The sequence below is a fragment of the Canis lupus genome, chromosome 20 (assembly GCF_011100685.1).
Source record: "Canis lupus familiaris isolate Mischka breed German Shepherd chromosome 20, alternate assembly UU_Cfam_GSD_1.0, whole genome shotgun sequence".
Taxonomy (NCBI): Eukaryota; Metazoa; Chordata; class Mammalia; order Carnivora; family Canidae; genus Canis; species Canis lupus.
The window spans coordinates 9,967,470-10,039,558 of record NC_049241.1 but is presented as its reverse complement, the minus strand read 5'-3'; the positions used below and the strand labels follow the sequence as shown (position 1 = coordinate 10,039,558).

Below are 72,089 nucleotides of genomic sequence, written 5' to 3'. Positions count from 1 at the left end.
AGGAAAGAGGATCTCTGAGAAACTGTTGTTTAAATGAAATCCACAGACTAGGCTAAAATCTAGGGTAAGAACATTTTAAGAAAAGGGAACAGCAGGGCTGGGACCCCAAAGTGCGAACAATATTTGCATATTTGAAGAAGAGTAGGGTGATCTGTGTGTCAAAAGGCGAGGGAAAGTAGAAGAGAGGGAAGAAGTGGTGGAAGATAACATTCAGCCCTAGTAAGTCATAGTGAGAATTTTAGGTTTGATTCTTTATAGGGTGTAGTAATAGTACCCAAGTGTGGCCCTAACAACTCATTCCCTCTTTGTTCACACATGTCATTTCTTGAATTAAGAGATGAAACTAGTTCTCATGCCCTTGCATCTGGGCTGGCCATGTGAGAATTCTGACTAGGAGTAGGTAAAGCAATGCTCTGGGACTTCAAGTCCAAGCCTCAGAAATACCAGCAGCTTTGCTTCCTTACTCCTTTTTTTTTTTTTTAGGTGATTTTCATCATGATCTGATTCCTGTTTCTCTACATCTTCTCCACTGAATATACATCACCTCTGCATCTGCTAGATGCAGATACATGCTCACTTTTTTTTTTAAATTTTTTTTATTGGTGTTCAATTTGCCAACATATAGAATAACACCCAGTGCTCATCCCATCAAGTGCCCCCCTCAGTGCCCATCACCCAGTGACCCCCACCCCCTGCCCACCTCCCTTTCTACCACCCCTTGTTCGTTTCCCAGAGTTAGGAGTCTCTCATGTTCTATCTCCCTTCCTGATATTTCCCACTCATTTTCTCTCCCTTCCCCTTTATTCCTTTTCACTATTTTTTATATTCCCCAAATGAATGAGACCATATAATGTTTGTCCTTCTCTGATTGACTTATTTCACTCAGCATAATACCCTCCAATTCCATCCACATTGAAGCAAATGGTGGGTATTTGTGGTTTCTAAGGCTGAGTAATATTCCATTGTATACATATACCATCCATTCCTGATCAAAACTCTTCAGAGTGTAGGGATAGTGGGAACTTTCCTCAGCATCTTAAAAGCCATCTACAAAAAGCCCACAGCAAATATCATACTCAATGGGGAAACACTGGGAGCCTTTCCCCTAAGATCAGGAACAAGACAGGGATGTCCACTCTCACCACTGCTATTCAACATAGTACTAGAAGTCCTAGCCTCAGCAATCAGCTTCCTTACTCTGAGTACTGGGAGCATTTTCTCTTAGAGTTTAGCTGCAATGTCACATGGAGAGGCCACATGAGGAATTCAGTTGGTATGCTCAATAGCCCCAAACGACCTCCAGTTGACAACAATATCAACTTCCACTCATATGAAGGAGCCATCTTGAACATTCCATACCAAGAGAGCTCCCAGACAACCCCAGTCAACACTAAAATGAGTAGGGGAACTGCCCAGTCAACCCACAGATTCATGGAAGATACTAAAATGGTATGTCTTAATTTATGAAATTCTGAGGGTAATTTGTTACACTATAACAGAGAACCAAAATAGATGAGAAGCCATTAGATATAAACTCCATTATAATATTTAATTAATTTTCTCATTCTCCCTAAGAAGTAGGCTTCAATAACAGGTATACCTTGGAAATGTTGCATGTTCAGTTCTAGATCACTGCGATAAAGCAAATCAAACAAATTTTTGGCTCCCCAGTACATATAAAATTATGTTTACACCATACTGTTGACTAGTAAGTGTGCAATAGCATGTCTAGAAAATGTACATATCTTAATTAAAAAACACTTTATTGCTTAAAAACGATAGACATCATCTAAGCTTTCAGTGAATCATAATCACTGATCACAGATCGCTACAACAAATACATTAATAATGAAAAAGTTTAAAAAACTGCAAGTGCTACCAAAATGTGACCCAGAGATACAAAGTGAGAAATGCTGCTGGAAAAGTCAGCCATTAGACTTCCTCAATGCAGGGTTGCCAGAAACCTCCAGTTTATAAAAAGCACAATACCTTCAAATCACAATAAAGCAATAAAACAAAGTAAATCTGTAACTTCTATTTTATAGGTAAAGATACGGAAGTTAAATATGACTTCCCAAAAGTCACAGAACAGCTAAAAGGCAGAGTCTGGCCTCAAATATAGGCCTTCTGTAGGGTTCCTTTCCTTGGATATAGCTGAACATTGATCCAACGAAACAGAGCCACCTAAATTTAATGGACATAACGGGTAATTCCAGATGCTCCATTAATCACATTACTATATACCTAAAATGTGCCTACTAAAGTATCTAAGATTTAAATTTAAAGCCAGAATTTTTCTACCATCTGCATCAGACTATTTAATACCCTGACTAAAATCACTCTGGGGATGTGAATATGTGAGATAGCTGAAGACAATGTCTGCCAAATGCTTTGTAGCTGAGGGAGAAAAATGAACAAATTCATCAATTAGCCTCTGCTTATTCTGAAATTCCAGACTCAGTATTAGTCATCTACATTAGGAACTTCCATCCTGAACAGAGACTTCTTATTTGAAAGTGTAAGTGAAGCTATTCCCAAGGGGGAGATGCAAGACTTGTGAAAATTAAAAGGTGTGAAGAGTAACTATATTTAGAAAGTTAGGTTAAGAAATCAACATTCAATTTGTTTGCTGAGAGGGTAAACTGAAAATAAATGCATGACTATATTTTCCTTCTTTCTAGTATACCAGGAAACACAGAGAAATATAAATGTAATTTCCACCACATGCACTGTGCTAACAGCCTTTAAAGTATTGCTCTTTTTTCTCAATACAGCATCTAGGTGCAGGGGACACTCCCATTACATGGAAAATTGCCTTGTGCTTAGGGGCCTCAAAAAATATTCCTCTATTGAAAATGTCCCTCTTCCAAGACTCAGTTTCTTCATCTGTAGAATAAGGATATGGCCCACGAAGGTAAGCATGTGCCTTTACTATTTTTACTTATTGTGGACATATTCCAGCATGACACTTTCCATTTGATCCCAGACTCTACCTTAGACCCTTTTTTGAAACAGTACCTTGGTTATCGTACCAGTTACTCACAGTTGGCCCTTGAAAAGGGACCATGTATCCTTTGCTAGGCAAGTATACCCTGCTCTCCAATCTCTGAAATTTACAACTCCATGATCCCAAAACCATGGAAACCTTTAACATAAATTCTTCTTAAGATGTTGTCATTTTAACAAAAGAAAAATGATTTTAACAGCAACTGCACCAAACTACTCACCATGGACTGAGTTGGGTGATTAATTACTTAAGTACTAATTATCACTTCATTCTTCACTGCAGTGTTTATAGCATCTTCATATATTTAGCATGTAGAAAGCACTTTAGCTGTTTTGAATGACAAGGTGAGCAGAAGTGCCTCTCTATTAAAATTGTCTCTATAATTTGTGAGTCACAACAAGTCATGTTTTTATCTAGACTTGAGTCATCAAGCTAGAAAGTCACGATGTAAGAAATGGTGCCACTAGTTATAAAGGGGTGAGTGGCAGAGGGCAGAGGAGAATACTAGTAAATAAAAGCATAGCTTTGGAAACAGTATCAACTATATCCAAAACACTGTGTTAGGCCTTTAGAGAACTCAAATCAGAGTATGACAGTGTCTATTCTTCAGGAATCCATTGTCTACATGGATAAATACAAATACCAGTACTCATTGTGCTAAATGTCAGATAGGTAGCAGGATATACTGCAGAGATTTGGAGGAGAGAAAGGTTAATGTGGACTGGGGCTTGGGCAAAGAACTTAAAGACAACTCCCTGGAGGATAGAGGACCTATTTATATAACCTGTAGCATCTAGCTAAGTACCTGGTACATAGTTGATGCTAAAGAAACATTTGGAGGGACACCTGGGTGGCTCAGTGGTTGAGCGTCTGACTTCAGCTCAAGTTGTGATCCCAGGGTCCTGGGATTGAGTCCTGCATCGGGCTCCCCGCAGGGAGCCTGCTTCTCCCTCTGCCTATGTCTCTGCTTCTCTCCGTGTGTCTCTCATGAATAAATTTGAAAAATATTTTTAAAAAGAAACATTTGTAGAACTCAACAGATATAAGTTACAATTAGTCAAGTAAAGAAGAGTACATCAGAGCTGGGTACATAGCAAAAGCAAGCCAAGGGTAGTTGCTCTTGGTGAACTCTGGAACACAAAAGTCAACCTGGAGTAGGAGGACCAAAAGTGAGAATAATAACTCTCTCCTCAAAAAAATGTTACCTATGACACAAAAACACCTATGATACAGATTCCCATTTGTTACTCAAATTCCACTCCAACAAACTTTTACACCCTCCTCTGAGACAGCCATGGGATATCTCCCTTGGAATATCTCATTGAGTCCTCAAAGTCAAGTAGTCTAAAGCTCTTTTAAACTCCCGTCTCATTTTCTTTTCTTTAAAATTGAGAGGACCCTCACACCAGACTGGAAACTGTATTAGCATCTTCAACCACCTACTCCTCAGGCATATTCTTGCTGATTCTCCATCAGTTCCTTTTGTAGTTACCCATACCCTATTCTCACTGATAGTCCCCAATGGCACCCAAGGTTCATACCTCCCTGTGTCTCCTTTGATCAATTTTATTTGATTTCATTATCTCCAGCCTGGACTCACTACAATCCCTCCTATCATATTAACCTCCCAACAGAAAAACTTGGATCATAGCATCTTTCATGCATGTACCTATTACTCTGAGTAAGCACCTACTATATGTGCAGCTCTGTTTTTTCTGATCACCACTCCCCCACACACATACACACAGAATCAGAAATAATTTTTCATTCTTCTTCCTTTGGATCACATTTACCTAATCTCTCCTTTTAAATCTGTGAGCTGTATTAACTATGTCATACAGTCATTGTCATATTTGACATGGTCATATTTGTCATGGTATCACTTGAAGCATCCTAGCACACAGCCTTGCATACAGCTGGTGCTCAATCAATGTGGCAAAAAAAAAAAAAAAAACTAAAATTAATGCAGGATGCCAAGACCATAGGTATTTAGCCTTCATTCTACAGGAATTTGAGAGGTCTTGAAGGCTTTAGGTTTATTAAGAGTCCACCTGCCAGCCTAGGCATTAGAAGATTATTCTGGCATCAACAGATAGGGTGATCTGAAGGAAAGAATCCTCTGAGTAGAAATAGCCTTGATTTTCTAAAGAATTGTGACACTTTAGGTGAAGGAAAATTGGTTAAGAGAAAATAATGAGAAACATAAAAATGAAAATTGAGAAAAAAAAGTCTAACATATATAGAGTATCCCAGTAATTCTAAAAGATTACATGAAGTATTTTTCAGTTGTCTGTGGTAGTCAGGCAGAGTGGATAGTGTTAATATAAAACTATCTTAAATCTTTTCTGGGATAAGGAATAGTAAAAATAAATTAACTAACTATATGATAAAGGAAATAAGTCTTTGTTATGTCAAGATCTCTCTCTCTCTCTCTCTCTCTCTCTCTCTCTTTCATACCTTTATCATCATTATCATCTAAGGTTAGAAAAAGTAAATTTAAAAAGTAGTGTAGCTAAATTTATTTGCCCTGACCATCAGGTGACAGAAGTATATGTGAATATAGAAAGGGTTACAGAAAATTCAAATAGAAAAGAGGTAAACTAAGTTCTGTGGATGTGCTCTAGAATGTATCCAGGTAAATTAGAAAGTTGTATGATCCTCATGGTCACGTGAAATGTACACCAGGCCCAAAGCTTTCCTTATGATTGACCACAAAACTTAGCCCTATTTTCTAGGGAACTTGGCTGATATAAGAGTGAATGAAAAGGACAGCCCAGGTGGCTCAGCAGTTTAGCACCACCTTCAGCCCAGGGTGTGATCCTGGAGGCCCGGGATTCAGTCCCACATCGGGCTCCCTGCATGGAGCCTGCTTCTCCCTCTGCCTTTGTATGTCACCCCCCCCCCCCTGCCCCTTCTCTCTCTCTTTGTGTGTGTGTCTTTCATGAATAAATAAAATCTTAATTTTTTTTTTAAAGAGTGAATGAAGATTCCCTCTAATATCCTAATATGAGTGATATGCTGACCACCTGGGTTTGGAAATGGACTCTCTTTTTTGTTTTTAACCTCAAACCAAGGCGTATCAAGCTTAGAGAGGCACATTTCCCAGCAATTGCTTTCTAAAACACCAGTTGTTGTTGCTGTTGTTGTTGTTTTGTTCAGAGACATGCTACAACCATTTAGCCATATATAGCTAGATATTGCTTTAGTGAAGGGGATCCAATGGTGAACCAGACAGACTTGATTCCAGTCCTCATGATATTACAGACTCTTGGCTAGCCAAGAGAACAGACGTACAACAAGTAAGTAACATAACTTACAATGAGTGTGGTGACTAGGAAAGTACCACAGGACCTTATGGGGTAGCCAGCAGGGGAGGGCTACATCAGAAAATAGCCTAGCATATCAGAATATACCTCCTTCTAGAATTGATGTTTAAGCTGAGACCAGAGGGTAAAGAAGAGGTAGGTAGCAAATAAAGTGGTTGAGGAAACATCCAGCCAAGGAAATGCCATGTACAAAGGTCAGGTGTTCTGACAAACTAGAAGAAGCTCCATGTGGCTGGAATATTGAAAAGAGGGTGCAGAATGATGAGCATTGAGAGCTGAGAATAACAAAAGGGCATATGACCTTCAAAGTGCATGAAGAAATCCTTGACATGCTTAAAGCAGAGGATTGACTGTGTCATATTTATCACTAATAAAAGTCATCTGGGAGGAAAATGAACTAGAAAAGAGAAAATGAGAAGCCAACAAATGAAGATGCCACCATCTTCTGCCATCTTGAATTAATTCTTTCAATGTGCATATATGGTCTCCCTGGTTTAATTGCAAATATATATAAACTGTAGGCTTAAAAAATCCCATTGGCTTGGAGATTATGTCTGAAGTAGTAACTACGAGCTACTTGGGGTAATGCCATGAAAAAGCTACTAGAACCTGAGGAATTCTCTTATTCACTCACTCACTTATCCAGATATGCACAAGTAAACAAGACCAGGACATAAGTGAACTGACAATTCCAATACAATTGGATAACAGCTAAAACAGAGAAAGGTTTTTCAAGTCATTGGACAAATCACAGAAGGAAAACTAATCCTTTTGGGGGATGTCAAAAATACTTTCAAAAAACGTGAGGCTTGAGCAGTGTATTTAATAAAAATTATGGTATTGTCAATATTATGAATAATAGTATTATGAATAATAAGAACAATTATTGATGAAGTGCTGACTGCTAAGCTGCAAATGATTTTTCTTGCATTATCCTATTATTTGCCATGAGAGCCCTACAAAATAGGCATATTTAAGTTGTTTTGCAGATGAAAGAACCAGAAACGCATAATATTAACCAACAAGATAAATAGTCCAGCTATTGTATCCAAATCCAAAGTCTGATTTCTTTCCACTGCACTATGCTCCCAGGATTTAACCAGGTGAACAGAGATCGAAAAAGTGTTACCGGAAGATAGAACAATGTGAGTGAAGGCATGGAACAAAAGAGAGCATGGAACATTCCGGAAATGAATGTGATTTCTCTGCATGAATACAAGATACATATGCAAATGTGGTGAGCAACTATAATAGTCAGATCCTAACCAGCCAATGGGTTGGTGCTTTACTCTGAAAACAGCAGTGAGTTTTTGCAGATTATTGAGCCAGAGGGTGGCAAGAGTAGATTAGCATTTTATAATGGTCACTCCATTGTCAACCTTATTGGAGGGAACGTGGAACTTCAGGCAGGGAGAATGGCTGCCGGAACACAGGGGAGAGAGCTGGGGGCTGTCACTAGGACACAGCAATGATAACAGAGAAGATGGATAAACAAGAAAAGTGGATAGAGAAGTAAGTAAGTTTCTAGTGGAAAAAAATAAAATTTTGAATATTACTCTTAGAAAGGAAAGCTTTCATTATCAAGATCATGGTAAAATCAAGTAAACTAATATATTGAGAAATATCCATTACATAACTGTGCATATACATGATAAAGAAGCACACATTAAAGATTGGTGTGTGTGTGTGTATGCTGTTTGTGTTCATCCTTAAAATATGTATCTACATCAATGATCATATAATAGGAAACACTTGGGCCAAATACATCAATAAGTCCAAAATTGCCTTTCTCTTCCATATAATACTCTGTAAAATGGGCTAAACATCTAGCATATTCCAAAAGTAGACATTATTTTGACAATTTATTACAAATGAACCCCATTTTAACATAATGATATCCCTAAATTCCATCTACAATGCTTCATCCATAGACAAAAGTAAAAACCAGTGATTCTGAATGATGTCAATGCCCCAGAAAAACAATCTTACTGGAACTCACGGAAGGTTTCTCACTGTTGCCATTTAAAAGGAAGCAGTAAGAAATAGGGAGATACATATAATGAGTTGCTTTGGGATGGGGCATATTACTTCACTGAACTTCCCTGCTTCTCTCTTTTTTTTTTTTTTTTAAAGGACATAATCCTTTTTTTTTTTTTTCTTATGATAGTCACATGGAGGGAGAGAGAGAGAGAGGCAGAGACATAGGCAGAGGGAGAAGCGCTCCATGCACCAGGGAGCCCAACGTGGGATTCGATCCCGGGTCTCCAGGATCGCGCCCTGGGCCAAAGGCAGGCGCCAAACCGCTGCGCCACCCAGGGATCCCTGCTTCTCTCTTTTTTGACTTTGATTTTCTATTTGCATTTTATCATGCTCTTGTGGAAAGAGGCAAAGGCTAAAATAAATCAATGAAAATGTTCTAAGTATTGACAATGGCTAGATAAGGAGAAGTGTGCTTGGTGCAGAGGCAAAGTGGTAACAGAACACTATAATGAGTTAACAACAACTACCTCTCAAAAAAAGCATTCCTTTGTATGTTTTTCTCCACATTATCAAAAGCCCTTGAGACCAAGGACCAGGCTTAATTATGACCTTCTCTCTCCTTAGCACCTATCACAGGTCTTGAACCAGACACAATGACTCAATAGCCATTGTTTCTCACCTCAACGCAGGGACAAGAGTTAACTTTCTAGGCTCATCAATAATCAGTGTGCAATGTCACAATTTCCTCCCATAGCATTTGAGAGAGAAAATTCTACAGTGAGACTTTGAGACATAATTTGTGCAGTGGAAAGACAACATTTTGAATTTTGTTTCAAAATATATTACATCATATTTATATCTAGGTTTACTGGAATTTTGTAAGCAACTAGAATCTGTGCCATTGTTCCTGGTTTAGATTAGAATTTAAATAGACTGGTTGTCTAAGAGTTTATGATTATTCAGGTAGACCTCTGCAAGTAGGCTTTTTTTAATTGTGGTAAAATATACATAAAATTTACCACTTTAACCATTTTTAAGTGCACACTCCAGTAACTTTAGGTACGTTCACATTGCTGTGTAATCATTACCACTATTTATTTCCAGAACTTTTTCATCATCCCAAATTGAAACTCTTCATGTATTAAGCAATAACTCGCTGTTCATCCTTACCCAAACCACTGGTAACCACCATTCTACTCTCTGTGTCTATGAATTTGACTACTTTAGGCATTTCATGTAAGTGGAATCACACAATATTTGTCTTCTTGTGCCTGGTTCACTTAAAATACCCTTTTCAAGGTTTATCTATGTTGTAACAGAATTTCATTCATTTTTAAGGCTGAATAATATTCTCGTGTGTGTGTGTGTATGTGTGTGTGTGTGTATACCATATTTTGTTTATCCATTCATCCATTAATGGCCATTTAAAGGCTGTGGCCACCTTTTGGTTTTTGTGAATAATGCTGCTATGGAAATCACTGTACATATAAATATCTGTTCTAATCCTTGCTTTAAATTCTTTAGGATAAATACCTAAAAGTGGTATTTCTGGATCATTTGGTAATTTTATGTTTAATTTTTTTTGAGGAACCACATCTTTTTTTCCATAGTGGCTGTACCATTTTACATTCCCACCAGGAATGCACAAGAGTTCCAACTTATTCACATTCTTGACAATAATTATTATTGCTGCTGTTTAAACAAACCTGTTTAGAGTTTTTTGATAAGAGTCAAAATGATGGGTATGAAGTGGAAGCTCCTTGTGGTTCTGATTTGTAATTCCCTAATTGTTAGCGATGTTGAGCATCTTTTCATGTCTTTATTAGTTGCAGATCTTCTTTAGAGATATATCTATTCAAGTCCTTTGTCCATTTTTTAAAACTGGGTTGTTTATTTTTTGTTGCTTAGTTCCAAGCAGCTTTTCACAACAAGGAAAAAATTTCTTGAAACAGACGTTGGCAAACTATGACAATGAGCTCTCTGTTCACTATACATAAAATCTTATCTGATCACAGCCACATTCATTGGTCAAGGCATCGTCTACAGCTAGTTTCATACTGTGAAAGCAGATTTGAATGACAGCCATAGAGACAGTATGGACCACAAAGCCTAAAATATTTACTACCTGGCTTTTACATAAAAAGTTTGTCAACCACTCTTCTAAAAATGCCATCTGGTTGAGCTATTTTTTAAAAATACCTGGGGCTAAGAACCATAATTTCGTTCTTCTTTTATGATATTTTGTCTGCATAAGGTAGTCTATGATCAGCTCTATGGTTTAGGGTTGCCAGATAAAATAAAACATGCCCAGTTAATTCTGAATTTCTGATAAACAATAAATAATGTTTTCATATAAGCATATCCTTAATATTTCATGAATCATACTTATCCTAAAACATTATTTGTTGTTTATATGTATATCAAATTTAACTGTTTATTATTTGTTGTTTATATGTATATCAAATTTGTATTTTTATTTACCTGCCATGATAACTCTATTATAGTGTCATAAAATTGGGGTCAGTGATGAGTCCCAAAGTTTTAGAGAAGCAGGAATAGTTTTGACAACTTTTACGCCTTTTCCACAACTGCAAGCATTTTTTCCTACTGTTCTCTCTGCCTTAGAGGCTTTTTCCATGTTGCTTGGTCAAGTTCTGAGACTCAGAACCATTTGAAGCCTTTATTGACACCCCCAAGGTTAAGCTGGATGCCCTTTATGATTTTACTGCACAGTGTTAACAATATAATAATTATTATATTAGCATAGCACAAAAGTTGAGCTGGAGTTGCTTATTTCTATGTGTGAAGTGCTCGAGAACATGTAGTAGGTCTTCAACAAATAGTTGATGAGGAAACCTAAGTCAAATAGGACAATGCATGAATTAAATCACTGATGGGCACTCCTTTCTCCCCTCCTGTAATTATCCTACATAGCCCAGACTTGTTCCCAGCTGATTAAGAAATTGCATGATACTTGCTTCTGGACCATCTCTCCACAACTACACCCCAGCACCCTCGCCCTCAGCCTCAGATATGCAGTGTTCTTCCTGCAGCATCTAGGACCGTAGCATCTCCCACATGCCTACCTAACCCTCTCCATCAAAGCAATCCATCCTGTAGCAGCCCAAATCCTTTCAAGTCCCAGCTTTTGTTCCTCAGTGAAAACAGGTACTAGAAGATTTGCTACAAGGGTATAATTAGCTACGGTACCCTTGCTTGTAAGGTGCGGGTGTACAGAGTATATGTAATATGACCCACGCATGCATTGGCATGCTTGCAATGAAAAGTGCCTTTTTTGAGAGGTCTCACAAAGGGTGTTGATTTGGGGAAGAATTTTCTGATTGAATTTTTTTAACTAGACTCAGAGGCAAAAACTGGGACTACAAAGAAAGGAGAAAACTCCCCTACGTAGCTTTCCTCCAGTCTTTGCCTTCTCATCCATTCCTTCCCTAACCCTGCTCTTCTGTCCACTGCTCCAGGGCTGACTCTATAAACTACATTTCTCAAACTTCCCTGCCAGGTGGCTTTCCATTAGGTTCAGCCAGTGGGAGGCTCCAGTGGGAGAAGCCAAAGGCATTTGTCCTCTTCCCTCTGTCACAGCAGCATCTCTCATAGAGGCTTTGTCTCCACCATGATTGCAGTTTGCAGGGCAGCCGTGGCTCCTAGGCTCTGGTGACACTACCTCCTCTGTTTGTTCTTCAAGCTTTGAAGTGACAGTGGATTCCTGCAACTGTAAAACCCTGAGGTGCCTCATCCCATTTGGCTTTTGAGCCCTCCCAGCAGCCTTCTAAGAAGTTGCTTCTATTTCATTTTTGCTACTGAATTGCTGGCAAGTTCTGTTTCCTATGCTGACCCCTGTCTGATAAAGCAGCCCTTAAGAAAGGAGAATGCAGCATGTTTGCCATCATTTCCCAGGAGAGAGCCAGAGCCAGGGGAAAAGGGACTGTTCTGTATTCCCAGGAAATTCTAAACATGCCTGTTTGCTCATTCTAGATTTCAATGGGATAAAGTAGGAGGAAGAGGATTAGGGAAGAAGGACAGGGATAAAAGTGACTAACATCTGTTTACCAATTAAATGCCTAGGATTTTTAATTAATCCTTAGATCATACCTTCTAGGTATTATTATCCTCAAGGATTGAAGACCCACTTTCAAGGTAAGCAATGAGAAGCTGTTGCTTTGAAAGACTGAGCTGCATTTCCAAGGTTACATAGCTAAAGAAGCCAGTACTAAGATTAAAGCCTAAAATGGTCTTTTTCCCTTCTATCCTACTGACAAGATAATTTTTATAAATGCAAAAACTGGAATTTACAAAAATCAAATCAGGTAAAAAAAAAACAGTTTGCTCAACTCTGTCATGATTGTGAAATAATTCCATATGCCTGTTTTTTTTAAACACTAACATGTAATTAAGATGTATCTTCTATAAAACAAATCAGATTTATCTAGAAAGACAACTTCAGATAATACTTAGATACTCTCAAAGGTAATGTCCCATCCAAAAAACTTACTATCTCATAGTATTTTATGATGCCATTCCAGGGCATTGTGAGCCTCTGGATCTGTCCACAAAGCCCTGGCTGACCTAGCTCCACCTGACCATGAAATTAGGTACATTTTTAGCTGACCACTGGGGGCAGGTCAATGATGGACATAAAGAGTCACTCAAACTCCATGAGACATTTGAACAGAGAGGGTCAGCTTTTCTACTTTAGATATTGAGTAATGTTCCATCAGTTTAGTTTAGTTCAGGTAGCTAATTCTAGTGAACTCTGAGATGAAAATAGAAACTTTATGTTTTAGAGTTCAAGGTAATTCTGTAATTATTCTAACATTTCCAAACCATTGAAAAAGTGAAGACAGCCCTATTTTAACACTAAAAATAGAAAAAATCATAAGCCAAACATGCAAATGAATACCATTTTAACCACCTAATATATGTCCTACTGTATACACTGTATATACACACATAATATATACTAAAAATAACTAGAGCTAAATGGAGTGTTAAAAACACCTAGTATATATCCCTAACTTCCATTTGACTAAAGGAAGTCAAGGTACATACACAGAATATATTTATATATCATGTGTGTGTGTATATGTATACACAACACACATATATGCATATACTCGCCTATACATACGCACATACTCAGACACACATATACGGAGAGTGAGAATGGATGAATGTGCATCTGTACATTGATTAAGGTACATGTCAGTGAAGTGGTAGAAATGACCATCAAAATAGCAAGCACAAAAATTTTGTTTGGAAGAGAGATTGTCTTTAGGCTGAGGAGCCTTTTGAAAAGGCGAGGCTTTTATGAAATGGGATGGGGAAAAACAAACTGCTCTGAAGAGGAAATAAATAGGATGTGGGGGTGGGATAGAAGAGAATGAAGACTGAAGAGTCATTAGTGAGCAACATGACAGTCAAGAGTTTTATTTATTTATTTATTTATTGGGAAGTCAAGAGTTTTAAAAGCAGACATTTTAGGTATTTAACTTACTTAACATGTTTAACATATTTGTGGTTGCTCTAATGTAAGAACCCTCCAGAATCTCTAACCCTCAGCCAAATCTGCAACATACACAAGCCTTGTGTATGACTTTGGGATAAAATTAAGGTAAAGAGATGGAGTTCTATGAGTAGGTGGCAAGGAAACAGACAACAGGAGGAGAGATTCGGAGAAGGTCAAGTGCTGGGTAGGAGTAGAAACTCACCACCAGCAGGAAGCATGAGTTTGCATGGTCTACCAAAGCTGTGGAGAACTTGGGAAAAACATGCGGTCCAAGGCTTGAGCTGACTGCTAGACTGTGCACACAGGCTTCATGGACATCCCATTCTGGCTGCACTAGGGATTTGGGCAGGATTTGGTCATTTCTGGGCTGCTGGCAGCAGAATCTGAAAAGGTGGTAGTACTGTTTGAGATTTAAAGCTCTTCTGGGGTGGTGAGCTAAGAGGAGAGCCACAATCCCACATTCCCAGAGGGCTGACCAGGAAGATGGAGACTTGACAGCCATGGTGGAATGCCTACTGGGGGCAGAGGGAAGCTCTCTCCTGAAGCCACAGGGAGTGCTGAGGACAGTGAAACTATGGAATTACTGCCCAGTCACCTGACTGTCCTCAAATACCAAGCCCATATTTAGCTTCTGTTATGGATAGTTAATATCATCTCAGTAAATCAGCAAGATCTGTGTCCTAAAAACCCAAATTTATTTTTTTTTAATTTACTAGTATTTTTTTAAGATTTTATTTATTTATCCATGAGAGACAGAGAGAGAGAGAGAGAGAGAGAGGCAGAGACACAGGCAGAGGGAGAAGCAGGCTCCATGCAGAGAGTCCAACATGAGACTCGATCCCGGGTCCCCAGGATCACACCCTGGGCCGAAGGCAGCACTAAACCGCTGAGCCACCAGAGCTGCCCACAACCCAAATTTCAAGCTAAAAGCTACACACTACTATCAGAAGGGAAAGGAAGATAGAGAGACAGACCTGTTTAAATTGAGCCAGAGGGTCCACTCCAGAGGACTGTGAGTGAGGGACCACATCTGGACATCTGAGCTCACACTAGCTCAGTGGGGGGAAAAAAAAACGTGTTTATCTAGTTGCCTTCTCCACTTGTGCATGCACGTTTTAACTCGGTTCCTTCCTTATACATTGCTGGGTGGCTCTGGATGGTAGATGTGGTAGGAATTAAAAGGACAGCCAAGACATTTAAAAAAACACACACACACACAAGATAATTCAGAATAGTTTAAATGAAAAGGAAGTGTACTGAGTCAGGTAACTGGGAAGTACAGGTGTGGTGCCACCTTTGGGCAAGAATATAGCAGGTGCTATAACAGAGTAGGGCTTGGTCTCTCCCTCCTGCCTTGCCTCTATCTCCCTCCATGTTTTCCACTGACTGCCTTTCCCAAGAAGGGGAAATGGCTTTCAACACTCCCAACTTTATCTCCCACTTAGCAACTCTTTTGGGAATGAGGACCCTTCTCTCTCCCAATATCCTTACTAAACAAACTCACAATGGTCTTTTGGTTAATATTTGAGACTCTTCATTCTGTAAGTACTTACTGAACTCTTACGATCTTCAAAGCACTCTTCTACAACTAACAATATGAAGCCCTACTTCTTATGAAGCAACTATTTATGTGCCTGTGCTGTTCCCAGGGAGAAGGAATACTATGCTTGGAATGATCTGGACCAGATACTTGCCACTACGGAGCCATGGTAAGCAGTTCACACTGTGACTGACATCATGGAATGAGGAGGGACAGTTTTCCAAAAGATACAGGTGTTTCAAGCATACAGAACAATCAATGTACCATACACCATCTCACTTTCTATTTTCCTTCTTCATAAATTCCAGAACTGTCACTTCAAGCCCACCAGCTGCATGTAAGCATTCAGACAGGAAAGGATGCCAATGGAGGCTTTTTTTCTGGAACAGCTCTCACAGTCCCTGATAAAGCAGCAAACACACAGGTGTTGAACAGGTATGAGGAATATTGCTACAATCTCCAAGTCTGCAAACTTAGTAACTGTGTTGGCATCTTGGCAGCTGATCTTGTTTGCATTTATAAATTAAGTTTTTAATACTCACATTAGTAGAGGTGGGGTTTTTTTTTGGCTTTTGACTTTTGTCTTGAAAGCAAAATGTCATGGTATTTTTTAAAGTGCATAAAATTGAAGCAAATGCAAGGCAAGAGTCTTCTGGCTTAGAAAATAATTGAGTACACTCATCCTGAAATGGGATATAATGAGGGACCTCAAAAGATCTATATAATTTCTTCTAACAGGGGCCACACCTTGGCTTGCCCTTTATTCTGAAATTCAAAATACTTTTAACAGTGCTTATGTCTACAGGAACAGCATATATATAATTCATAATGCCTGGGAGATTAAGGAAAGGAGATTATATACACAAAGGGATAGGAAAGTCTTACAGGTGTCACAAGCACTTGTTGGGAAGTTGCTAAAAAATAGCCTTTTTGTTTCACTGGATGTCAGGGAAAGTCATGTGACTATGAACCTGAAGTAGAAGGATGATAGGAATATTCAGTGCATGACAAAAAGAGTGACACCCATCAACAGCCCTGGGCATTGCCCTTTATGAACACCCATCTTCCTGTTTTATGTCTGCTTGATCACTTCTCTTTCTTATACTAGATTCTAAGTTCTGCAAGGACAGAGACCAAATGTTTTACATACTTTGAAAATCACAAGGCCCATCAAAACACTTGGCACATGATGATGAGGATGAGGGTGACAATGATGAAGACAGCCAGCATTTACTGAGTACTTCTTATTTTCCAGGAACTATTCCAATCACTTTAAATACATTCTTTTAACCATCCTAATCTGTGTGAGGGTATTACTACTACTACTTTTCCCCCACATTATAAAGGTTCATTGAGTTAGAATGATTCTTCCAGAGTTACATAGTCTGAAATGAAAGAATAAGATTGAAGTCCAGGTAGTATGATAATTTGATTCAAGAGCCTGAGCTCTTAAATATCTATTGAGTGGATGGTGAAAGGCCTCTAACAATCCAATTACTTTACTTTTTGTCCCATGGGGGGAAAGAAAAGAATGAAGCATTCTGGATACTGTCTGTGAGTAGAGATTGGGAAAGTAAAACACCTTTGGTAATCTCACTTCACTAAAACCATAGTGGCAGATCGAAAAGTTTTAAAACCAAAGTAATACATTCCTTGGAAGTAAAGTTCCTGGCCCACCCTTCACAACCTCAGTCCTGTTTAACAAAGACACCCATTTCAGCTCTTAGTTGTTGTTGTTGTTGTTGTTGTTGTTTGGTAGTTTATCTTCATATGACTTGAACCTCATAATCAAGATCAAATTTATCATTATATATTGCCTGCCATAAAATAGGGCAGGATTTAGCTAACTTATACCACTCCTACCTCTCCCTCACTATTTAGATATTTCATCATTTTTTAGATTTTCCATCAGTCACTTTTTAGTTTGAAAGCATATCCTAGCATTATTATCCATCACTAGTCTCTCAGGGATGCTTCATGATGTCTACATCCTTCCTCTTTCCTTCAGGTCTCCTCTTCTGTTTTCCACCAACTTTTGCCCTCTGTGCTTCCATTTTCATGCAATTAAGTTAGATAACTTTTATATTTTGTCTTTCTTGCCAAATCTAGAGGTTTATCTTAAAATTGCATATCAATAATGAATGTTGATTTTTTATACTTTGGAAAATTATTCACCATGGAAATCATTTGTGTACTACTATTTATAAAATAATTTTTCTCTAGCGTTTCTCATTATCTTTACTCATTTTTTTCATTTGTCATATAGCTGTTTTCTCCCCAAATCCTCTTTATATCAATATATTCTATTGACTTCCTGGGCCCTCCAACTGCTGTCCTTAGTTGAAATGCTTACTGCACAGCTATAATCTTAGGAATTGGCTTTATATGTTTTAAACAATGCTAGACTCACTGTGTCATGAATCTGACATCTTCCCTTTTCTTGGTACTTTCTCTGTATCCCTCAGAATAGACTTCTTTATGCTGAAGTCACAACAACTCCAACCTCCATGGCTCAAAACTGCAATTTCATTGCTTGCTAAGAGTACATATCCACCACGGACTGGTAGTGGCTCTGTCCCACATCACCTTCATTCCAAGACCCAGGCTAGAGAAGGGAAAAAGAGCTTGGCTAATCATGCACTGGTTCTCAAAAACTTCCACTTGGAACTGACACATGTCATTTCCACGTACATTTCACTGGTCAAAGCAGGTCACATATTTAATTCTATCTTTACAAGGGGGAAAGTTAGTACGGTCCTTCCACATGCAAGAAAAGAGGAAAAAGGGAATATTTGTGAACAGCCTTAATGATTATTATACTCTTTCACTTTGTTGAAGTACATCTTCAAGTAGCTTCCTAAGAAATGCAACAGATAAATGTTTGAAATTTCAGGTCTTAAAATTTTTTGAAAAATTTCACTCTCAAAGGGAAGTAAAAGTAAAGAGGGCATGCGCTGTCCTGCATTATGTTATAATCTACAAGGAGGAGTTGACCAGAGAGAGAAAGTAGAATACACTTTGGAAGACTCATGCCATTTATTGTCCTAAATAATTTGAAAAGAAGGCAAATGGGTTAAAATTTCTTTCATTTGGCTATAGAAAACAAGATTAAAACTTTCTTAAAGCAAAGAGTGGTGGATAAGAAGGTTTTAGAGAAGCACTATCTAATGTAACTTTCTATGATGAAGGAAATATTCTGTAATGTATGCTAGCCAATATTGTAACCACTAGCTCAGTGTGGCTATTAAGCACTTAAATATGGTAGGTCTGACTAGAAAGGTGTAGAAGTGTGGCCAGTGGCCATCATGTTGCACCAAGCAGTTCTAGAGATTCTCCCTAAAATGTAAGTTCAATAGGATGGCCTCAGAAATGACAGTCTAATATTGTGGTCCTAAAAATTCTGGATGAGAAAAAGAAAACCATGGGCCCAACAGTAGTATTTTGTTGAGTTTACAGATTAAGAAGGACACGTGCAATGATGAAAAGAAAAGCTATGATATCAAAGAATAACAACAAAATAAATAAATAGGGTCAAATGTTGTATACCAAGTTTCTTGGTGCATTAAACAATGACAGAAAAAGAATATTTTTTGTCTTTTGATAATGCAGAAGAAGGAAAAGAGGAAGAGATGGTATGAGGCCTGCTGCATGGAGTCCACAATATGGTTAACCACCCTAGAGAGAGTCGTGTCCCAGTATGTGCTCATCTTTCTCTTTTCTGCCAAAGAGAATTCATGTAGTTGAAAAGTAAAGGGGCAAGTGGGCTGGAAAGTGCCTAAATCCTCTAATGGAGTTAAATTCTCTGACCCAGAACTAGAATAATGATTTTCAAACACAGAGGCACAAAAGAATTACCTCATCTTTGAAAACCATGCAAGTTACCCAGAAACAACTCTGGGAGATTATAATCTAGAGGATCTGAGACAGGTTTCAGGGATTGTCTTAGGGGTAGAGCAGGACAGATGTTGGAAAATCACCAATATGACTGTTGAAGGAGTCTCTAAGGTGGGGTGGGAGCACTGTCAATAGGACTACAGGAAGAAAATGTCAGCCCTCTCACTGGGGAATTTCCACTTTATTAAAGTTTAATACATGACTTGGCAGGAATATTTGTATATAATTAAAAATAAATATATAAGTTAAAGCTACATGATTGAAAGAAAAAAATTTTAGGGGCACCTGGTGGCTCAGTCAGTTGGGCATCTGACTCCTGATTTCGGCTCAAGTCAGAATCTCAGGGTCAGGGGATTGAGCCCCATGTCAGGCTCCATGTCAGCCAGGAGTCTGCTTGGATTCTCTCTCTCCCTCTCCCTTTGTCCCTTCACACACTTTTTCTCTCTCTTTCTCTCTCTCTCAAATAAATCTTAAAAAAAATAGAAAAAATTTTAGAAAGTAAATTTAAAAGTTTGGAACCACTACAAAGGGTCATGCAGCAAAATATATGTCTCCTTCCCACTTTTGGCTCCTATTTCTCAAACTCCCCTCTCCAAGTTGACCCATTAGCTCTAATGTCTTCTCTTTCTAGCTTGAGAGTCTGGCCATACACAAATATCTAAATCTTTTTTCTCTGGACATAGATGAGAGCTTGTTAAAGACATTGACCAGTATCTTGCTTTTCTTTTTTCACTAAAAAATATAAGTTGTTGGCTCTTTTTTATCAGCACATGCTAATGTGTCTCATTCTTTCTAGGTAGAGAGAAGCAACATAATGAAGTGGTTTTGAGCACTGACTCAAGGGCTAGCATTGCAATGTTATCTTTGCCACTAACTAGCTGTGTGACCTTGGGCAAGTGGCTTAGGCACTCTGAACATTTGTTTACTTATCCGGAAAATAAGAATAATAATAACAGCACCTATCTCAGAGGACTGAGTGAAGATGAAGCTAGTCAACTTACAAAAAGTAATTAGAACAGTGTCTTGTGCATAGTAAGTGTTTATTAGTATAAAAAAGGATCAAGTGGTTCTGATGGGAATGTGTCAAGGAACATAATTTGAAAATCCTTACCCTAAATTAGGAAGGTTTCATAATTCATTCATTCATTCATGTATTAAACACTTAGCATGTGTCAAATGACAAATGCATAGATGTGAACAAGAAGAACCCACTATTGCTTTCACAGAGAATCCAAAGAGATGAATATCTAAGAGTAGAATTTTAGGATGTATAACACTCATCAAGGATGTTTCCAACACATGGCTTAATGTAGTCAGCCTTGATAATAACATCCCCCCATATGGTTGCTAGTCTTTTAAAATTTACAAAGTCCTTGCACTTTTTATTTACCAACACTTGTCTATGGGCTGAGTTCACTATTCCTGTTTTACAGAGTAGGCAACAGGGAGACAACACATTTAAAGAACTTGTTTAAATTCAGGATGCTAAAAAGGGACAGAGCCAGAATTCAAACCCTGAGTTTCAGCTTTGCTCTCTAGCTGCCTTCCCATCTCATTGTGGCCAACTCTTAATGGGGGCAAAGACTGAGGAAAGAAGACATGTTACTAATATAACCCGCCTATTGTCTCTGAAAATCATACTCCCAATATTGTGGCGATCAGTTATGAATTCAATCATCTGTTCCAGAATCCTGCACAAGGCCATGATGGATGTAATTCACCAAAGTACAGGAGGGTTGTCTGTGATCTCAACTGGAAATACATTCTCCGTGCAGCAAGCTCCCTAATTCAATAGTTTTAGGCCAAAAAAAACACCTCTTCTCTTGTTTCTGTAGCTGCATTGCCCTCTAGTGGGAAAAGTTGGCACAATGCCCTGAATGAGAGTGTCCCTCACTGAACTTTCTAACAGTGTTAACAGTTACCAGCATAAACTCTGATTTATTGAAACTGGGCATAACTCTGCATTATTGAAACATTGGGTCACATTCCCATATTAAGGTGTAAGAATATCTTTAAAGCCTTAGAATGTAGAATTATATCACAGAGTATTTTCCCCTTTTTATTTTAAATTATGTGTATTCCCTTCATTTCAGGGGACTGCCTCCTTTCACAATACACAGACATGAACCATAGGAAGTAATAGCTGAATTTAGAAAGCATTTGGCTCAGAAACTGCAGAAACAGGTGGGATTGGACTGTGAAAGTGTTTTTGCATGGGCCTGCACGGTTCTTTTTGCTTATTCACTTGTTATTTTTCTAAAATGAATCTAAACATTTAAATGCCTTTCAGTAAATTTGTACTCTCCCGTTATCCACAAATTTTTATTGTTATTGTTTGTTTTTATCACTTCCTATTGTTTTAGCTTGATTCCCCCAAAACAGATCCAAGACAATGACTTGGATACAGGTGTTGCGTCTGGGAAAGGATCTGGGATGCCGTGAGGCAGCGGGGAAACTGAGGCAGTAGGGAGTGCAACATCAATAAGGTATGTGCTATGGGATGACACCCAAAATCCCTAAGTTGGAGTGCTGACCCTCAGTACCTCAGAAAGTGACTTCATTTGGCTAGAGGGTCTTTAGAGATGTAATTAAGGCAAAACAAAGTCCTATGGGCAGGGCCCTGATCCTATAACAACTGGTATCCTTACAAGCAGAGGAGATCAGGACACAGACACACATACAGAGGAAAGACCATGTGAGGACACAGGGAAAACTTGCCCATCAGAAGCCAACAGAGAAGCCTCAGAAGAAACCAACCCTGCTGACACTTTGACCTTGGACTTCCAGCCTCCAGACTGTGAGATACATTTTTGCTATTTAAGCTACCTGGTCTGTGGTCCTTTTTTATGGCAGCCCCAGAAAAATAACACTGTATGTGTGAATGAATGAAGGGGTCATCACTATGGGCAACTGGGGGTCAGTCCTGCTGAGGACTCTCTGAGAAACCAATGGGGAATACATCTCAGAACTGTGGCACCAGAAAATGGAAAGGCTGGGGCATTTGCCCTGGCATGGGTCCCCCTTGGCTGAGGGCTGTTCCCAGGTGCATCGCTGATTACCCTGTGAAAGATGGAACAGGTTTTCCTGCTGATGGAGACCAAAGCCTGAAGGCAGAGAAGCAGACAGATGCAGGCAGTTGAGATGAGAAGCTTTCATAGTGTTAGGGAGAACTGCCCACCTTCCCAGCAGGTAACCCAGAAGTGGACCACGTGTCAGCTTCACCTGCTACACTAAATCTCTCCTATAGGTATTAATCTCTACTAATATGCTCTGCTGCTATCTCACGATGAACAGCTCTGCACATTTATATCAACATAAATGCTCCTAAGGTGATGTGTGCTCTTTTGTACTGTCCCTCTGCCTTGAGCACCTATCCCCCTGCTCCAATGTGTCTACTCAAGTCTCACTCAGTTGACATCTCTTCCAGAGAAACTTCCTCTGACCACACCAGCTCATGCTGCCCACCCCAGGTGTGCTTGACAGACCTGTCCAACTTGGAATCCCTGTCACTCCCTCCATCCATGCAATTGTGCACATGGCACCAAACAAACCCGAGCCTTTGCACATGGTGCCTTTTTTTTTTAAAGATTTTATTTATTCATGAGAGACACAGAGAGAGAGGCAGAGACACAGGCAGAGGGAGAATCAGGCTCCATGCAGGGAGCCTGACTTGGGACTCGATCCCGGGTCTCCAGGATCACGCCCTGAGTGGAAGGTAGATGCTCAACCGCTGAGCCACCCAGGCATCCCATGGTGCCTTTTATGAAGATTTATTTTATTATATGAGGTTTCTGAATCTTAATGAGGATAGTGTTTGCCACTGCTGTACAAAGCAAGTATATGACAGCAATCACTTTGGTTTTTTTTTCCCCATTTGTCAACTTGTCACATCCCCCTTCCAAAGACAAACATTGTTCCTTTAGCATTTGGGCAAAGCTAATGGTAATGCCCTTGTATTGAGTGCTGCTTCTCAGCCACAGGACACTTTCAGATGTATCACTTCAGGAGGCTCTCAGACACACTGAAGAAACACAGCAGAGGAGCAGCATCACCCCCACTTTCTAAAGACTTGCAGACCAGAGACCAGAGCAACTGTGATGTGTCCCAAGGCCACCCAACAAGGTTGCAACAGAGCCACACTGAGAAACCAGCTCTCTAACTTCCCACTGTGGAGTCCTTCAATTTCCAGATGCTGGTAGGAAACAAACTCTTACTTCACACACAACAGTAAAGGATAGTTCCGGGGGAAATAAAGCAGGAGCAGCAAGTCTGGCTTCAAAGGAAGTTCTCCCATGAGAATGTGACCCTTTCATTGGCTGGGGATTCTTCTCTCTCTCCATTGGAATTGTTTTGTTGTTTGGTGAACAATGATCTTCAGCTGCCTCTGTGCAATTAAGTCCCCTTTCCAGTTGAGAAAGAAGTTATATGCTAGAATACTTAAGGAGCTTATCTCTGCCCCCACTGCCCAAAGAATCTATTGACATATTTTTCTAAAGTTTGTTCTCCAACTAAATGATGTTGCAGACAATAACCAACTATCCCACATGTAATCATGCCAAAGGCATCTCAGCTTCTTTCTTTGCGCTTTTTCCCACCTTACACAGCTGTCAAAGTGACCCTTTGAAACCATATGACAGAGCAGGTCACTGCTTTGCTCAAAACTGTTTCCCCTTGTAAGGAGGGTAAAAAATCAAAATCATTACTAGGCTCTACATAACCTGCTCCCTGACTCCTGCTCACCTCTTAGAATGCATCTGCTATCCCTCTCCTCATTTATCCTGACCCACCTTCACTGGCCTCCTTTCTGAACACCACAACTGTGTGTGTATGTGTGTGTGTGTGTGTGTGTGTGTGTGTGTGTGTGTGTTGTTTAGGGCCTTTGCACTTGCTGTTTCCTGTGATGGAAATTTCTCCCAGATTTGTGCAAGCCTATCCTGTGCCTCCTTTATTCTTTGTTTAAACATCATCTTTTGGGATCCCTGGGTGGCGCAGCGGTTTGGCGCCTGCCTTTGGCCCGGGGCACGATCCTGGAGACCCAGGATCGAATCCCATGTCGGGCTCCCGGTGCATGGAGCCTGCTTCTCCCTCTGCCTGTGTCTCTGCCTCTCTGTCTCTCTCTGTGTGGCTATCATGAATAAATAAATAAAATCTTTAAAAAAATAAAATAAACATCATCTTTTTAGTGTACCCCTCCATGCATGAAAGGATTTGCTTGTTTGATTTACTGTCATAGCCTCAGCTTCTATATCACTCAATAAATATTTGTTGAACCAACAGAGTGAAAAAGGACATATATGTAGTTTTGGGGTTGTTGTCATATACCTCATTTAAAATAATTCCAAGATAGAACCTAAACATATGCTATGGATAGATTATGCCTAACTCTACTGTAAAAATCTTTCTTACATACTGATGATCTCTTCTGTGGCAGGAAAGTGAGAGCAAGTCTCTGACACTAGCAAAGAGAACTGACGGTCATTGAAGTTTCAAGCTCAGATGTCAGCTGTGACTTACCACTATCAATAAGTCATGTAAAAAAGAGAAAAAGAAAACATGTCTAAATGTATATGCAACTCCTAAAACCTGTCTTTTTCATAATCTGAGATTGCATAATCTAAATATCTGACTTCAATCTCTCATATTGACTGTTCATCAAGCACCTACTATGATTTTAAAAAAGAAGAAGAAAGCTCTTAGGAGGGAAACTGTTGTTGAGTTTTTTCAGAGCAGATTCTGAAACAAAAGTTTGGAGGGCATGTAATTCCTTTGGGAGGTGATGCCAGGAATCAATAGTAGAAGAACGAGAGATAAAACAGGAAGGGGAAGGAACGGGGGAAAGAAGGAGCCATAACAAGCAAACTACTGAAAACAAATGGACTCAGTCCTGCTGGGAACTCTAGGAAAGAGAGCCTCTGGGAAAGGAGAATGTATGATGGCCTAAGTAGCAGAGGCGGGCATGAGCCACAAGCACAGAGAAGGGTGAAACCAAGTCTGTCAGAGCTTCAGGAGAGGTCCTGAGGAAGTGGTGGTCAAGAAGAACCTTCCCAAGCAGAGATAATGGAGAATGGCATTTCAAGTCCTGGAGCCAGTATGGGCAAAACACAGAGGGTCATTGAGGCAGATGTCAATTTATATACCTGGGTGCTCTAGACATGTGACTATTTCTCCAGTAGTTTAATTTTTCCTTTGAACCCCATCCACTGGGTGAGAGAAAATCAATCTAGGTCTCTCCTCCCTCCCAGTCCAGGGATTTGTAGAAGTTCCAAACACAGTAGTTAAAGTATCTGGTTCTTTGGCTTGGGATCCCGATAGTTACTTTTACATCCCAACTTGGTAGGAGGTGGTACCCGGTATTTGATCAAATATCAATCTAGATGTCACAGTGAAGGTAATTTTTAGATGAAATTAACATTTAAATCAATAGACTTTGAATAGAACAGATCATCCTCCATAATGTGGAGGCTATAAGAGAAAAAAAAACAGACTTCCTGAAAGGAAGAGGAAATTATGCCTCCAGACTGCCTTCAGACTCAAGCTGCAACATCAATTCTTCCCTGGATCTCCAGGCTGCCAGCCTATGCTGCAGGATTTGGACTAGCCGGTTTCTACAGTCACATGAGCCAATTCCTTAAAATCAATCAATACATCTCTTTCTCTTCCTCTCCCCCTCTGTCTCTCCATCCTAGTGGTTTTATTTCCCTGAAAAACCCTGAGTAACATTGACCATCATCTATTTGCTTTGGAATTCTTGGAAACATTACTATTCCCTCTGGCCTCCCATCATACTTACCCAAAATAGACAGTAACATGAAAGGGTCTGTGTTGTGTAGGAGGGATAGAACACCTGGAAATTCTCTTGAGTATCTCTGGAACCAGAAGAGTCTCTATGAGGTATGTGAGGTGTGTGTGACCTTCTCTGCTTGAGCATACCTTGGCAGCCTTTCTATAATACAACTTTCTCCCCATTCCTAGTGCAGGGGAATCTTACCAGCCTTAGCCCAGGATGCTCTGGCTTGAATTCTCCCAAATTCATATTCCCATTCCCAACCCCTTGTCCAGAACTAGATGGGGAAGGGACTTGCAGAGGATGTGGAAGGAAGAAGAGAGGCAGGTTCATTATCAGGATCCATGCTAGCAAATTTTTCTGGCTACCTCTCTCTACAATCTTTGATTGCCATTTGCTCCCGTTTTCTTCCTCACAGGATGTTTTTATAGTTGTGGGCTAGTGCTTCTTAATTACTCTCTCTTGGGTAAGATAAGTTTTCTTGAACCATCTATAGAGAAGAGATCAGGGTATGTTTCAAGTGAGCAGGTATTTTTCTTTCACCCAAGTGTTTACACATGAGTTTCCTTGGCCTTTACATCTCTTCAGATTAAAAAAAAAAAATGGCTACAAGACTGTTCATATTGTAAATTCTCTCTTTTCCACTACCTCAGTGACATACTACTGTCCATACACATGGCTGCTCTGTGTGATTCTTTGCTTAGACCCACTCCTCAATTTCTCAGATTGAGACTGAATTCAGGGCAACCCCATCTATCAGCCCAAGGCCTTGTTTGCCAAGCCTACTCCCAAGGAATTTTTTTGGTTCACATTAAAGTTTGTTTACTCCACTTCCAGAATCATCCTTTCCAGGCTTTTCCTGAGATCTTCAGTTTCATAACTGCACCTCTGCTACATCTCTCTTTCATGAATCTACCTTTCCACCAACTTCATGGTGTGGGGTTTCAGCCATCTCCTTCCATTGAAGGTGAAATTTTTATTTGTCTCTCTGAGTAACTTTCTGCTGCTGTGTTCAAACCAAATGTCTCTTACGAGCTCATTATCTAGTCTGAGAGGGCAGGAAAACTGGCTCTGCCCAGTCATATCTTCTTCTGTGCTTAATTGTTTATGTTTGCAAATATATGCCCTGAATTCTCTGGACTTAGTTTCAAAGGTCATATTCTTACAACTGAAAAGCTTTTCTTCTCTGAACTTCCCTGTCTGCAATGGATTAAAAGTCTGTTTTCAAACTCAAAAGCCAAGATTTCACTTTCATGTTACCTGAGATATGCCTAAACCACCATGTCCTGAATCAATGGATGTTTCAATTTTTCTGCCAGGGCAATGGCTTTTTAAAATTATTTACTAGGAATAAAAACATACCAGCTAACATATCAAATTATTAATCTGCCACACAGTGTAACAGATAATGTTTCAGAACCTATGCACTACAGCAGGAGCTAATTATCTTTTATTATGGTGCAGCGAATCATTACAGACAAAAAAACAACTAAAAATAAATAAGTACCACGGAAGTGCAAGGACAGCATTTTGGCAAAGAATCTTTTAACCATCTTTCCTAGACCAATCAATCTCTCTCCCTGTTGCTCTTGCTTGCTTGCTCTCTAAGGTTGTCATGATTTAAAACATATTCCTAAATACTTTATCTCCATTTTGCAGTAATTTGACCACATGTCAGAGCTGTTACATAAAAGACATGATACAATTTATAATGATTTGGTCAGAGGCAATATCATCTAGAAATCATTAATAGTATAAATAAAATTATTTTATAGGCATCTACTCTACAGATATGTATTACATTTCTCCGCTCTCTCTCAGAAAACTATTATTTTCAAAGCCTGCAAACTATAATGTAGTGTATATTTAGAGCCAAACTAAAAATTTCTTGGTGATAATATTTAGTAGCACTGACTAATTATTTTTATATGTTAGCTACTCTTTTCTCTGACACAGAATGGAGGTAACTTAGCATATTTCTCTTGGCACTATCTTATCTGAAAAATAAACTCTGAGAAGTGGTTTATTTGTATATGCAGACTACATTTTATTCAGTTTTGTATGAAATATCACAACCTTTATTGCAGAACACATTGCAACTTTTTATCTTTGGTCTGGAAAGTTTTGTAATGGCCTGTGCCCAAAGCAATACAATTCTGACATTTAGATGGAGTCAAACATCTCAAACGGGTTGTTTCGTGTTTATTTTTATTTATTTATTTATTTATTTATTTGGTCTAAAGGAATCCAAGGTGATCCAGAAGCTTCAGTGGTTAAAAGTGAATTGCAAAGCAATGTCAATGACTCTGCAGCCACAAAATGAGAAATTCAATTGAAAAAGTATATCAGGAGAGAAAGTCGGACTGAGAGATTGACAAGTATGAAGAAATACAAAGCAAGGGGCCCCCAAGGACCCAGGTTCATGAGCTCATTCAAGTTAACCAACCTGGGCCTTATTTTTCTCATTGTAAAATGGGAAACTAATAATAGCTCCCTAGCAGAACTATTTTGAGGGAAAGTTGGCATGTGAAAAACACTGTGCATGCTGTGAAATATGTACGTCAGCTGCCATCATTATCAGAAACTGCATTTTATTTAAAACCACAAATAAAACATTGCATCTCTTTGTTCTGTCTTCAGGTTATCTCTGACTTAGGTTGACATCTCTAGAAGGAGAGTCTGAAACCAGGATGCTTCTTGAGGTGGAAAACTAAATAGGGTAGGAGGAGAAGGCAGGAGAGATGAGGTTTCAGCTACAATCCAGCCCCAGCCTGATCCCCTGGGCAACTGTGAAAGTGTGAATGATAACACAGGGTCATCTTCACTTGAGGCAAAGGGGTCTTTTGTATCCTTACATCTATCACTGGCTGTGGGGGAGGTGGATGTGATGTGATGTTCCAGATATTTCCATGTGAAGCAATTCTATCTGTCAAGGGCAATTTTCCAGCAAAGAGTTTGATTGTGGACTGTCAGCAGCCAACCCTTCCTACAGTGAGGGAAGGATGCCCCACCTGGGCAAAGGAAATCTGGACTAGGGCACTACAAGCATCTTCTATAATCACCATTTTGACCCCAAAACATCCAGCCTTATCCAGATGTTTCTTACATTGACCCCCTGTGTAGATCAAATTCTCTGCTAGTCAACAAATTCCCTGCTAGTCAAATATTTCTGCTGCTACAAAACCAGAAGCAGCTTAAGATAGAGAAACTTAAAAAGACTATAAAGTCACCAGCTTTGTATTGTTGAATCATGTGACTCACAGGCAGAAGCTAGACATGAAAATAAGATTTGCTCATGTTTATAGATTCAGCTGTTGTTTATTGAAATCCCACTATGTGCCAAGCCCTCTGCTAGTTACTTCCATATGGTAACTCATGCTACCTGTACAACTGTCTTGTAAAGTTGATAGATATTATCTTCCTTCTGCGCACCTTGTAATTTTATGGTTCAGGAAAACTGAAGCTCACTTGAAGAGTAGTCATTTGAGGGACAGAATTGAAAATGTTAATAGCCCAAATGGCCAAGATTACTTCTACTTCCTAGGAAATGTTAGAGAATGTTGAAAGTTATCCTTGGCATTCCAATTCCACAATGTGTACCCTCTATGTATTCCAAGTTTCATGTAAAGCAATGATGCACAGAGCAAGCAGACATGGTCCCTGCCTTCTTGGAGTTTGAGGTTGTTGGTGGCACAAATGATTCCTCATTAATGGTGGTATCCCCAAAGATAGACAAGGAATTAATTCAAAATGCCTTTACTGAACACTTAATAATGTGCAAGGCCTTGAACCCAGAGTGGGATAAGGTACATTTAGGAATAAGCTACAGTCCCTGCTGCAAAAGGGTATATGGTCTATTGATCTGATGTGTTCTTAATTTTCAACTTCCTGGCTCTTAAGCCCTATCTTAAAATCTAATCTAATCTTATCTTTACCTCAATGTTATGTTTAATTTATTCCAGAATGGACATCTTAGTAGGAGTCCCATGGGCTACATAGTTCCACTGACTCATTCACATTCAATGCATCAAGTCTTTGCTAGAGAATAAATACTGACATCCATCCTACAGGGACCACATCAGGCAATAATAAGAACTAAATTAGATATTTTCACTTTAGTAAACCCAAAAAATTACATTCCTAGAGATGGGGTTAAACATCAGCCATAATCTGGAATAATCTGAATTATAAGAGTTGCCATTTTAAGTGTATATTTTGAATTTACTGGAATAAGAACTTTGATCATGTCAAGTATTTATAGTATTCAAAAATGCAAACAGTAACATCCCCCTCTTTCATTAGACTCCATCTTGATTCAGAAAATGAGGTCATTTCTTTCTCTGAACCAAGTGGGGATTTATTTATGACTAATGGCAATGGTCAATTTCTGGCTCACATTACAGATATTTTTATACATTTATTGTGTCTTATCTTCCTTAACATATCCCATTCTGTATTTTCAGCTCCCTGAAGTAAAAATATTTGTTCTAGTTAGTCTTAGACTCCTTTGTGGCATACAGAAGGCATTCAATCAATGATGATTGACTCGCTGGCTGGAGTGACGAAAGGATGGATGAATACAGAAATGAAAAATGTTGCATTCTTTGCCAGTGTTGTCTTGGGGCTGATAAAAACTGCAGGGTACAATGTGACTCACCCAGAGAAGAGAATGAAGAGAAACTTAGAGATAAAGCACTTGCTGGTGGAAAAATGATTGGCAGAGAACATAAGCCTTGTACATAGTATGTACTCAAGGAGTTCCCTCTGAATTGCATAGGTGCAGACTTGGATTTCCTGAACATGTATATTAGGAGCCACAGGCTGGCTGAGCAAACCAAAAAAAAAAAAAAAAAAAAACAAGCAGGGAGCTGTCTTAGTATCACCCACTACACCTCTGTCCCACTTGTGCTCCCTGACATCTAAAACTCTTTCTAGAAAAGGCATTTAGAAATAAATATTAACATCTAATTCTTCTGGGTGATTGCATTGGATATTTACTCTCTGGCTTCTCCATATCCATGATCTCTTCTGCAGGAGACAGACAGCCTTAACTTTCATTTGGGAATTCACTTCTTTCCAGCTTGAGCCCATAGAATCTAGACTTGTGGTATAACCCATGATGTAGACCTAAGACAGCTGGTGTATCACGTACCCTGGGCCATAGTGGATTGGTTCAGGAGGGGGCATGTGATGGACAGCAATTCAGTAAGAATGAAGTTTAAAACTTTTACCGGGCCTTTTAAATAAAATGTTCACTTTTTCGTTGGGTTTAAACCTAGAAGAATAGAGAACCAGGTGCTGTTGGCAGCCATTTTTGACTATGAGGAAAGAGCCTTTTTGAAAAGAGAGGCACAGTATAGCCAAAATGAAGACAACTGGGTGCATGAACGCTTACATCATTTAGCACCTGAAATAGGCCTTCGTCTGCAATTTTCCTTTTACATAATCCAACAAATTCCTTTTGTTGGTAAAGCCAGTTTGGTTTCAGTTTTCTGTCACTTAAAACCAAAAGACCTGAGAGAGGATAGAAATGCCTTAAAGGAACGATTACCATATGACTAAAATTCACAGTTAAAAAAAAATGGCTATAGAAGACACAGTTGGTGTCCCCCATATCCATATATCCACTCAGACAGAGGTGAAAAATGTAACTTCAGTGGACAAAAATCATACATGCTAAAGGCTTCCTATCTCAATGGCCTGTATTTCTGCCTGAAGGGCTTTCTCTGGCCACAGAAGCATGATCATTCCATACACAGCAAAATGGGAAGTTAACGTCCCCAGAAGTGAACTTTAACCAGTGAATGATAGCAGTTGCCACCCCTCAGTGGGATCATTCTGATTTGTTTTAAAAAAGTGTATCTAGTAGGAGCGCCTGGGTAGCTCAGTTGGCTCAGCATCTACCTCAGCTCAGATCACTATCCCAAGGCCCTGAAATTGAGCCCTGATTCAGGCTCCCTGATTAGTGGGAATTCTGCTTCTCCTGTTCCCTCTGCCTCTCCCCCTGCTCATGCTCTTTCTCTCTCTCAAATAAATAAATAAAATCTTTAAAAACTATATCTAGTAGAATGGAGTCCTGGTTTCCCACAGTAGTAACTCATTCACTGAAACAGCTTTTACTGATTTTCCTTCTATCCTGCCTGCCTCCTTATTCCCTCACTGTGCTACCTGGGAATCATCTCTCAAATAAACAACTTGCACCCAAATCTTTTGTCAGGTTCTGTTCTGGGGAGGAACTCAACGAAAGGATGGATGAAGTTGATAAAAATTTGTTTGTAGAGGGCAGCAAGAGGAGGGCAAGAGGGACTAGAAAGTGCTCCCATGAAAATACAAGGTACAGAGAGAAGGGATATGAGAGCAGCCACTATCTGTGAGCAACAGCCCATACCACAACTAGTAGTGTGCAAAGGTAATCTTTGTCACCCAAAGCCTTCCTTTCTTTTTTTTTTTAAGCCTTCCTTTCTCTATCAGAATGAACAGAATATGAAATTTAGAACCTCAAGATCTTATAGCTCTACTACTTCCTATTAGTGTTAATTTTTGGCAAGTAGCCTAACACTTTTAAATCTTATTTTCCTCATCAAGGGCTAATAATACCTATTGTAATGGTTTTGGATCAAGGAGCAAAGGACAGGAAAATAATTTGGAAACTATAAAGCATTAGGCAAAAGCAATTATTTCTGATTCTCAAGTACAGAAGAGGGTAACATTCTAAGACTATAACCAGATCTCACACAGAAGAGAAAATCACACTGAAAATGCAAAGTGAAAATATTCCACCCCAGGAGATTCCCTAGACTTGAAAAAGGTTAACCACAAGGCACAAAGGTGTTAATATTAGATGGTGCCACTTCAATGGTTACCAGTTCATGTTGATCCTTCAAGGAAGAAGAAGTAGAGTATTAATACAAACCCATACTTTATAAATACTGCAAAAGTAAGATTGCTCTAAAAGAAGATGGTAGACATTATTCTTTGAAGGTCCCAGATGGATATTTTAGAAAAGGAAGTCAGCAGTAAAAGTGTTTTATAGCTTTAGAAACTTAACTAATTTAGAATCAGAAGTTTACTGTTTCACCAATATTTATGGGATTACAAATTTATCTAAAAATTTGTTTTTGTCCCACACACCCAAAGTTATTAATGAGCCAGCTGCTGGTTATTAATCTTCATTTCCTAAAACAAAACTGGCCCTATGTTTCTTGCAGATTGTACATCACATACAGAAACCATATCCTGGAAGCCAAATTAAGCTTGAGTCAATAGCCCATTACAGCCAAGAGTTGTGGGCAAAAGCCATAAGGAACTGCATGTCTAATGTTGCAGTGACGGAACCACATTTAGATGTAGAAAGGTTTTGGAAACATTCTATTTTTTCACTTAGAAAATAACTTAGGGCTTTACAACTTGTTTTTTTCTTCTTTTTTATTTCACCCTATTTTTTGTCCAAATGTTTCCTTTCCTAAAAATTGGGTTTCAAAGACAAGGTGAAAAGAAGGACTGAGCCAATACCCATCTACTGACAGGTGAGAGACAAAAGACAAAAGTTCATATAAAGAAGAATACTAATAGCATAAATATCGCTATTGAGTTTAGTTTGCTAAGTGTTTTTGTTGCCATTTATTCTCCATTTCACAGATGTAGAAAGTGAGACTCAGAAAGCTTTGGTGATATGCCCAAGGCTAAACAGATCATTCGTGGTACATCTCATATCTGAATATAGTTTATTCCAGGGCTCTGTTCTTAATAACTATGTCATCTGTATCACCCACAAAAAAACAAACTAATTGACGTTCGTAACCCTGTTGACCAGGAGGAGTGACAATGCACTAGAAAGTTGCAAACTTTTACTACTCTTTGTCAGGTTAGCTAGGATTTTACATAAACTTTCATACTGAATTTGAAACAGACACATTGCAGCCCATCACCTACCACTAAGTGCTAGATCTTATATTGTGTGTCACTGATGATCTATCTACCAGATACTAGATGCTTGGAATGAGGCTGGAACAAGATTGGAGTGAAGGAACTTTCAGAAATAAGTCCAACTTCCATCTTTTGTCATGCAAGAGAGGAGTTATTCTGTATGTAAGACAAGGGAAGGAGGTAGAAATGTCTAAGAGGGGCACAGAGTAACCTCAATCCTGAGCCTACCTCCAGACACCCCTCCACTCACTGATTCGTCAAATTCTGGCCATTTTTACTCTGGTGACATTTTAGTATCTTTTTAACCCTTTCAACATAGCTGTTGCTTATTTGGTTATATGAGGCATCCTCTCTTTTGGAACTTGATGTGCCAAATACCATTACATTCATTCAAGAAATATATCAAGGCAGGCAAGAAAGATAGGACCTCTAACCCTATATAACTAGCATTTAGTTCTGTTTCTATACTCCTCTTACATATTACTTCTGGATTGACATGTGCTTCTCTAAGATAGTGAAATGGAATATTCTCTGTAACAAGAAACTTCACATTAAATATACTTTCAAAAAATCTAAACCCAATTTAAACTTTCACTTGCTAGGGTTGGCTCCTTCCCCCTCCTAGGTGGTACAGAAATCCCAAAGAGATTAATTTGGCATAAGAAATTTGGGGAAGGGCTTTGGTCCTCACTGAAGTGTTTGCTGATTAGGGCCATTTGGTTCATTCAAAGTGTAGGTCTCCAATTCCCCAGCATTCAGACCTTTCATGTTTAAATTAACTACTGAACTTTTGATGCCAAAGAATTTATGGTCAGTTCCCACCCCTGAGGACTCACACTGTCCTTGGGTGCTACATGAGGGTGGGACACAAGGCTACATCAAGTCTCCGGACTGGCCACCTTTACTTTCCTGCCCTAATCTTAGAAACTCTAAGTCTTAATCTCCTTAAAATGAAGTTGGACTTCTTTTAGCCCTCCCTTTCTCAGGGAAAGAAATACTTAATTTAACTTTCTCCTGGGAGGCTCTTAGAAAGAAGCATGGAAACATGGCTCTCATTTTTTCATGACAAGACTACAAAAAATAAACATAGCTAGTTTTTCAGTTCTATTCCCTTGCCACTTCTATTTGTATCAGGCTTCATGGACTGTTTTTTTCTCTTTACAGTAGGGATGCAGCTAGGGTGAATAAACATTCTCTACTCAATCCTTCTTACCTCTGATGCCCACTCCCCAGATGAAACCACTAGAAACTTCCAAGATTTACTTTCATATTTCTATATACACATCTATCTGTTGATTTTATAGTTTTTCCTATTATTTGTTGGCCTAATACTTTTTTAAATGAAGATCTCTTTTACATGATCCTCACAAAACATCCTGCCCCCCGCCCCTGCCCCCCCCCACACACACACGCTGACACAGTGACTCCTATTATTTTGGAATAGTTGTATTTTACTACTTAGATATTAAACCAATATTCAGTGGCATGACTATGTAAATAATGTTCACAGTTAAACCTTATAACATTCTATGCTTTCACTGTCTTCCCTGTATACCTTTTTGCTTCACTTTTTTCCTTTTTGTTGTCCATCTCGCTTTTGATCTTCCTACTAGTAAGTTATTGCTTCATCTTCCAGAATACATCTCCTCTCAATATACTTTAATCATATGAGGTAGTCTGTCAGTTTTAACTTTTTTTCTTGGAAAAATTTTGAACCTTCTTCCTGTAATCTTTAAACTAGGACTGGATACTCTCTAGCACTACTACATACCTGTCATTCTAACACTTCACCTAACCATTATCTTGGGAATTCCCTCTTCCTTCTTCCTGCTGAAATTTGGAGATGAGAATGGAGATGGAACAGCCTTCCTACAACTTGAAGCAACAAGCATGAGCACAAAGGCCAATCTGCCAAGGAGGGAAAAATGAAAAGAACAAGCTTCAGTCCCCCAAAATACTGTTAGGCCACTTTATAGATTGTAGTTTGTCTTCCAGATGTCTTTGTCTTGTTTTTTTTGTTTTGTTTTGTTTTGTTTTTTAAATAGTCCCTTTTTTCCTTTGAGCCACTGTAGTTTTCGGTCACTTGTAGCAAAATGCATTCCAAACCAAAACAGACACAATGAGATGAAGTGACTTGTCCTAGTTCATACAATTACCAAATCGATGGCAAAAACAAAATTTGACCTTCATAAGTCACGCAAAATACTATAACTAGTACTACTACTATTTACTAGTACATTTAGTACATTGCAAAGTCAGAATTTGAACTGTAGTATGTCATCTAGGTCTGTTTATGAAGACACGTAATACACGATTTTTCACTAAATGGTTCAGTTTTGTTGCTTTGTGTCTAAAGAGTCATTGTAGATTCATAATCATTTTGGATTTTTGTGCTTGACATTTGCAACAGGCAGCCTCTAAGGTGGCCATCAATGAGCCCTGGATCCTGGTATTCATGCCTTTGGGAAACCGCTTCCCTTTGTATGTAGATCTGTGGCTTGCCTGTAACAAATAGAATACAGCAAAAGTAATGGGATGTCACTTCCAAGATGAGTTAACAAAAGACTATATCTTCCATTTTGCTTATACCCCCTGTCTTGCCATCTTGCTTGCTCTCTCTGATGATATAAGCTACCATGTTGCAAGCTACCCCATGGAAAGGCCCATGTGGCAGAAAACTCAAAGGAATCTTGTGTGCAACAGCCAGTGATGAACTGAGGCCTTCAGTCCAGCAATCCTTGAAGAATGGAATCCTGAAGACAATCACTTCGGTTGGCTTGGAAACAGATGCAACCAGAGTCAAACCATAAGACAAGACAGAAATTTCACCCAATACTTTGATTAAAGCCTTGTTGGGTACCCAGAGGACTCTGCTAAGTCATGCCCAAGTTCTAACCCACAGGAGCTGTGAGTGGGTTGCTTTAAGTCACTGATTTTGGGGGTAATTTGTTAAATATCAACAGATAACTAATACAGCAATGTTTTTACATGTGTACATCTGTAGGGCTTAGGAAATCCACAAGAAAATAACCAACATAATTGTGAAAGTTAGGATTTTGGAGAAGAGCTTTCCACCAAGATTACCTCTAAACAGAATGAAGTATTTGCAACAATCCGTTTTTAAATGCAAAATTTATACACTTCTTTTAAGATGATGCATTTGGTTGGAGTTCTTGCCACAAAGAAGGTTTTCCATCATTCTAGGGAATTTTTTTAAGTCATTAAAGGAATAAATAGACTTTCACATTTAATGATGACTTAGGACTATCCTACATAATCAATCATAAAGCTTTTTATCCATAATAAAGTAATTAGCATGGTGCAGTGATATTCGCAATGAAGTTATGTTTTCAAAATGTGTATTATTTATTTCCTGTTGAAACAATGCATCTTTGTCTCTTTCTAATTTCTTTTCATGGGTTGTTTGGAAAGACATCACTTCATAACCAAGGAATTAGAGAGAGACCAATGACAGGTAAATGGCTTTACTAAATGCTCACAAGTTCCTCCAAAGATTTTAGCCTGCAAGGAAGATGAGTCATTGTTGGTTCCTAAGAAATAGCTTACTTAATATTGCTAGTTTATATTCTAACTTAATGAATCGAGAGAGATGCACTAAGCAATAACTACCTACTGTTCACAAATCCTAATGACTATGTCTGGACATTTTATTATTTTGTTTTCCCATACTTGCTTTCATCTTCTGAGAGAGCTTTCTAACTTATATTCAGGTCTTACTAGAAAAGCAAATGGTAAGAAATTCATTTTGAACTGTGTGAGGGCTGAAATGTGAATGATGACAGTTGATATGAGAGAGGCAAGGACCTAGAACTGTTGAATATCTGGCTTTATTTACATCAAGACCAGAAGTTGGGTGGCTGGGTGGCTCAGTTGGTTAAGTGTCTGACTCTTGGTTTCAGCTCAGGTCCTGATCTCATGGTTATGGGATCAAGCTCCACATCAAGCTCTGTGCTCAGTGAGGAATCTGTTTGAGATTCTCTCTTTCTCCCTCTGCCCCTCTCACTTGTGCTTGTTCTTTCTCTCTGAAATGGATAAATAAATCTTAAAAAAAAAAAAAAAAAAAGACCAGAATGTGGGAGGATCTGGGATGTAGTATTCATTAGCATGGCTCTAAAGGAGAAAGTGAAGCCCAGTGTCCTGGGTGAATACATCTCCATATTCAGTTCTTGAAAAGCCTGGTACTAGGTCTTAAAATGTCTGTTTCTTTGTGGTCTTCTTGCTAAGTAAATAGACCCATGCTTACTGTTTGACCTTGTCATTAGATTTGAATGGTTTATTTTTTTCCTGTATGGATTTTTCAGAAAGTGGATTATCTAATCAGAGCATTTCTACAGAAACTCCACATGTATTACCAGAGATGGGGTTTGTGCTATGAGGCTTCAGCCATCTGTGATGGTGATGGGCCAGCATCTGACTCCCCTCCCCACCAGAGAGACTGTGTAAGAGAATTCTGAGGTCAGTGCTTTGATGAGACAACATGCAGAGCTATAGCTCTAAGTCCTAAGATCCAGCTGCTTCTTTGTTTGGGTCACATTCACAGTTTCTGCAGAACTGCAAGGCTGTCACTCAACATGATGCATGGTCATTAATTCACTGGTCAGTCCAAGCATGGGGGCTTGTCTGGGACAAGGCTGTGGTGTCAGGAGGGTGAAAATTCATGGAGCAGAAAAGATGCCAGGACTTGAAGACAAGCCAAATCGAAAGTATAGCTGACTGTCAAAATGTCCAACTGTTAGTGTACAATTTACTATTGTGCCAAACCTTTTTGATGTATTATCTCATGTAATTTTCCCAATGACCCTCTGAGACAATGGTATTTGCTATTTCTCGCCACAGTATCTATTCATAGTTGAGAAAACTCTGGCTTAGAGGGGCAAAGTGACTTGGTCAAGGCCAGAGTTCACAAGTGGAAGATGTTGGATTTAAACCTGGATTTGGGGATCCCTGGGTGGTGCAGCGGTTTTGAGCCTGCCTTTGGCCCAGGGTGCGATCCTGGTGATCCGGGATCGAATCCCATGTCGGGCTCCTGGTGCATGGAGCCTGCTTCTCCCTCTGCCTATGTCTCTGCCTCTCTCTCTCTCTCTCTCTCTCTCTCTCTCTGTGACTATCATAAATAAATAAAAATTTAAAAAATAAAAAATAAAAAAATACACCTGGATTTGCCAGCATGTAAAGCCATACTTGCTATCTTCTGAAAATGTTATCTCAAAGGGTTAGAGAAAGACTCACAGCAGGACACCATCCAGGAAAAGAAGGGAAGGGAGGAGAGCAAAGCCCACTGAGGACCCCTGATCCAGTAATATGGTAGCTATGTTTGTATCAGACAGGGTTCCTCAAACTCCACTCAGCAAAGAGATTCTAGGAAGAGCTACTGTGTCTCCAAGAAAGAAAAACAAGGACATTAGTTCATTAATTCTGTCAAGTTTCCTGCTCTAACAAGTGTATGTTCTGATACAAGAGATAGGTAGGAAGATTTATAAGTTTGCAGATTATTTCAAATAATGGTGAGGGCTATGAAGAAAATAAAACCATTAACAACATAGGTTAATACACGTATCTCAGAGTATCATGTAACATGAGGTGTAAGGGAAGGTTTCACCAAGCCGAGAGATAAATTAAGAGCTTGCTAGGGTCTGAGGTCAAGGATGAGAATTACAGGCAGGAGCAGCAAGTGCAAAGTCCTGAATTTGAGGCAGGTATGGCATTTTTGAGAAACAAAAGAAGGTCAGTCTTTTTGGAGCACAGTGAATGAGAGGGAGACAGAAAGACACAGGCAATAAAAAGATCTTGTTGTGTTAAGATAAGTATGATGAGAAACCACTGGAGGGCTTGAAGTGGGAGACCAACAGGATTTTAACAGAGCCTGGAAGCTCAGAGGAATGGAGAATAGTAGCCACAGCGTGCAGCTAGTGCTATGATGCTAGGATGCTGGCTGAAGAGTGTGTGGTCAGGGCTAGGCAGCCACAATACAGGAACAAGAAGTCACACAGTGGCCTTGTGGGAGCAACTTGAGGGCCAGAGTCAGACTTGGAATCTGCAACCTAATGCTGTTCCTCAATGTTCATCGATTCTACATCATGTGCACTGACATTCAATCCTGGGTACAGGGGTCAGCACACCCATCGAGTTGATGTTCTAGTAGAAGAAAGAAATTAAATAACTATGTTAGATAATTACATTCAATAAGTAGTGTTCCAAGATAGAGTGGCTAGGGACGGAGATTCTTTAGATCCGGGAAAACTCCATGGAAAAGGTGACTCCTGAAAGATACAACTCATAGAAGTGAAAGTGTTCTAGTCAGAGAAAACAGTGTGGATGAGGGCCCAGAAACATGTAAAACTCTGTTATGTTTGAAGAAAAGGAAAGCAGCCAGGGAGCCTGGACCTTGGACAGCAGAAGGGAGATAAGTGGTAGATGAAGGCAAGAGGCTGGTAAAGGCAGCTCAAATCATCACAATCAGAGCTGAGAATCTATTCTAAAGCACAAAAAGGTCTTCTTTTGAGGAAATAAATGCAAAATTCACTTTATAAAAAAGGGATGATAATTAAAAGTTAACCAAGTACTTGCTATTGAGTGAATATTGTGTCTGTTGTTGCCACTATATGCCAGTAACTATTGCAAGCATTTTACTTACATTAAGGCTTTTACTCAAAACAACTCTAGAGCTAGGTACTCTTTTCCTTATTTTGCAAATGAGAAAACTAAAGAACAGAGAGGTCCAGATGGTTGCCAAAGGTCACACAGCTCACCAACAGCTTAGCCAGGACCCAAACCAAAGCATTTAACTCCAGAGTCCTTGCTCTGATATATCAAATGTATTAATATTTTTAATATTCAAATATATTTGAGTGCAGGAGATCACAGGGAGATGTGAAGACCAAGAGCATTGGTAGAGTAATCATCTGGGTTCACCCTGAACACAAAACAAGCAGAGTTATTCTTCACTTTTTCCCCTCTTCTATGTATCCATTCAAAAGTGTTTATTCAGTATTTACTATGTATCAGACACCATGTTAGACAGAGGTCCTCCTTGGTGCACTCTCAGTCTGTTGTGATGGGACAAATATATTAAATAAGCACAGAAATAATATGAAATTAAAACAGAAATAAGTGGTGTAGGGGAGAGCCAGATGCTGCTCCAAGAGTAGATGACAGAGCCACTTTGAAATAGTAAAACTCAAGGAAGGATTATGCATCTGGAAGGCCTTTTGTTTAGAAGGTACTTTTGGCTTTAGATTTCTGAGGGGGGATAGGAGGGCTCAGTGGGAAGGGGTGGGAAGATGGTTAGCATGGGAACATACCAGGCTTCTCAAGGTGACTCTAAGGTCTAGAATTATAGATGAGAAATAAATTATATCTTTAATCACCCTTCTTGGTTTTCCAGGTCAGCTCAGTCCAACAGATAAGAGAGCCAAACTCAGGATAGATACTTAGACCAGGAATAAATGTGATCTTCAGCTGCAGTGTCCTGTGGGCCCCATCACTGGTGAAGCTGGTTCTTCCCCCAAGGGCATGGAACCCCAGTGGGAGAAGGAAAACAGCTCTCCAAGGGCTGTTAGTTACCCTCTCTGGGATCTTGGCATTTTAGCATGAGCCAGAAATAGTGAGGCAAAGAATGAGCTCTAGGAAGCAGAGTAGTAGGTGGAAAAAGTAAGTAGAACTCTGGAATCTGACTGACCAAGCACCTTTCTTAGTTTGGGTTTCACCCAGAAGCAGAGCCTGAGGCAGTGATTCCAGTGTAACTGGGAGTAGAAACCCAGGTAGGGATGTAGAAATGGGGGAAAGGGAAGGCAAAAAGGATGTGTTTTCAAGTCTGTTACTAATGAGTCAGTTACTAAACCCTGTGCATTTAATTCTGCTGGAGAATCCAGTGTGAAACACGCACTTCCAGGTTATGCCATTCAAAGGCTGAGAGAGATGGGCTATTTATCTCCTAATTCCCATCAGTCACTGGATGAAGGCAGCTCCCAGGAAATGTTAATTCCCCAGAATCTTCTACCTGCCCTGATTACAGGCAGACAAAGCTCAAGTGGGCTACAGAGAGAGTCCTGGGCATGAGCAGATATAAATTAGGCTGCATGCATTGATAAAGTAAATGCCAAGGGGATAATGGCATGTTACCAATAGAAGCCTCTATAGACCTAACTTCCCAGGGCCTCAGTTTCCACACCCATAAAAGGAAAATAATAATACCTCAATCTCTCAAGATTTGAGTCCAGTAGAAAAGGCTGTTTTACAAGAAAGGATGCTATTTTCAGAATATTTACAGCATATCAATGGTTCCCACAAATATTTGTTCATTGAATGAATACATGCAGGTGTATGCTGGAGCCAGCTTGTCCTGGCTCACAAGAGGAGATTGTTAAATATTCAGGAATTTTGCAAGCCAATTGTTAAACTGTTGGTAGCTCAAAACCAGTCATAATGGTTGTCTTTACACACTACAAAACCAGCAAATACTGCATATCAGATTTTTGGTTTTTATTTTTTTTTCCTCTGAGAGCCAGCTCACCAGAATGGGAAAGTATTTGGCCTAGCATCAAAAACATAGGACGTACTCTAAAATGTATATTTTCTTCCCTTCAATGAAATCGAATTTGGTGATCAAAAAGCTACCCTTTTCACTGTGTTTTGTTTCTCATTTCTAGTTGCCAGGAAGTGCTCATCAAAGTGGGCAATTATCTGTAATTTTTTATTCATTTAAAGAATGAAAAGGGAGGAGTAAAGTAAATATAATGAAATATTAAACCAGAGTAGTGTATACATAGAAGTTTATTGTTCTCTGCAATTTTTTGAACATTTAAAATATTTCATAATTTTAAAAAGGAGGGGAAAAAACTAAAGATGCTGCTCAGCTTCAGTTCTGATACCATGGTGCCCTGGGAGTGATCAGAATGAGTTTCACCATCAACACACACTGAGAAACAACTGAACAAGCATAAGTGTCATCATCAAATGTGGGACCAAAGCAAGGCTGCAATTATGCCTTCATCTATTTGTGAAACTGAGCACATTGAATTTCAACAACTCCTCAGATTCAGATGGGGCCTTCATATAATCCATAATCAGAGGTAAAGGCTACCTCTTTAGAAAAAATAATTAACATATATCATAGACACCTTATAAATGTCATTGAAAACCATATTTGAAAAATCCAAAATTTGGTACTCACTCCATGGTAATTAATCATTACAAATTGCCTAAACTGATGAAATTTTGCCATCTTGGGCTTGGTTTCTCTTGCTTCTAGAATTATATCCATGAATTTATGATATTCATGGAAATGTTGCCATCTTGGGCTTGGTTTCTCTTGCTTCTAGAATAGATTATATCTTTAATCATATATGATATGGCTGTGATATATGATATATGATATTATATGGTACATATATGATATTCATGGAAATGTTGCCATCTTGGGCTTGGTTTCTCTTGCTTCTAGAATAGATTATATCTTTAATCACCCTTCTTGGTTTTCCATGTCAGCTCAGTCCAACAGATAAGAGAGCCAAACTCAGGATAGATACTTAGACCAGGAATATCATGAATATCATATATGTAGGGAATTTCAGAAGGTATTTCTTTTCCTCTGATGGGCGATATTCCATCAAACTTCCAAAATAATAAATTCTTAATACCAAAAAGTTTGGCTAGTATCTTTAGACTCACTTCGCCATTTCTCCACCAAAGAGTTATGAAGACTTCAGGCATTATTAAACCCAACCCTTGTCAAGTTGGACGCATCTGTTTTGAGTCCCTGTCAGTGGGGCACATCCAAACTCTACTCAGATCCTTTTAACTTAGATGTGCTAATTGTGCTCATCTGCCTCAACAGATCACTTACTTACCCCACCCAAATATGAATGTGTCCTCCTAGTCTGATGTCTTCAAAATTTTCTGAAGTGAGACATTTTTTCCATACTTCATTTTTCTGGTCTTTCTCCCTCAAATGCTCTCTATTTTAGACATATCTATGTTTCTACCACCTGGTAGAAACTTTAACAGTTTTTGTCACTTCCTGTTTTTTTCTCATGGTGTAAATTGATTTTTTTTTTTTTTTTTTTTTTTTTACTATGGCTGCTTTAACATAGTTTCTCTGTTCTGTACAAAATAATTTTGCTTGGCTTAAAATGTTTTAGATAGATTAGAGTAGGCAAGCATATGGGTATTTCAGAACTTTCTGTGAGCAGATCTGGCTCCTGGATCTGCCTCCATCTTGATTTTCTATTTCACCTTGCATAAGTAACTTAACCTCTTTGGGTCAAATTTCTTCATTCACAAAGTGCATTAGATTTCAAAACTGTTCATGTTTTTTGAAAATTTGTTGTTTCTGTATTTTTACATCTGATCTAATGAATGAAAAATCCTGGGGTTGGGGAAGCAGGAAACTGTATTTTCCAAACCTTCTGTTGGTATTTCTCAACAAACTGACCCATGGATATGTGTTAAGGAAAAATAAAAACATAACAACAATAACTAACGCGTTGCTGAGCACTTTACACCACAACTCTTTAAGTCAGGTATTATGTTATCTTGCTTTCATAGCTAAGGAAATCGAGGTCCAAAAATGTAAAAACAAAACATAACATAATATAACATAACAAAAAAAAAAAAAAAAACTTGCCTCAGGACATACAGCCATGAAGTGGGAAGCTGTGGTCCCAACCTAGCCAGTTCATTTTCAAAGCCCATGTTCACCACTGCTGCAATGGACTATTCCTGGTAACCACTGAGTGAGACAAATTTGAAATTCTTTCAAATATATTAGCAACTTTTATTTTTCCCAGTAACTTTTTACAGCCTTTGAACTGATTTCTGAAGATTCTATCTTGTTTGCGATGTCTTTTTTTTTTTTTTTTTTTTTTTTATGATAGTCACACAGAGAGAGAGAGAGGCAGAGACACAGGCAGAGGGAGAAGCAGGCTCCATGCACAGGGAGCCCGACATGGGATTTGATCCCGGGTCTCCAGGAACCCGCCCTGGGTCAAAGGCAGGCGCCAAACCGCTGCGCCACCCAGGGATCCCTTGTTTGCGATGTCTTAAGTATGTTTGTAAATACCTTCTAGGCACAAAGGGAAAATTCTTTTACCATTAAGAAAATGGTCCTTTGCAAATGTTCCTGCCTGGGATGCTTCCTTCCCCATTGTAGCCACCTTTGTCTTGTCTTCCAAGACCCCGCATAGATGCTACTCCATCCAGGAAGTCTTACTGATCCTATATCCCTACTAATTAGTATATATTAGTGATTAATGTAGGTATGTTATCAGTACTAATGATGATGTATATGTCCACGACTTTTCAGTGCTTGGGCTAAAGTTATGGATCTTGACCAGCCTCCCATTTGGCTTCTTCCTAGGAAATACATCCAAAGGAACTGAGGAGTAGATAAAGATAACCAGGGGTCCAATCCAATCCTCACAGCTATGTACTTTGCTCCTTATCTTCAATGTCTGGTCTTCAACTTCCACCAGCTCCTCTCAGATGGTTTCTTCACCATCTAGATTTTGGGTCTATGGAACTCTATCTTCTGCCAACAACATTTGTATTCTGAGGTTATGATCTACAATAAGATACACACACACACACACACACACACACACACACACACACACAAGCATCATCTAATTAGGTAACAGTCTTTCCGTTACTTCCTTCCCCTTAAAGAATACAATATCTTCAAAATAAAACTCAAACATCGGACTCCAGATTCATGACCACCATCTTTCCATTAGGGCTGATTCTTGCCCTACTATTTACCCCAATGTCCTAGGCGTCCTCTTTCACTCTTCCCTCACATCCAATCTATTCCTATTTCAATACAGGCTACCATTATCTCTTATCTCCAACAGTCTCCCTGCCTCTCATCCCACTCCCCTTCATTTCATTCTAAACAGAGTGATCGTTTTTAGATACAAGTTTGATGATGCCACTCTAAACCTTATCAGGTGTCTCCCTTTGCCCCAAGAATACAGTTCAAATTCTTTAGCAAGGGAAATATGGTCATCAACATGTGGCCCCTACCTATCTCTCCTTTTACCCTCAAGGCAATTAGCCCTTCAATTTTGCTGAGAAATTGTGTTTTTCTATATATTCTCTATCAAGTGGTCCTTTGTATGAACCTTTCCCATTTTCCATTCTGTTGCTAACTACTTTCTATTTGCTTTTGCTTTTCACTATCCAACTTAGTTGTCTTTTCATCCAAGAAGCCTTTGCTGACACTTTCTTCCCAACTCTTACCAAGAAAGTTATGATACCTCTTCTCTATAGTGTCTGTGATTTCCACTGTCCACACTTTGTTTTCATCAATGGCTGATTTTACTCTTCACTCCAAGCTTTTTAAGGAAAGGAACTATATACCCTCTTTTATCCTACTTAACAAGTCCAGCAATCAGTAGATATTTGGCAATCAGGTTGTCTGGTGAATAAATGAAGATTTGTTTGCCTTTAATCTGCCAATGGTATTTGGTGCATTCAATATCCAAGATGGCCACCAGGCTAGAACATTACATGAAATATATAGAAATGATAGACACAATTTAGTCTCGTACCTTCCAGAAAGGTATGAAACTCTGAAACAACTAAGCTATCTCTTTAGATAAATATTATAAGATGTGAATAGTGTTCTATTTTCAAAATAAAGAACATCTTTATTTCCCTTGGATAAGGCACAGTGAAACCCATTTCTATTCTGAAAATAAGAAAAAGAACAAGTTTCTAAGTTAATATCCAAGAACTTTCTGTGGAGGCAGTTTTAGCAGCCATAACTTGACCCAGAGTATATCTGAATCCTTGTGATAACATATAACATTACAGCAGGTTTGTACTTTTAGAGCAATGTGAAATTCAGCTAAATTTATGATACTGCAATAAAATGATATAGATTCCAAAGACTATTTCCTGGGTATGGATTTCAAAGACTACAAACAAAATATGGGTTTTCCCCCTCTATTTCTGTTTACCTTAACAAATAACTTATGAAGAACTGCTCTAAGATATAATCATCTCTACCACCTCAGGGACTATTAAGAGACTGTATACTTTGACATAATGCAGAATGGAGGCCCAGATTTAAGGACACTGAAAGTTCCATAGGACTAATTCCAGTTCCTTCAGAGGACACATTTCTTTGGGGTCTGAGTCAGATAGCCTAGTGGCACAATTTTCTTCCCAATCATCTGAATGGCCAGCATTTGAATCTTGGTTCATTTAGCAGCAGGGGGACCTCATTAAATGCTGTGTACTCAAAAGGTCAACAATTTCTTACACTGAAAAAGGGAAAAAACAGAAACCCCTCCAGCAAAACAATTGAATAATACTGTAAATGTTAGTAAATGAAAAAATGCAGGAAAGTCCCTGCTGGAAGCAGATACTGGACAAAACATTAAAGCATGAAGGGAAATTCTCTATCATCCATCATGGTCCAAACTCATGTCTTCTGGTTAAGCAATGTTTTAATTAATCAGAGATATACTACCTGTTCAGATGTCCAGTTTTCAAAGAAATATGATAAAATTAAATAACACTCAAGGTAATTTACTTTCCCTTGTGATTCAGAGAGCTTCAGGATATGGCAAGAACTCAGAGAAATCCAACAAGCCAAATTATTCCTTTATTCTTATTTCTCTCCATGAAATCATGTTTCTGCAAAATTTCTTACCAGTAACCTAATAGTCAGCTACACTAAACCTCCATGTTGCCATTTGAAAAATGAAGGTGATGGAGATCTGCGTCCCTCTCAGTTTTAACTCATAATAATATATTCCTTTGGCTACAAAGTTAAATTTACACAGGGAAAACACAGTTATTGGTTTCTGTAATGACAGTTTTTTTTTTTCTCATATAGACTGCTAACATCTTTTACCATTGCTAAATTTCTTAATGGTGGTTTTAGAAAATCAGATTTGGAAGGCAATTTGTTCTGTTGTTGGATCAATTAATTCAGAGGAAATCATTTGTAATTTTAAGTGTGTTGAATTTTTCAAGTATTTTCTCAAATATAGTTTCTCTATCACATCCTTGTTGTCATTGTTAAAATTAATGTTCTGATGTTAAAAAATCCAGAGTGGACTCAACGGGCAAAAGATATTTGACAAAGTGAATGAATACAGTGTCTAAGGAGTATACAAATGCTGTTGTTTTTTTAAAAATTTTTTCCAAAATGGTTGTAGCATCTATCAAACACCATTTGAAGGAGGCAGTACATTTATTATTAGCCACTGAAACCCAACCTTCTAAAATTTTCCATATTAATGACAGCTCCTAGGGATTATTCCCATTTAGGAGGTTAGGAGTCATTACACTTTATTATCTTCCATGTCAACAAATATTATTAGGAACAAGTGAATTAAAATATTCAAGACATTTAATGCATTTATTTACAAATCCCAAGAATGAATTTATTCATATCGTTCCATTTGGATTCATGCTTCATCAAGCATTAAAAAGCCTTACACCACATGCCTTTCATAGTTTGACAAGTCTGTCAGCCTGGCTCTACCCATGTGCATGAATAGGTAAATCTGTAAAGACACAAGGTGAGCTTAAAAAAAAAATCTTAGTTGTTTTCAAATGACTGCACTAATCATTCTAATTGTGCTTTTTCTGAAACATCTCCTTAAAGAACTCCAGAATTTCATATCCACTATGGCCAGGACAGGAACAAATTCTCCTTCCACATTATGTCAATACCCAATTACCCATAAATTTGATATTCAGTTTGTCTTTTGTTTTCAAATCTGTGGATGATTTCTTTAAAATGAGCCACCATAAGGAGGAACAGAAAATATGGGTGGTAGTCTTTTAAAACAGGTATCTAAATCACTGAAAAATCTTTGCCTTGTGGGAAGGTTGATGTGTACAGTGTCAATTCATTTGGTGCTTCTAAATTTGATTTTTTTGAGTGGGTTGGAATCTTGCAAGGCAAAAATTCTCTTAGGCACCTGAGATGTTTTTTAATCAACATATTAGGGCCATGTTGCAACAAATATAAAAGAACACTGAATGATCACTGCTTCTAACTGAATTTCTGGGAAATCAGATAAAAGTTGACTATGAAGGCTATGGGAAAATACTGAAAATATTCAGGCAAAAAAGGAAGGAAAGTATAGACAACCAATGAGAGAATACAGGAAGGTGTACTTTTCAGTATTTTCTTTCTAAATATACCATCAGAAATGCTTGTGATTATTCTTTGAAACTAAACTTACAAACGGCTCACTTTTATGTCTTAATGTAATATTTCCTCATGACACCTAGTAGATGAATTTCTGAGAAGCTCCCTTACAGATCAAACTATAAGAACATGTGACACCAAAAGACAGATCTGGAGGGAAATTAGACCTGTAGCCATGACAACCAGAGTAATCAAGCAGCACATTTTCTAACTTGGGAATAAGAAAAATTCAAAACATTACTAAGTGGGAGGGTGAGGGGGGGCAAATTCTTTCCTAGTTCACCATAGGGTGAGTGATGATGGAAAAGAGTAGGTTTTGATGGATTTGTGTTGAGTGAGAGAGTCAAAAGTAGTGTAACAAAGCTAATGTAGGATTTTAACACATTAGGCAGCCCATACTCACCCACCTATGGAAGGCACAGAGTCACATTTAATGTGCTTCCTCTGACAGAAGAATGTTCAAATTGTAAAGCCTCAATGAAATTGAGAAAAAAGTAATTCTTGGCAAAGGGAATGCTCTTTGACACTAGAGGGAAGGTAAGTGCTGGTATTCTTATACCCAGTCTTTCTATACACACACACACACACACACATACACACACATAGTATATAGTATGTATATATAGATATAGATGTAGATATAGATATAGATATAGATATAGATACACATACATTATCATACATACTTTAGGCACTTGCAGCATTGGGACAATCCAATTAGATGATGGCTGCCTAAATGATAAAGTGACCAGACGATGAGTAGCAAACCAAAGAGACCTTTCTAGAAAGAAAAGAAGTCCTCTGTATAAGGGTATAGAAGCACAGGACTCTCTTTAGGCATCTGCTTCTGGCCCATCAGAGGATGTTCTCCCCCTCCCCATCATCAATATTTTTGTAACATGGGACCCTACACATGTGAGCCTCGGTCAAAGCCAATAGCTGATTTTCAAACATTAGCATGCATAAGAATTATCTGGGAAATCTGTTACATATATAAGTCCTTGAGTCTCAACCCCAGTGGCTCTAATTTAGTCGGTCTGAGATAGAATTCAAGAATCTGCATTTTTAACTTCAGGAAATCCTTGGACCTCAATTTGACAAACAATGCATTCTCGCTTTTCGAAAAGATACCCAGTTGGAAAGTCCTGATAATATTAGGCAGAATGAGTATCTTTCAAACTTGGAGTGGGGGAAACAAAAGGAGAAAGAAAAACATTTGCTTTCATTAATAAATGATAATTAATATATGTAGTACGACTTAAATTTTAAGTCCTGATAATTAGATCATCTCAAGCTTATGCTGGAAAAATTAGACATCTTCTACACTTAGTTATGGTGACTGTCCATGAAAGGTCTTAGTCTGATAAAATAGTGGTGTAAATGAATGGGATTTTGGAACTCATACTTGGTCTTCAGAAAGCCTTAACTGTAGCAAAACCATTCCTAGTAGAAAGTCTTCACACATACAGTAGCCAAGTCAATTGTTTTCCTTTCTGTATCAAGAAATTATCTATGAAGATGGGATTGAATTCTAAACTATAGACCCTCTTGGCATGACCAACTGAAACGAGAATAATACTGGAAAGAAAAAGATACAATAGGGATCCCTAGGTGGCGCAGTGGTTTAGTGCCTGCCTTTGGCCCAGGGCGCGATCCTGGAGACCTGGGATCAAATCCCACATTGGGCTCCCGGTGCATGGAGCCTGCTTCTCCCTCTGCCTATGTCTCTGCCTCTCTCTCTCTCTCTCTCTCTCTCTCTCTCTCTGTGTGTGACTATCATAAATAAATAAAAATTAAAGAAAAATTAAAAAAGAAAAAGATACAATAATAAGCACTTTTGATCTATTATCAATTATAGGGAGTTTTCTTGGAGTTAAGCTCACATTACAATTGTCTGACTTCTACTTGAGTTGACTTAAGGAAAGCTATGACTATCTGACCAGTTTCAGATGGGAAAAAATTAATGAAATTTTTTTAAAGATTTTATTTATTTATTTATTCATGAGCGAGACAGAGAGAGACAGAGGCAGAGACACAGGCAGAGGGAGAAGCAGGCTCTATACAGAGAGCCCGACGTGGGACTCGATCCTGGGTCTCCAGGATCACTCCTTGGGCTGAAGGCAGTGCTAAACCACTGAGCCACCCAGGCTGCCCTAATGGAATTTTTTAAATAAGACTTCTACACCATTACAACAGTTAAGTTTACAACGGTTAAATTAAAGAAAGTCAATAAGATTTTATTCAGTGGTTCGTATTTCTAAATAATCTAAGATAGTTGGTGATTTGGCTGAATTTTATAGTAAAATATGAATATTCATTCCTCAACTAACTGTTTTGTTACATCTGACCTTCCAAACAACAGATTTTGACTCTCTGACTCCTGAAGCACAAAGAAGAGAGAGAGAAATGTTTAAAAATACTTTTTAAAATTGGGAGCTCTTTAAATACAAGGAATTATCCAGCTCTCTCTTCAGTAGGTTCATTATTGTTGCCCTATGCTCCTGGCAGTGTTGTTATAAGAGTCTTAGATTCTGAACTCCTAGAAAATTGAAATTGTACCTTAGCCTATCATTGTATCTTAAAAGTCTCATTAGAGATATGCCCTCATGATTGGAATAACCCACACTGGTTTCCACTGCACAACCCTGACCTAGAAAAGCAACTTCATACAACAGGGGAGGTAAGGAGAAATAAATAATAGCCATCAGTAGAATATCATCATTTAGCTATTTCCTGTTGCTTCTGGGGTCTTTCCTCAAAGACAGTTTGAACTTATTAGTCCATGTACAAGACAAAGTTTACAAGCTATACAGGAAACTAGTTGACATTTTCCAAAGTGCATTTATATCTTTTCCCACTTACTCAAAAGTACTACTTGAAGGCACCTAGAACATAAAATATTATTTGCCAAGGAAATAGAAAAAACTCAGAGTACAGGAAATGACATGCTTTGCATAAGCTATAGATGGCAGAATTAGGGCTAGAACTCATATAACCTGAGGTGCAACCCTGTGAGCTCTGGCCAAGCCTCTTATTTTCCTACCTGTTGGTGTTCTGTTATTAAAGTTCCTCATTCCTAAGGCTTATCATTAAGCTTTTATTGAACATCTACCATGTGGCAAATACTTAATTCAGCTGCATAGGTCAAGATCTCTTTATGTTTTCAACTTTCATTATCTGAGAGGCCAGTATCTTCATCTGTGCAAAAGAGATGAACTAGATTGCCTCTAAGGTTTCTTTCTTTCTGAGACCAACACTGTAGTTTGTTTTTAATATATAACAAGAAGGAAGATAATACAAGTTACTCAGGCATAATTTTAAAAGTTTGCCTAATTGATTCTAATTTAAATTTCTAAGGAAGCTGGAAGATCCAGCATCTTTACGTGTTTCTGGTGGGTTAATAACTTCTACATTATATAAAACAGTAGGTTGCTTAATGATATATCATAATAAAGGGTTGTAATAACCAGAGGGTGCATGCTTGTTCTGACCATTTGTTCTGCTGGCTTGAAACCATTTATTTCTCTTAGTCATCATGTTATGGCCTAGGTTTGTACTTGTCCTGTTCCATAAATCAGTAGTTTAATTGGGAAAGAGAGATATCAGATCCCTATTAATTGCAATTATCCTTCAAGACTACACCCCCCTTCCAAACACACACACACACACACACACACAAATCCAACAACAACAACAACAAAACAAACAAACAAACAAAAAACAGATGAACAGATGTAGTCTAGTCTCTATCTGGCCCTCTATATTCTAAATAATTTCAAAAGAAATTGCTCTGACATAGTACAATTCTGATGTCATATCCATTTGTATACAATAAGGACAGTTAAAATGTTTTTCCAATAAATGCCTAAAACTGAAACCCTTTCTCTTATATCTTTGCTACAGCAGAGGACTTGGATTCAGAGGGTCTAACTTGTACTTCTGAGGTTTATCACTTATGCTGTCAGCATTCTTTATTTCTCAAAGTGCTTTCATGGTTTCCCTCTTGATATATACCACAACCCTAAGAGGGAAAGAAGGCAAGTTGCAAATGGGGAAGGTGCAGTATTTACCTAGGACTACAGTGAATGGTCTGAGGTCTTAAGTCAAAGATGGAAATCAGACCTAGCACCTCTGACTCCTGGTCTAGGGGCCTTTACCTTTACCAGTGCTATGATTTTTCCCAAAATGAGGTGAGTGTTACGTAATGAGTCACAGCAGCTTAGTGTCTGGGCTCTAACTCAGTCTCTCCATCAATGGATCACTCCTATCTTTTTCCTTCCCTGGTGTTACTCCATCACCCAACCAGGTTCACACTATGGAGCTGAGCCATTGACAAGCAGTATTAAGATTTATTGTACACACTTCAACCCAACCAAATGACAACCCAAATATTAAAGTAGAAAAGAAGCATGAGAACATCCAAGAGTGTTCTTGGTTTTCTTAAATGGCTACTTGGATGCTTGCTTTCTCACACTAAAATTTTTACAAAGAATATTTTGGAAGGGTCCCCTGCTTTGTAGATACTCCAAGCATGTATGCATTGTGCTGTCAAAATCAACCACTTGGCAATGAATAGTAAAGAACACACTCAGACACACACACACACACACACACACACACACTTCTCATCCTATACAAAATCAATGCCTTACAGCAGGGGCCTCTGCCAAACCAGTGCCACTTCAGGCCCAGCTCCCTGCAGGGGTCTGTTGTCAGATCTCTAAGGAAAGCTTCCATGAAGAAAGGCACAACAAGCAATGTGCTTCCCTGAGGTGCCATCCTGTCAACTCTGTTTCCTTCCACCAGGGCTAGAAGCCTGGGTGCTCTTCTAACTGAGTCAGAATCATTTAGCTCATGAATAATCCTGTCACAACTAGTGATACGCTCCACTAGAATCATTCAAAGTTAATATAAGTATAACATTGATAAAATCCAAACAGAGCTTCCTTGCTGGGAATGGCAGTGGTAGCAAAGAGAGGAGTTGTGGGCCCAATTACTTGATAATAAATATACCCCTCAAATTGCCAATGGGATGATACAATTCCCATTGTGTCCGTTAACTCAGGAATTGTTCCTTCCATTTGCAAGTGAGTTTTGAAAGGAATAATTTACATTTCCAACCACAGTGTCTCAAGCCTGAGACAATATTTAAATTCCATATCAGACTTCACTTTGATAACTGTATATTATCCCGCTCTAACTCTTCGATTAGACATTTTGTTATGGATCAATTTCTCTAGTGGTAGTTAATTCTGTATGGGGGAGGGGAGGCAGAGTCATGCATTGCTATGTAGCCCCCATTGTTTGCAGCTCTGATTTGCTCATCTAGACATGCCCATCATACATGTGTTCATGTGGCAGCTGGCCATAATGGCTCAGTTATATTTAACTTCAAAGTACAAAGTTTAACAAAAAATTATTCATAGTTCACTATGGAAGAAAGCCAAGTTGATAGCTAGCCACTTTCGCCATAAATAAGCAAGATAATAACCAGGCAGCACTTGTAAATGATAGCCACTATGTATTTTAAGCAGTGATAGTATCACTGCTAAAATAATACTTTATTCTAAATTATGTTTCATCTGAGACCAATAATATTGGGAATGAGTCATTAGCCTCTGTTCCCCTTTGAAAAGAGCTGATTGTGTGATATTGATTTCAAAGACCTACCTGTAGTTAAAGCTGAAAGATGCTCTCTGAAGCTATCAGGATACTTGCCTTGCCAGAAAGAACTTTCCGCACAGGCCTAGTATTAGCTGCCTCCATGGACTGGGTACCTGTTAACTGCAAGGTTTTTACTTTTGGAAACAGAGAATGAACCCATTGTAACCTAATTTCATAGTAGCCAAAGGATTACCTAGTAGATTTGGGAAAGAAAGGAGATAGGTTTTGATGGTGACTGACCCACACTGTTTACAGTTGTGCTCATGCATGGTGCAATTTCAGCCCTGCCACCTCCTTCTCACTCAGCCCTCCTCCCCTGCATGTACATTTCTGTAGGCTCAATCCCATCCTAAATTTGGGATTAATCCTGAATTGAGGATCAAAGGAGGAAAGAGTTGGCCCCTATCTCATCCTCTGAAAGGCAGCACCTTCCTCTGTTACTCTAGTTTCCCTCCTGGAATGCACAACAAACTGATAGCATCATAAGATAGAAAGAGTCTGGACCCCTGAAAAATCAAAATGGAAAAGAACTTCCACTTAGTTGCACTGTAATTTACCTGAGCAGAAAGCAAACTCTCCTATGGTAATTCATTGAAACGGGGGATTAGTTGTTAACTAACCATCAAATAATACGCACCTCTTTTCTGGACCCCCACCAAGCACCATCATTTAGTCAGCATGATATATGTGCTATCATTTCAAATGCCAAACCTACCCTTTAAAGTATTCCTCAATCATTAGTCTTCCTTTGACTTCTGGCAGCTTTCTACCGCCCAATGAAATGTTGGCTGTCCCTCCACTGTGTGATGGGGTCAGTAAGAAATGAAATGAATCAAAGCTCCTGGCTGTGCCCCAGCAAGTCAGCTGCAAGTACAGCCAGTTTTAATTGATGGAGCAACTTACTGAGTCTCTAAATTAAAATATTCTATTTGAGCCACATGATATCCTAGGATCCGCCTGACCTCTCTCTGGAGCTCAGAGGTGGTGACATCAGAATACAGCAGCCAGCAGTAAGTGCACCTGTTCTGTAATTAAGGTCCTTCCTCACCCTCCAGGGAATGGTGCCAAAGCTTTAACTTGAGACACAGGGCAGATAAAATGTTAATTGCAATCATGTAGGAGGAAGCACAAGGTATGAGCTGCACTGCTCACCTTGCTCAGTCAGATTTCAAGAAGGTGGTGTCTGAGAGTTGACGGCTTTATTAGCATTCTTACTGTGCTTTCCAAGTCTGTAATATTTGCAGAACTCTCTCCACCAAACACATAGTTAGGAAAGAAAGAAAAGATGACCGGTAAGTAAGCGCAATGGGGCTCACAAGTGGTGACAGCTTATAGGACTGGGGGATGTTATATGTGCAGAATCACTATTATTATGCTTTGCGCATTAAGTCTGTCTGGGCTGAATGCTGATCCAATTCTGCCAAATACAGAACACAAAAAGGCATATGTTCTCAAAGGATGTTCTCTTAGAAAATGTCCATATGAAGATACCCACTGGGAAATTTGTAAGCATTTTGTCTCTTAGTAAGTATATCAATAGGTATCGAGGAATTGGAACATGCAACTTTGAAAGGCAAAGGAGAAATCGTTGGTGTAGCTTTGCTAGTCCCTTCACCTTTAGGAGAAAATTGACCCCTGTCTTCTGCTTGCAGCCCAGTGGCATTGCACTATACCTCTCCCTGGTATCACAGTGATCGCACACTTTCTATCAATGAAGTTAGGATGTCAAATATATGGCCTCTAAGTAGATACTATCTAACTTCCACTATGTCATATCTAGCTAATTAATCTCAGCACTGCTGTTCAACCACATTCTCCAGATGGCCGCTACTAATTGACCAAGGTTAGTAAAAGAGATGAAACCAATTGTTCATTCAGATACGAGATGCTTGTATTTATTTTTCTGCAAATAACTGGTTGAAGCCATCTCCATTACCCCAGATTCTCCCCGACAGTCTGCTCAGGAAGTCAGGCTGACCTGGGCTTAATTACCTTCATCAGTCTTTGGCTATGGGTCCTGGGAAAACTCACCTGGCTCTTCTGATCCTCTGTTTATTACTGAAACCATGCCTCTTAGGGTTAATGGTTGAAACTAGCAGAAATTTTAAAGCTTGTTTTTCAGACAACTGTTTCTCTAATCAGCTATTGTTCCTTTTCAGACCCCACTAACAAATCTACTAGCTGTCTCTGCAGAAGCCTGGACTCAAGGTCAACTGGAACAAGCAAGGCCCTGCATTCCTTACCTGAAATAACAAGCCCAAGACCCTATCTAGTTTGTAACATCCCTGGAAGCAGGTCCATAACCCCTTCTCCTTGCCCTAAGATAACCTCCTCATGTCAGGGCCTGAATTTTGCCTCTTTCTAATGTTCTCTCCACCCCAAAGTGAACAGGGACTATATGGCACATACATGTTTGATCATTGTACATGTTCCAACATTCCTCATGAATAGTCATAAGTTCCCCCATCCTTTTCATCAGTATGTATGTCATTTCAACTGCTATGATTATAAAAAATCTGTTCTCTCCCCTTTCAGGGAGGCAGATTGGAAACCTGCCCTCCTGTCTCCTCATCTGACTGCCTCTTGAATAAATCCCTTCCTTGTTGTGTACCTGATGTGTCAGTGATTGGCTTTGCTGCATCTTGCACACTTGGTTTTGGGTTCAGTTACATTACATATAAAATGAGAAATAATGAAATCTTTCGTACAGTGTGTGATTGGGAGGATTATATAACATAACATATATGAAAACACCTAGCACAATGCCTGCCATATCAAAAGTGCTTAATACACACGTGTTCATTACGTGTTTCAGTCTGAAAAACATTGAGACGCCGTCCAGGGACAAAGAGAACTTGCTTGCAGGTTTTATTTTTCTTTTACCCCCCCCCCCATTATGTTATACCTATTAAGTAAGAAACATAAACTTCATGACATACTTCATACTTAGAAACAGGATTAACATTAGTGGTGAAAATATGAAGGCATGCATGCAAAATGATTTTTCAAATACTGATTTTTTTCCCCAACAACATTGGCAGAGGAAGTGGGTATATGCTAGAGGGTTTCATGAATTACTAGAATGGCATCAAAATCTCTTATGTTTTCTTATAGAAGAAGGAGATGGAGATGCAGATGGAGTCTGGAATCTTTGGCCTGTCTTAATTAACATAAACAATGCTGGGGAAAACAGATAAGGAAGAGGAGTCTTGTGTTTTCCTAGAAAAATAGTTGAAATTTGGAGTCTGTAGAACTCTGCCTGCAGCCCCATACGTGCCACATAAGTCAAACAGATTATCAAAGTCTGGCTTTGAAATGAAAAGAAAAGCAGCAAGGCTAACAGCTTGCTGTCTAAGGACTGCGACACAGCAAGATTGAAATCCTTGCCCAACAGATAATGTCAGCTCCTTCAACCAATGAAAAATCCCCAGCACCATAGAGGAGACCCTTAAGGTTGGAGTAAGTCAGGTGGGTTAAGACAAAAGAATACCTGTTGCCATCTGAGAGGCATGTTAAGGCAGAGTGCTGAAGGCCATTTCAGTTGTTTTGCAAAACCTGTAAGACAAATTCCCACTTCTAAGCATAACCTACAAGGCCTTCCATGGCCTGACCTCTCCATTTTCTCTAGTCTTATCTCTTAACCACACTCTGCCACATAGAGCCGCCCCATGCTACTTGTAACTCTGCATACCGTGATGTTCCTCCTCCTTGACCCTCTACTCATGCTCTGCCTTCCACCTGGAAGGCACTCTCCTCTTTTTCCCTCCCTCCCACCAACTTCCTCGAATTCTCCTGCTTGTCTCCTTATCTTTTAAAACTGGGCAATCCCAGGGAATCTCCCACAAGCTGTGTCACATGCTTTCTTTATGCATCCCATAATTCACTGAACATAAGTTCTGTCACTGCCCTTACCATCCTGCTTTATGACTAAGCACTTCTGAATCTTCCAGTCTAGACTATAAGCAATAGGAGAGGGGCCACGCTGTGCCTTTCAGTGCTGCAGTGCCAGTGAGTACAAACGGTTGGGCTTGCTGCAGAGCAGTGCAGAAATGGTTACTGGATGAACAAACACCTGAATGAGGAATTAATGACTAATGTACCCCTCAGACATGGAAAGGGGGAAAGAGAGGGAAACCCACATCTTGTAGACCACATCCTATCCACTCCAACCAGCGCCACCCGGAGATTCGGAAGTGCCCAGGTGACTGTATGTGGAAAACAGTCAAGACTGGGGTTTCTAGGATTGTTACACTCATTTTCACACCACAGAGAGGCAGTCAAACTCTCTAGCCCTGAGTATATCCAGTTTCTTCCTCCAGAGATGTCTTTAGAGTTATATTTTTAATCCCTTTTGATATGAAAAAAAAATCCCTAGTGCTCAAACACTAATCACAGTAGACTGTTTGTCACTTTAGTCAACACCAGAGGTAAAGCTATGCCCACTCCAGCCTCTGCACGCCATCAAACCTGATGACTGTTGTGATGATAAAAAGTGACATGAGACACGGCTGGCATACACACACCACTCTCTCCTGGCGATGTAGGAGATTTAGCTGATAAGCATTTTAGGTGCAAGAGGAAAGGAAGGCTGTTTCTCAGAATTTGTGGTTGGAATAAAAAGGATAGGTAAAGTACTCTCCAGACAGCATCATGATACAAACAGTATTAACTGATGTAGTATTTTTCTTGAGCCATTGAACCCATTACTCCCTGACATAATAATAAATATGTTACAAATATCCAGTTATATTACAACCTTGCTTTCCTAGGGACCAGTTGATCAGTTATTTACATCACCCAGGAGTCAATATGGGAGCTATAGGGGATAAGAAAATGTCCATTTTATGGTTTCTCAAAAGTTTATCAATTTAGCCTATTTGCGACAATGCACACTTCATTCCACTAATACATTTAACAAATATTTGCTGAGTGCCCACCCTGTGCACACAGCACTGCACTAAGTACTAGAAGTTCAGTTGGGTCAACAGGGAGAAGGGAAAATAAGAGTAGAAGGGTGAACTGACATCTAAAATACAAGTTGATGAGATCCTAAAATAAATCCTTCTTTGGCAATTTTTTTTAGTGGTGTTTCCTTTAACTTTGTGGTTCCAAACTGGGATTGCAACATTTGTGACAGTGTGTGCCAAGTTAATGTTTTGTCTTTCCTAAAAGGTGAAGTAGAAGTACCTTTTGGATATAAGCAGAAATCTTAACCCAAGATGCAACAAAAATTGGTTATTCATGAATGGAAGATATAGCATCCACAGTAACCCTGATCCAAAATATTCTGGTAAGAAAACTAGGAGAAATGGAAAGGTAATGAAGAACCTCCAGGAACTTCAGAGAATTCAGAGAATAAGGAAAGGTGTTAAATGAATAATTAATGTCCAATAAAATTAATACTATTTAACAGCAAAGTGGCATTTCATCTTTAACACCTGATACCAGATGTCCTCCTAGAGAGAGAATTAAAATTATTGGAGAAATGATTTATCAGGACTTGAGTATGTGGTGCAAGCTTAAGGTTTGGGACTACGATATCTGAGAAAGGCAAAAGAAATGGGAAAGAGTTGATTTTTTCTCCTAAGGGCAGAAGAGATGAATAAGAGAGAAAGTAGGGAAGGCAGTGCTGCGACTGAGAGACACATGCCAAGAGAGCTACTGGCACAGATTTGGCTCTAAAGAGTTTTAGGAAGGAGAAATTCTAATATTCAAGATTAAAGTTGTTTCACATGCAAGCCTGGAATGTCAACCTCTCCACTGTCCCTCTAAAACGTATGAAAGTTCTCAAAAGAATTTAGGATGCCAGAGTTTTCCTGGAACCCGAAGAGTTTTATAGTGAATTACACAGAGAAACACAGAAAAATATATGTGTATATGTGTTGGAATGGAATCCCTGAGGCAAACAAAGGCAAGGGAGTAAAATCTCTGCAAAGAATTCACTGAACTCTTGAAAAATCCCACAGACACAGAAAACTCTTGCAGTCAGGCTGCTAACTTCCAGGTTACTTTGCTTTATTTCATGTGAGAACTTTTGCCTTCAGTGGTAACTGAAAGAAAAGTTGAGACTATTTCTCAAATCTCTGGGGCCAGTGGTAGTCAATACCAAGGGCACAATTGTTGGGCATCTATCTGCAGGTTTGTGATTGTGTCAACTGGCTTTCAAACAATCAAAATCTGCAACGCCATCTTTTTTCCTCAGCAGAAAAAAAAAAAGATTTCTAATCAAAAACAAGACTTTGCAATTAAAAGCATTGTTGAATCTTAATCAGCTGGAATGGTCAAGTAAATGATACATTTTCTTTCCTAATCTGCCACTGAGAGCCAAGACGCAAGAGAGACAAATGATTTATATGAAAGTTTGTATAATATGACCACAATTTTTAAGGGGAACTTGAAACCAGCAATCGAAATAAGCCTAATTTTTCTGATCTACAACATAAAGTTATTAATGATGAGATTTGAATAAGGTCTGTAGTCTAGTTAATAGCACTGCACAAATGTCAGTTTCCTGGTTCTGATTACATATAGAGTTATGTAAGATGTCCTTATAAATTGGGTTAAGGGTACATGAGACCTCTCTATACTATTTTTATAACTTCTTATAAGCCTAAAACTACTTAAAAATAAAAAGTTTGAAAGAGGGATGCCTGGGTGGCTCAGTGGTTGAACATCTGTTTTCAGCCCAGGGCCTGATCCTAGAAACCTATGATTGAATACCACGTCGGGCTCCCTGCAAGGAGCCTGCTTCTCTCTCTGCCTGTGTCTCTGCCTCTCTCTCTGTGTCTCTCATGAATAAATAAATAAAATCTTTAAAAAAAAATGTTTGAAAGAAATGCTGTTAATAGTATCTTTCTCACAGGGCAGTAATGATTAAATGGAATAAAATATGAAAATATACTGTTAAATTCCCAAAAGTGCAGGATTCTTAGTGGAGCCTATTCTCCAGATCTTAAAATCAATGTTCTAGTAACTTTTCTCAGGGTAATAATAGCTAATATATGTACCTCTTACACGTGTTAGTTATCACTCTCAGTTTTTATGTCTGCTATCTCATATAAGTCTCTCAACAGTGCTATGAGAGACTAATAATGGTTTTCCTTTTTGCAGGTAAGGAAAATGAGGCTCAGAGGGATGAGACATTTGGTAAAAGTCACAGAGCTTATAATTGGATAGAACTGGGTCACAAAGCTAGGTCTAAGATTCCAGTGCTGGAGATCTTAAATGCCACATGCAATGCTTCTCCTTCTGCTGTCTTACCTCCCCCAGGTGCCAAAATAAAAGAGATATGGTTTGTATTCATTTTCTATTGCTGTACAACAAATCACAGCAAACTCCGCGGCTTATAGCGACATTCATTTATTGTCTCATTGTTCCTCAAGTCAGAAAGTTGAGGCGTGGCATGACTGGGTTCACAGCTCATGTTCTGAAGGACTGAAATCAAGGTGTCTGGGTAGCTGCATTTTCATCTGGAGCTCAAAGTCCTCTCTACACTCAGATGGCTGTGGCGGAATTCAGTGCTGCACAGTTGTAGGACTAAAGTCTCTACTTCCTTGCTGCTGCCAACAAAAGGACGCTCACAGCTCCTCAAGGTACCTTCAAATCATGCCATGTGGTGCCCTTTATCTTCAAAACCAGCAATGGAGACTCTCCCTAAATGAAATCCTTTTGGATTTCAAATCTCAATCCTCAGGAAGAGTCCAGGCCCTTTTAAGAGCTCACCTAACTAGATCAAGTCTGCCCAGGATATTGTCCCTTTCTTAAAGCCATCTGTGCCACATAAATAACCTAAAGATGGTATGACATATATCAGAGTCACAGCTTGGGAATTACCCCAGGGTAGGGATCTTTGGAGCCATCTTAAAATTCTTCCTATCCCTTGGGCACCTGGGTAGCTCAGTGGTTGAGTATCTGCCTTTGGCTCAGGTCATGATCCTGGGGTCCCAGGATCGAGTCCCGCATCAGGATCCCCACAGGGAGCCTGCTTCTCCCTCTGCTTATATCTCTGCCTCTCTCTGAGTGTCTCTCATGAATAAATAGATAAAATCTTTTTTAAAAAAATTCTTCCTATCCCAAGACTTTCTCTGCTTTTCCAGCCTTGTCAACCCTCTCCCTTAACCTTGATGGACTAGCATATGAAAAGATAAAAGACCATCTCAAGTTAACTCAAATGCAATTAACTGATTAATCCAGCCCTTTAGTATGTATTACACAACTGAGCAAAGTGGTGTGCTGTCTAGCTCCCAAAGTTGCTTGATGAATGGAGATTTCAATGTTCACTAAAAGTCAAAATTCAATGTTTTGTCATTGTTTGCTGTCACATTTTGACTAGGACAGAAATCCATATGAAAAGAATACAACAAGGAACACTTGGGATGACCACTTCTCAGGATAACCAGGAGAATCCAAACTACATTGAGTCATGTGATTTGATTACTCTTCAGCGGATTCATTGGGGCAGGACTCTTTAAACAGAGTATTTTGAATATTTGTCTGGCAGATGAACTGCTCCTACATGTAAGCATAAAGAGGCCAAAAATAGGGCAGCCCCAGTGGCACAGCCGTTTAGCGCCGCCTGCAGCCCAGGGCGTGATCCTGGAGACCCGGGATCAGGTCCCACATCGGGCTCCCTGCATGGAGCCTGCTTCTCCCTCTGCCTGTGTCTCTGCCTCTCTCTCTCTGAATAAATAAATAAATAAATCTTAAAAAAAATAAAAATAAAAATCTAAAAAAAAAAAAAAAAAGAGGCCAAAAATATTAAAGCATCAAAATCTTTAGGCCTCCCCCTCCACCAGAGGACAAAGAGAATGCTATATTCGCCCTTAGCTCTTCTTCCTCTTCGCCTATACCTTTGAGACCTCCCACTCTCCAGGAAAGAAAACCAGCACCAGACTGGTTACTTGATTTGTCAGTGCATCATTAGAGAAGGGACAGGAAGACATTAGACTGAGGGAGGTAGAGGTAGGAAAGTCCTTTACAAGAAATGCTAAGTCAATCTGCAACGTAAGAAGCTGGAAGAGAAAGGAGAAGTAAGACAGAAAATGTGTGCAAGCTGAAAGCAGAAAGTAGTGGGGACAGGTGGAATTAGAAAATGAGATCCTGGAGAGAATATGGGATGGGAATAACTAGGAACCTTTTAATAACCTCTGGAAAAAAAAATTAACTTGCTCTAAATAAGCTTTAATTTGCTTGAGGGTGGACAGTGTTCCTAAATCCACTAAAATGATAAGTAAAATTGTGTGTGAATATACTTTTTTGAAAATTATTCTGTAACTTCCATAAGAAAGATTATTTGACCCTAAAAATGTTGTGAGAGAGATACCATGACTATGGGAAAAACACCAGAAAAGGCCGGATTCTTCTGGAGAAGATACAGGATTATATTACAGTAAAAGATTCAGATAATCTTAGGCATACTGAGGCCCTGAAAATGTAAGTCACTGCTTCCAGGTCATGCATAGCACAGGACATACCCAACACATACATCATAAAAATGTACAGTCTTTGATTATTGAGAAAGCTGGCCTAGTAGATATTTTGTTGTCACTTGATGTGGTGGCCAGCTTCCAAGATGGCAATCAGTGATCCCTGCTTTCTGATTTCCACACCCTTTCATATTCTCTGTACAAGCTGAACCAGGGATGGCCTGTGTGACAAATGGAATACAGAACTCGTTATGTGTGGGTATGGAGGTTAAGTCATGGAGGTCAGGTATCATGGCTTCTGCCTTGGTCTCTTGGATTGCATACTCTGAAAGAGCTAGAAACCATGTCACAAGGCCACTCACGTTGCCCTGTAGAAAGTCCCATGTGGAGAGAAACAGAGGCCTTTCACCAAGAACCAGAATCAACTTATCAATCACATGAATGACCCACACTGCAACTGGATCCTCCAGTCTCTATCAAACCAAATGACTGCAATCCTGGCTGGTGTCTGAATGCAATCTCATGAGATACATAAGCCAGAACTGCATAGTCATGCTGCTGCAGAATATCTGACCTACCTATGTTGTAAGAAGTAATCAATTATTAATCTATAAGCTAGTAAACTTTTGGAATAATTTGTTATCCAGTATTTAGCTAGTTAATTCATAGGCCAATGTGCAGAGGTGGTACTCAATTATCACTTATTAACATTGATATTCAATCTAATATAAACAAAGGTAAACATCTAATCTAGTTAAAATAAGTAACTTATAAACACGCGGTAGTATATTTTTAACATTGACAATGTAGTTTGATCCCTTCTGGTTACAGTGGGAAAATGCAAAGCTTATATTTTCTCTTGACATATTGATTTCACAAGTATACTATAGATCCCTCTAACTCTGGAGTAAAACCACTACTTCTCTAAGAACAATAACAATAAAAAAAAATCCACATCCTATTTACATTGCTTGCCTTTACAATAACAAAGAAGAAAGCTTATACTAATCTTTAGCTGGATTTAGAAACCAAAGAAAGTGATATTTGGCAGTATCTTAGTGACATAATAATGAAAATCATCAAATCGGTATTAATACTCTTGATGGAATTTGTTTAAGGTAATAAATTTAAATGTATTCATTGCACACCTTGAAAAATATGATATTCTCTACAATCAAAAATTAATAAGCATAAAAGTCTACAATGTATTTATTTCTGAAAAGAACAAATACAATGGTCTCGTAAGAACAATTGGGTAATCTCAATATTTTCTCTCTCAAATCTAAAGCAATTAAAGATGAGCCAACCAGGAAGAAATACAAATAATTACAAAGTGGAAACTATTGAGGAGAAACTCACAAATAAATGATGGATTGTGTAAACTAGATCATTAAAGCCTAGTAATTTCCAAGGTTTGCTAAGCAGATAAAGTATTATTTACAACATGAGGAATTATAGTTCCTCACTTTTGCAGTACTCTGGTAATGATAAACAGTGTCATTTGGAGGTGTTTCTAGAAGGCCAACTGTATATTTCTAGAAGTAAACTATATTTATGTTTCAATGAGAAGTCCAAAAAAAGACAGGTGATTGCTGAGCTATTATTGATAATCTTTTCAAGTATCTAACAGCAGGGATGAACATATCTGCAGCAAGTGACAAGAAGTAAGGTAAACTAGTATAGGCAATAATAAGTAATAAAATAATAATAGCAACATATAGTGAGGTTTATGAAGCATTTAGTATAGATTGAAAAAGTGTTTATAACCATTCCTAGCTCTCCCTCTATTCAGACTCTTTGCAATGTGACAGCAGATTTTCCCATGAAGATGTAATCTACTTCCCCACTTCACAGATGTGGGCTGGCCTCATGACTTGCTTGGTCTAAGCACCATTGGAGAAAGGATATGGGTAAGCTGCTGGAGGATGTGGGACCATGTAGAGACAAACTGAGCCATGTCAGAAACTGAAACTGACCACGATACAGGAGTGAACAGAGCTGAGATCAGAATAACCACACAACAGAACCCAGCCTAAATGGCCAACCCGCAGAATTATAAACTCAATTGATGGTTGTTTTGGGTCACTAACTTTGGAGTAGTTTGTTATGTAGCAATAATTAACTGGTATATCACAGGCACTACTTGAAGTGTTTTACACACATTATTTAATATAATCATTGCTACATGCTATAAAGTAGGTAGTATTATTATTCCCATTTTAGAGGTGAGAAAATGAGGCATAGAACAACAAAGGGAATTCATTGTTCAATGTAATTGGAATATCCCAAGGAGATGATCCAACTGGATTCAGGTAGGACTGATTCAGAACTTCAGGCAATGTCACCAGGACTGTGCTTTGATTATTCTCCATTTTTGTCTCCACTTGTTTCATCTCTGTATGGATTTATCCTCAAAGTCTCTCTCCCTGTGGCTGGCTATCTGGTCATAATCCAAAGGAAAATAGCTCAATTGGAAGTCGAGGGGAGCTCTGACTGGCTAGACCTAATCATGTGCCCAATTCAGGGACCAGAGGGCAGGTGAAGCCTTGTGATTGACATCAGAAGGCTGGTATATTCTAAAAATATTCAGAAATATTCAGTCCCATAAGAATCACCTGGTCGGGATGGGATGGGAGAGGAATAATTCTGTGATGGATAAGTGAGTATTGAGCACACAGTAACACTATGTCCTCCATAATGGCTCCCAGATTCACTAAGTAGATCCTAAGGCCCCTGAGGGTGGAAGTGATTGGAAACCTCTGAACTATAACATTGAATCCGTCTAGAACCTGGTATACCCTCCAACACACAAAACCAAGGATTCGACTTCCCGTTCCCAGGCACCTTTCTCTTCCCACATTTCTCCATGTCACCTTGCCACAACTCCTCTCTGAATAATAACACTCTCTGGCACTTTTTTAGTTTTATAGATTTAGCTGATGTTTGAAGAACAGCATTTTCTCCACAGCTAAATTGGAAAGTAGATTATTTGCTTTACAAAAGGATTCTCGACTTTACAAAGGATTTCCCAGAAGAGGACTTTAAATAGCAACCTCCCCCTAGTGCATTTAAACTATGATTCCATTTGCAAGCTATTGCTTCTGAATACCTCAAATTTAGTTTACTTGAGGGGATGGGCTAGGCAGTTTCTAAGAGGCTTTCCAACTTAAAAAGTACACAAGTCTGTGACCAATGGCTCATAGAGCAAAAAGAGCAGGGTGGTGGTACTGAACAGCTAGCACTCTAAGACTGGCTCTGTCATTGATTTACTATCTGTGTGACGACTTTGGGCAAGTCACTGAACCACTATAAGCCTTAGTGCCCCCACCTGTGAATGGTTTATTAGAATGTCACCTATCTCAGTGGTATGTCGTAAGGATTAAATAAGTTAAGATATATGCAACACCTAGCACATCGCTAGTACAAATCAGGTAGGCTGCCTGCAACTACTTTGACATTTTGTCTTCTGTAGCCAGAGGGATCCATTCAAAACATAAATTTTACCTTGTCACAAAATTCTACTCAAAATCTCAATGGTTTCTCAATGCTGCAATTAAAAACCCAATTCCTTGGAATATTCGGTTAGGGCCAAATACCTGGCCTCCCCCTGGCTGCTTAGTTATTATGATTCATCATGCTTATTCTCATCTTTACAAAAAAAATCTATTTTTTTCAAATTACAAAAAATAAAAAATAAAACTTCTCTTGTTCTAGCTACTCTTGTGAGCCTCAGCCCAATTTCTGTGCCCTCCTTTACAAAGAAACATCTTGAAAGATTTGCCCATATTCATGATTTTTGGTTGTTCTCTAGCAACTGCCTACTTGACATCTCCACTTAGGTATAATATGTAAATCTCATCTCGGCATGTCCAGCAATGAATTCCTGGTTCCTTCCTTCCCTAGCTTGCCCCCTCTGGACTTTTTATCACATCAATTGATAGCAACTCAACCTTCTGGTTGCTCAGAATGAAAATCTTACAGAAATGTCAGACTGTTCTTACCTGCCATCCATACCCATCAGCTAAGCATACTGCCTCACCTTCAGAGTACAAGTGAAGGATGACCGCTTCTCACTATCTGCACTGCCTTCAAATGGCCTATGCTATGGTCATCTTTTGTTGGAATCACTGTAATAGTATCCTCATGACCTTGGCTTCCACCCTTGGCCCCTATGCCTTTATTTCCAGTATAGTAGTAAGAGAAATTTTTGAAACAGAAGTCAGATCATATCCTGACTGCTCAAAACTCTCTAGTAGCTGCTCCACTCACAGCAGAAGCCTAAGTCCAATAATGACCGGAATGCCCTCTGTAATCTAACCATTAACCAGATCCTTTTGGCTTATTTCCTACTAACCCTCCAACTGGTCCACTCTACTCCAGCCATGCTGGCCTCCTGCCTTTACTGAACATGCCAAGCATACTCCCAACTTTCAAACTGGGGTAGTCTCTCTACCTGGAAAACTTTTCCACTGGGTATTTATACAGCTCACCCCCTGACCCTTCAGACTGTCACCTTCATAATGAGGATCACCTTGATCAGTCCATCAAAAGTATGAGTTGCCCCGACCTAGAGATACTCATGATTCTCTTTACCTACCTCCATCCTTTTCCCTTATTACCTTATAATGTACTATATAACTTAATTATTATGTTAATAATTAATAATTATTGTTAAAATATTACTATTATTACTATGTATTATTATGTTATTATTAATAATTATTATGTTAATCAGTAATAATTATTTATTATTATATAACTTAATTAATTATCCTTCATTGACTCTCCCTTTCCCAAATATATAAGCTCTTCAAGGACTGGCATCTTAGTGTGTCTTGTTCATGTATCCTACACATTCAGAAAAAAAGATTCTATATATAACTAATGTTCAGTAAATAGTTGTTAACTAAGTATATGCTATTGCTATGTGGTCTTCTTCCGTTCTCTCAAAACTTGAGGCTGTAGCTCACATATCACTTCTTCAGAAAAACCTTCAATGACCTCCCTGATAAACTTCCTCAATGACAGACATAATGTCCCTCATAGAACTTTTGAGAGATTTAATTTATATTTGCTTTGTGACAACCCAAGCTCTGTCAGGACAGGGAAAACTCTGTTTTTACTTATGAACTTATCACTAAGAGTTTTTGCATATAGTAGGTATTCAATAAATATTTATTGAATAATTGAATAGTGTATGGATATTCATATCCATGAATAAATAAATAAAATCTTTTAAAAAGTAAAAATAAAAATAAACAAACAAACCTTAGTCCCAGTGGATGATAAGAGAGAAGAGTTTTAATATGGGCATTTCTACCAATTATTTAAGAGGCAGTCTTTGAAGGACATTGTCATCTCTAAAATGTATTTAGTCAAAAAAAAAAAAGAAAAAAAAATAATAAAATAAAATGTATTTAGTCTTTCATACCTTCTAGCATTGCTTCTCCCTAAACTATTTCAGTTTGGGCCTTCAGAAGGCTCAGAATGAAGAGACATGGGTTAACTACTTATGTATTCCTAGCTTTCTTCCCAGAACATTTACATAGTGTGTCCCTGTTGGGATGCTCAAGATTGACTGCTGAGCACTAAATAGTCTGGGCCCAGCCACAGGAATAGATTACTACATAGAGGCTTGATGGAATTTTCCTCTGAAGGAGAGTTCTACTTCTCCTTCCCACCCTGCTCTGAACAGACACTATAACTTTTGTGTGTGTCTGACGCCTTGGTAAATAAAACAGTGGTAGAGAGGGTGGGCTGGGCATCTTACATTGGCCAAGGACTCTTGAGAGAAAAAGAAGACACTTTAACAATTTTACTACCAAATATTTCAAGCATATAAAAATGTATACAACATAATAAAATTAATACTCTTACACCCATGATCAAACTTTGCCAACTCTTAATATTTTGCCTTCTATCAGAGCTATAGAAATAGAAAAGGAACATGAGAGATGTGGTTGAGGCTCCCTGAGAAACCCACCTATACCACTCATTCATCCACCTTCTCTTTGAGATATGTTTGCTTTCTGGAGAGTAAAGTTTACATGAAATATGTTGTTTTGTCTATAAAATTTTGTTATACATTAAAATTGTTAACTATAAAATTTAGTTCATGTGTGTTTTAAAACTTTGTACAAACATTATCATATTCTGTATCTCTCTGCAAGGTATACAGACGCATACACACATGCATACGGACGCACACACATGCCTTGGCTCACTGTTCTGTTTTTGAGATGTATTCACATTAAAACATGAATAAACAACATTTCATTTCAGCTGCTTTAAACTACTGAATTGCATTACAGCATTTAAACTCACTGTTGATATACTCATTCTCATGGTTGCGGTATCTGTTCATGATATTTCTTTTTCCTTGGGGGAATAGGGGGCAGGGGTAATCGTGGTAGGAGTGAGGGAAGAATAAAGAGCTGCTCTTCCCAGTGATTCCAATCTGTTCTCTGCAAGAAAGCCTGTGTGGTTAAAAGATGTCTATGATTGTTAATTTTATGTGTCAACTTGGCTGAACCATGGTAGATTTTTGGTCAAATATTATTCCAGATGTTTCTTGAGGGTATTTTATGGATGAGATTAACATTTAAGTTGATGGAATGTGAGTAAAGCAGATTGCCCTCCATAATGTAAGTGGACCTCATTTAATCAGTTGAAGGCATTAAGAGAAAAAAGACTGAGGTTCCCTGAGCAAGAAGGAATTCTCCCAGCAGACTGCCTTGTCTATGTCCAATAAACAGCAACTCTTCCCTAAGTCTGCAGTCTCCCAGCCCATCTGGTAGATTTTGGACTTACTGAACCTTCACAATCACATAAGCCAATTCCTTAAAATCAATCAATCAATCAATTTTTCTTTCTCATTCTTTCTCTATATATTTATATACATCTATACACACACACACACACACACACATGCATATGTGAATATACACACACATACATGCACATACATACACATACATTCTGTTCCTTCTATTTTTCTGGAAAACCCTAATATAATGTCAAAATACAAATTATATTTGTTTTCATTTATGTCCCTTTGGCCTTTAGAGATAAAAAACTAAAGGAAAGATGCAAGAATATCAAATAGGCATGGAGCAAAAATTATGGAGATATTTGTTTAGTGTATTCTGTTCTAGTTCACCCAAACTTATACTTTCTACCCTGAACCATGACTTACTTTCTCTACCTACTGTCTGTGCTTGATTAGAAAATGTAAGATTAATCTCTGTACCCTTCATAGGCACTCAACTAATGTTTGTTGAATTATTAGGTGAATAAATCAGTGGTGATTTCAGAGAGCCAAACAAGGATAACAGTAATAAAGGAACTAGTTAACCAACAGATCCATCAGTAAAAATACATCTGTGGGGCATGGTCATATATTTATCACTATGCTGGGAATGGGCAATGGGGTCCAAAGAGACTTGGAAAAATAACTGCAATGGTAACATTTAAGATAAAAATAATAAAAGCAACCAAAAAACGCTGCCATAAAAGGTATACATGATAAAAGTAAATATAAAAGGAGTCATAAGAAAGTAGTGATAAAAATGAATATGAAAGCGAGTATAAGAGGAATGAGAGGTAGCATGACAAAGTAAAAAGAGTGCTGGATTTGGGGACCTAAGGTCTACATTCAAATCATTAACATTGCCCCTCTCTGTCCCATATAACTCTTGGCCAGACAATTAACTCTAGCATTAGTTGTTTTTCTAGAGGATGGCTTTCAATTTTCTCTCGCTGTGTTCACCTTCTAGATTGCCCATGTGTTGTCTGGTGAATAAGTTAGTTATTATACTAACATCAAG

The 72,089-nt window shown here is 38.8% G+C and overlaps 2 long non-coding RNA genes across 2 annotated transcripts; one reads left to right on the top strand and one right to left on the bottom strand.

Annotated features, from left to right (window-relative positions):
* Positions 1 to 35,957: 35,957 nt before the first annotated feature.
* LOC111091248 lies at positions 35,958 to 36,723 on the bottom strand. Its single transcript, XR_005374402.1, has 2 exons — positions 36,571 to 36,723; positions 35,958 to 36,483 (listed from the first exon to the last, which is right to left on the bottom strand). It is a non-coding gene; the product is annotated as an uncharacterized LOC111091248 (long non-coding RNA).
* A 15-nt stretch (positions 36,724 to 36,738) lies between these two features.
* LOC111091247 lies at positions 36,739 to 57,428 on the top strand. The gene is made up of 3 exons (XR_005374401.1): positions 36,739 to 36,888; positions 37,414 to 37,456; positions 56,998 to 57,428. It is a non-coding gene; the product is annotated as an uncharacterized LOC111091247 (long non-coding RNA).
* Positions 57,429 to 72,089: the final 14,661 nt, after the last annotated feature.